At 39.6% G+C, this 60,218-nt stretch overlaps 4 protein-coding genes and 1 pseudogene across 8 annotated transcripts; 2 read left to right on the forward strand and 3 right to left on the reverse strand.

The window, feature by feature from the left end:
• Nucleotides 1-1,827: 1,827 nt before the first annotated feature.
• LOC102718435 (tobamovirus multiplication protein 3-like) lies at nt 1,828-5,968 on the reverse strand. Of its 3 annotated transcripts, none has more exons than XM_006649228.3 (11): nt 5,550-5,957; nt 5,022-5,112; nt 4,874-4,926; nt 4,698-4,790; nt 4,550-4,621; nt 3,913-3,985; nt 3,585-3,630; nt 3,180-3,243; nt 3,045-3,098; nt 2,891-2,968; nt 1,828-2,224 (listed from the first exon to the last, which is right to left on the reverse strand). In XM_006649228.3, exons 1-11 carry the CDS (start codon nt 5,676-5,678, stop codon nt 2,132-2,134), a joined length of 846 nt encoding a protein of 281 aa, XP_006649291.1. In that variant the 5' UTR covers nt 5,679-5,957; the 3' UTR covers nt 1,828-2,131. The 3 variants fall into 3 exon arrangements, with proteins under 3 accessions (XP_006649291.1, XP_015691274.1, XP_015691273.1); XM_015835787.2 differs by lacking the exon at nt 1,828-2,224 and adding an exon at nt 2,233-2,770 and having other exon boundaries at nt 5,550-5,968; XM_015835788.2 differs by lacking the exon at nt 2,891-2,968 and having other exon boundaries at nt 5,550-5,965.
• A 2,741-nt stretch (nt 5,969-8,709) lies between these two features.
• LOC102718718 (heavy metal-associated isoprenylated plant protein 30) lies at nt 8,710-10,581 on the reverse strand. Its single transcript, XM_006649229.3, has 3 exons — nt 10,053-10,581; nt 9,430-9,505; nt 8,710-9,351 (listed from the first exon to the last, which is right to left on the reverse strand). Exons 1-3 carry the CDS (start codon nt 10,239-10,241, stop codon nt 9,035-9,037), a joined length of 582 nt encoding a protein of 193 aa, XP_006649292.2. The 5' UTR covers nt 10,242-10,581; the 3' UTR covers nt 8,710-9,034.
• Nucleotides 10,582-16,796: 6,215 nt separating this feature from the next.
• On the forward strand, nt 16,797-21,103 carry LOC102716393 (annotated as a pseudogene).
• Nucleotides 21,104-31,211: 10,108 nt separating this feature from the next.
• On the forward strand, nt 31,212-39,253 carry LOC102718995 (B3 domain-containing protein Os03g0120900). Of its 3 annotated transcripts, none has more exons than XM_015834854.2 (3): nt 31,212-33,679; nt 37,818-37,899; nt 39,120-39,253. In XM_015834854.2, the coding sequence occupies exon 1, from the start codon at nt 31,863-31,865 to the stop codon at nt 32,793-32,795; it is 933 nt and encodes a 310-aa protein (XP_015690340.2). In that variant the 5' UTR covers nt 31,212-31,862; the 3' UTR covers nt 32,796-33,679; nt 37,818-37,899; nt 39,120-39,253. The 3 variants fall into 3 exon arrangements, with proteins under 3 accessions (XP_015690340.2, XP_040377564.1, XP_015690338.2); XM_040521630.1 differs by lacking the exon at nt 39,120-39,253 and adding an exon at nt 38,026-38,050; XM_015834852.2 differs by lacking the exon at nt 37,818-37,899.
• A 13,630-nt stretch (nt 39,254-52,883) lies between these two features.
• Nucleotides 52,884-57,792, reverse strand: LOC102719277 (peroxidase 5-like). The gene is made up of 3 exons (XM_040522132.1): nt 57,375-57,792; nt 56,659-56,847; nt 52,884-53,770 (listed from the first exon to the last, which is right to left on the reverse strand). Exons 1-3 carry the CDS (start codon nt 57,618-57,620, stop codon nt 53,195-53,197), a joined length of 1,011 nt encoding a protein of 336 aa, XP_040378066.1. The 5' UTR covers nt 57,621-57,792; the 3' UTR covers nt 52,884-53,194.
• Nucleotides 57,793-60,218: the final 2,426 nt, after the last annotated feature.

The raw sequence follows: 60,218 nt of genomic DNA on the forward strand, positions 1-60,218 counted from the left end.
TAAGAAGAATTGGTTGTAAAATATTAATAAAAAATATATGGAAGAGGTAATATAAATGTTATTTTGGAGTGATAGTTGCTATAAAAACATAATTTATTTTAGATGGTCATCCAAATAACAACATAGATAATCAAATTTGGACGAGCTGTTAGAAATGTTTTAATTGCCCTAGTGTTTTCGATCAAGGAGTGTGTTCGCAACGTGCGGTTATCGTTGGGCTAATTAACACACGTAAAACAAGAAAATTTCATTAACATATGATTAGATAAGTATTAGATATGGTAAACTTGAAAAATAATTACTGATTTTTTAAGCAACTTTCATATATATATTTAAAAATATATCATTTAACTGTTCAAAAAACATGAAAAAAAAATTAGCCGTCAATAGTCACTCGCGAAGGCGCCCTCTGTATAGTTGACTATCAGTATTCGGATTTGAGCACCATGGATGGCATGAAGCCACAAAGTAAAACACAGCCTAATAAGAACAAGAACATCAAATCCATGTAAAGAATCAATGTCACTCACAAAGGATGCTTGATTGTGGATTCCATGTGGGTCATGCGGTTTCTATGGAGACCCATTTGTTGCTGTCAAAAGGTAGCCGAGGAAGGCCCAAAAACACTGACGCATCTGCTGCCCCAAAGAACAGCAATCTCTCGCTCTGTCCGGTGTCTGCACACGGGTCCTGCTTCCTGCCCGGTTGGCCCCGGGCGATGATCACTTCGCCCTGCCGGCATCCGAGAGAGCATCCAACCAATTTTCTACTTCTGTGCTGCATGCTAGTGGAATGGAGATTTGGAGTGCTCAAATTTACACATGATCTTCACAAAATTTCGTCAGAGTTTACCCCGGACAAGCAAAGAAGAGTCGGTAATTCATACAAAGCTCAGCAGGGCTGGCCCAACGCGATTAACGCTGCTCGGTACACCAGCACGAGAATGGCAGTTGGGTCGAGATGCTCCAAACAAGAAGACGCACCTACCAGTCAGAGTAGAAGCCTCTAATGTAATACTACTCTGTAGCTAATATGAGCTTGTTTATACCATCTCCAAGTCTCCATTCCTCTCTGCTGTCAATCGGCCAACCTGTTCGTATGGTTCTCTGATTTTGAAGATCCCGTTGGTATACAAGTTATCGACCTGATTGACAGGTGCGTGATTTCGTTTTCTTTTGGTAGTGCTCCTTCCACATAATAACAAACTTGTAGTTGGACCTTGTTATTTTATCCAACCTCCTTAGGCCTATTTGCCGCTCAAAGGGTGCAACTCTAGGGATTTGTTGCTCTTCATGATATGATTTGCTTAAAGGCGGTTGTACTCATCATGATTCGTCGGTTTTGTTAGTGTTTTTCTTTAATGAGAATCATTAGGGAATCGACCAAACTGGCTCCACACTAAATTGGTTCATTAGAAGCAACCCTGAGGTCTGGTTCAACAAGTTTTGACTAAGGCAGTTTGGTCAAGTTGCCAACGATTTCCAGACTGACAATAAATAAGGAAACTATAGGTAATACATCAAAACTAGCAAATTATGTGTAAACACCTTTGAAGGTGGCAAACCTAGACTTACAAACTTTGGGTAGCAAAACATGGATTTATCTTCTCTGCTTAGTTCATTCCTAGATATGTTGGAATATGGAATATCAGTTGCTCAATTCTACAGATGTTAACATGGCCCAATATCTACTACTACTAGATATCTAGGCCCATTTGAGTATAAGCAATCCAGAGGGACTGGACGATGTGAAACAGTGGAAGGGGAAATATACCGCCAAATGACAAGGAACACCACTACCGCCCGATGCTGTCCAGGTTCAACGATGTAATAGCAACAATCAAGCAAAACTCATATTATTAAAAATAATCAAACAAATTATCAAACCAAAGCACATCCGTCCTTTAGTTTACAGAAACCTAAAGTCGCGGAAACTCAGTTTTGTTGGCTGCAGGTTAGACTTTTTACAAACTATAAATACTATATATATCCCCGACTTTTGTTGACCTTTTCTCACATGAAAGTTGATCAACCTCACCCACAAAGAAATCCGTGGTTAAGATTTATATTCCTGTACTTACCGATCCAAAGGCACAATTTGCAAGGATACATTGGGGACCCACTGAACTGATCTAATGGATTGGATGGTACTGTGTGATCCCCCGTTTGGGTGGTAGTTTCCTTAAGATAAACAGCACCAAAGTTGAAGGTATGATCTCAACAAGCTGCCAAAAGAAAAGTGAATGCTATCAACAAAGCGTCTCAGTAAGTACAATTATTGGTCTGGGTATATTTGAAACAACACAACAAAGGAGGATGTCGATGTGAATTTTTTTAATTTCGTAGCAACGTACAGTCATTTTGCTAGTGTATCAAAACAATTTTTCTTTCAAGTCCCATTCTCAACTACATTTTTAGTTCAGCACTTTTTATAAACACAGCTACTTGATTACGAATTTAGGATATCAACAAACCCAGCCCCATGTAGGGATGCAAACCGGCCTGTATGTGCTCATATAGGCCACTTTTGCAGGGCAGCCCATGGGTTAGCCTGCAAAATTGGCCTGTACGCTGATGCAGGCTCGCCGGCTGGACCACCCAGTAGCATCCCTAGCCCCATGTTCCAATTGGGTACAAACAAGGCAAAAGATAAATATCTTTCACAAGCTTATATTATATTCTGGCCTTATTCCTTGTTTGCTGGCACACCAGTTAAAAACATGTAACAAACGATTTCCTCAATGTGAACATAAACTAAAATGGCCAAGCCTCTAGCAATAAACAAAAATGACGTTAATAGAGATCAAGATATAAATGCCACAGGATAAACGAAGGAAATATATTAGGCTGCAAGATTGAATATCAGACAAGTGAAAAAAAAAAAAGCATACCAAGTAGTAGAAGAAATTTAGGATTGGATGATTCAGAACATCAAGATCAGCCTCTTTATCGAACGCATTGAAGCACATCTGGCAAGATGCTCTAATTAAGTGGGGTACTTAAAGTATGGGGACCTCACTAAGATAATATTGACATAGTACCTACCATTACACATCTGATCAAGAAGCCAGAAAAACATATGGTAGTCACATATCCAACCTGTGTGAAAAGAGATGTGTTAGAAATGGAAATTACTGAAAATATTAATTCTGGACTGATATCAATGATTGACAGCAGTACCTCATTCAACTTTTTACGCCTTCCTTTCGATTCAACTGGGAAACGCTGTAACATCAGGAATAGCCTACAAGGATAATCACAAAATTACACGAACATGTTATCAAAAGAATTTCCACAACCAGTAACCAGTAACTAGTTGCAATTTCCAAAATATCTCATGTACAAAAGCATATGGACATGAGTGGTGTGGAGGAAATAACTTTCAGAAGTACCCTCATATTGTATAATGCAGAGATGCAAGAGGTATCTAGTTTATTGGCTTTTATAGTAGTGCACTACAATGTGATTCCTTTGTTTATGCATTTATTTATTGGGGGTGGGTGTGTATTAGCATTGAAGCCATAATAATTCAAGAGACAAGCACCCAAAAACAAGAAAAGAAAAAGAAAAACGAGGACTACTTACCTCCCTCCATAGAGAAGAAATCCAAGGGCAGCAAATAATGACGTCGCTGACAAATAACTTGATATTATTAGAATACGGTAAATAACTATGTATAACAAGAAAAAGAAAATGAAAAATGCAATGTGCCTTGATCATCACAACTCAATGTGATTCCTTCATGTTCATTAGTAGTGTTTAGTGGACGTGAGGAACTAAAAGTATGCATCAAATCTTTTGAACTTGTGGTCAGATGCTATTTTTCTATCTAGCTCTAGTGATGATTTCCACAACCTCTCATTCAAAATAAAAATCCCTAACTGCAACACAAAACAAATGACAGAAGATTTACCTGCAAAGAACATCTTAGACAAGATGGCCATTTCATGAACTGGTTTCCACCACATCACCAGCCAAAGTACAATCTGAAATTATACAAAAATCAGATCATTCCAAAACTAATTCAAAAAGGACAGATGGCAAAATGTTGTGTGGTTTTATGCATTGAAAAAATACTCTTAAAAGAGAAGCAAATTGTGAACAGACGCCACACTGGAAAATGCTCTGAATGGCAAGTGATAGGTTGACATCCATGTCCATGTCCACCAAAATGTAGCACATCAGAAAGTGCACAGCCAGAGAGTCCCCACAGGTTAACAACCATCATTGTCTCCACAATAAATTAAACTATTTGTGTAATGATGAGTACATGTCCATTACAAAGTCATGATTTAGTCAGTGGCAATCATGCAAACCAACTTATGTCCAGGGTTTTGTTATAGCATTTTCTTTATGTTTGGCCTTTTTTCTGAAATAATATTGTGTGATATGCCAAATCTATTGCAGCTCACTCAATCACTTTACTTACATTATCAATGGATGATCCATACAGCGACAGCAGTTCCAATTGTCATGCTAAGGAGTTTCATGTACAAATTTGTAGAGAGAACACAAAAAGGCAGTTTAGCTCAACAGTTAAAAAAATTCACCTGAATTGCATAGACCACTCCATTAATCGTATAAAAGGCTGGTCTGAGCCCATCAGTTGACATTGCACGTGCCTGGGAAGTGTCATGAACCAATGAAACAGAAATATCCAAAGGACAATAGCAGAATATCTCCAGGCACAAAACTAACCTGATAGTAAATCTCAGCCCAGAAGAGCACTAAAAGAGCATAGGTCGTGAAGAATGCAAGGCCCGGAAAATCAATGAGCACATGTTGAAATATCTACAATGACGTACGATTACACATCACTGCTCAGAAACAGTTGAGGAAACATGACAGAGAAGCATGAACTGTTCTCCACAAACCTCAGGCTGTACAAGTTGCACATTTCGCCGGAGCACAAACACGATTGACCGCACTGACACAAACCAGTCCAATAAAAATCACAAAATCAAGCACCGAGCGCTAGCATGTAATACAATGAAGCAATGGGAAAGTGCAGCATGTGCTCACCTCCATTGACAATAAAATTCAGGAAATGGAACACCTTCTGAGTCGTCCATCCGTACTCAGGTACTCTACATTCAATTCTGATCAATTGGACCTGCAAAAATTCCCCCAAAAGTGCAAAAGAGCAAAATGAGACTTTATCTCCCGTGTCTCCATCACTACAACAATCCAAGCATTCTGCAACCTAAAATGTTCCCGCACATCTCATCGGCTCAATCAAATCTATAACCTCGATTGACACCATTAAAGACGAAGCCTCCAAATTGCTCTGCTACATGGCCCATTGTCCCCACAACACCCCATGCTTCCAAATCTAAATTGATTCTAATCAATCCCTAGGGCCTGTAGTGGTTACAGATCACAACACCCGAAGGTCCTGAGTTCAAATCTCATTTCAGATTGGGTTATTTGAAGGGCTAAGTTCTCAATTCAAAAGCTGCATATATCCAACCTGGTTGTTGGATATAGAGGCCGGGTAAAAAAATATGATTCTCTACAAAAAAAAATCCCTAGGGCTGGGTTGGGTCTTACCAGGGCCACGAACGAGACGGCGCCGTAGAGCACGGCAAGGGCGAAGAAGGTGCGGTCCTGCCACAGCGGCGAGTTGTTCACGTCGTCCCACCAGCTCGGCGCCAACGCCGTCGCCGTCGAGGTCGCCATGGCCGAACAACCAGCACCAGCACCAGCACCTCCTCCTCTCCAAGCAGGAGCGCCCCGGGGCCGGATGAGGCAGAAGAATCAGATCAAATTAAACCAAAGAGATGCGGCCGCGCGAGGGCGAGACGATCGCGAAGGCTCCACGCAATCAAATCGCAAACTCTATCGAAGAAGCAAAGCGGATTTCTGGATTTGGGGATTGGGAGATGGACGTGGGTTTCGTCTGCGTGGAAGCCTTGGGATGAAGGGGAAAGGAGCCTTGCGGTGAGGAGGAGGAGGAGGAGGAGGAGATCGGCCAGAGTTTTTCCTCCTTTTTTTTTCATTTTTTTTCTATCCGTGGGCCAGGTCCATAGACTGCTCAAATCCTTACTGGGGCCGGTCCATCTATATGTATATGGGCCGAACGTTTTGTTTTTATTCGCAGCCCGCCACACATGAACGGGCCTGCAGCATACGGAGAAGTGAGAACCGTACTACTCTGTTCCGTAACAATTTTATTTTTCAGTTTTTTATATAATGTTCTGACTCTTTATTATTTGAAATTTTTTACGATTAATATTTTTATTATTATTAGATGATAAAATATAAATAGTACTTTATACGTGACTAATTTTTTAAGTTTTTATATATTTTTTTCAAATAAGGTGAATGGTCAAACGTTGTACACGGAAAAAACGAAAAATAAAGTTATTTATAGGACGGAGTCAGGGAGGTAGTATTAAACAGAGCGTTGGGCACCAAAAAACCACCTGACTTTAGTTGAAAGCTCCGATTTATGGTGAGATTATTACTGCCTTTTTATATACATACGTTCGTGTGTCTAATGATTTGGGAGTGGATTTTTTTAATCGAGTACATATGTATCTATAGTCTATACCCTTTAAAAGAGAGTAGTCGTGATGATTAATGATAATTTACCATCACTTTACCACCGGCTCCTGAAATTTTGGCATGGAACAATCATCGACTCCCTTATTAAATCAAACAATGACAATATCCATGATCATTCTTACAAAATAATAATAAATTGAGGCTTTCTACGGAAGTAAAAATGGAGTACTGGGTAGAGAAAGCCATCTGATTAATTCTAAGGGCCCCTTGAATCATAGAAATGAAAAAAACGAAGGAATAGAAAAAATATAGGATTCTGACAGGAATTCAAATGTAAAACAGAGGACTAAGAAACACAGGAAAAACATAGAAATAGCCGTTTGATTAGACCACTGGAATTTGAGAGGGGCTTAGGGTTATGGGAAGAAGAAACATAAGGTAGGATATCATATTTATTTTCCTCTAAAATCTCTTTAGGATTGCTCAATCATCCATAGGAATTTCAAAGGAAAGGGTAAAAAGCAATCTTTTGATTCAAAGGCTCTCATAGAATTTTTTCATAGGATTAAAATCCTCTAAACTTTCTATGATTTTCCTACGAATCAAAGGGGGCCTAAAAGAATAAGCTTTAAAATCCAAAACAGATTTCCTAGTATCCAAAAAAGTTTGGAGTGAACTCAATTGCCCACGGAAAGTGTTGTTTTGAGTTGAAGCTAGCAAGCCCTTTGATTGTAGGGTACTATTGCTGGCGGCTGCGTTTTGGCAGCTGGTGGATGTTTAAATGTTTTGCAGGCTCCAAGAACACCATGAACTCCATCATGTTCCCTTCCTATTTCCCAGGACTTTTTTCTCTCCATGGTGGTGGCTAGTCTGCAGTATCCATCATGCAGATGCAGCCAGCAGTGGAGAATATTTTAACTGGCATAGCCACAATCACCAACGACCAAACCTAGCTGCTGTACTCCTCCTACAGACAAGATATTAGATATATACCCGGATGGCATCCCATTCGTGATCGTCACTCTGGTTCGCATCACATCCCATGAACATCAAGAATAGCATAAGCTAGTGCATCAAACAGGCCTTTACCTTTGTGCCCATTGACAATTTCAGACAGAAAACGGCAAGCGTAGTCTATGTACATCACAAAAATGGATCCTAATATCTCGAGAAGGTGTCTTCCCATTTTCTTATGTCATCCAAATACTCCCCAATTCCAAAATATATTATATGATTTAAATTTTATACGTAATATAATTATTTCTACACCGATTTGAATAATTTAGTGATTTTATAGCCAATTAGGTGTTTGGGAAGATAATTTTCATGATTCAAACTTTAAAATTTGACGGCTGAAATGACTTAAAAGAGGAATCATTTACCTTACTTCAGTCACTTTAGAATGGAGATAGCAGTAACTACTAACAAAACTTATAAGGTATATTATTATATAATATATCATTGTACTATTATCTATAATAAAATTCAACAGTTATAAGTTACCAAAAAACGTAAAATTGAAATCTGAGTAATATACACATACTCAACAAATGTATTTGTTTTTTAACCTGTAGAAATCAAAAGTAATAGGAGTAACAAGCAAGAAACAATAGCATCTCATCTTTTCGCTTCTGCTTAAGGGCCTCTTTGAAACACAGGAATGAAAAAATGGAGGAATAGGAAAAAATAGAATTCTGACAGAAATGTAATTGTAAAACAGAGGATTGCAAAACATAGGAAAAACATAGGAATGACCGTTTGATTGGACCACAGGAAAAACACAGATAGAGATAAAGACATAAAGGATTTTTTCCATGAGGTTCCACCTCCCGCTAAATTTCCTTCAAAACTTGTATGGGAAAAGATATTCCATAGAAATTTCATAGGGTTCATTCTTTTGATTTAAAGAGCTTTATAGGAAAAATTCCTATAGGAATAAAATCCTCTAGAATTTCTATAAATTTCCTTTGAATCAAAGGGGCTCTAAGCTTATAAGCTAAAATTTTAATTTAAAATTTAAATTTAGCGATGATTTAGATTTTTTTTTCAAATTTTATTTTTTTAGCATAGGTTTTTAGATTGCTATGAATACATATATAAAAAAAATATTTTTATTTATAAATATGCTATAAAAAAAAGTTTCAAACCATCACCTCCTATAACAATCTCACGAAGGGTTACCCGTACAAGCACAGAGCCTGCCTTTCCATTTTGTAACCCGTAAAGGGCGCCACTACTCATTTCGATATTGCCACTTGACTTTAGCATCTGTTACATTACATGCGCGCACACACACACACACTACCTGACCTGTCACCACAGCCCAGACAGGCAGGCAGGCGCCGAGCACAAGAGAGAACACACAATGATCACGCCTCCATCGATCTCACCCCCCACAGTTACCCTACTCGTCCAGCTACGGGAGAGGCGCATGCACGCGTGCATGCGTGCGTTCTTGCATCATGCGCGCGGTGGATCAATGGCTGCGCGCCCGGGCGCCATGGATCAATTGCACCGGCGAGTGAGAGTTACATGATGGAGCAGGCGTTGACGTCGTCGTCGTTGAACATGTTGCTGACGGGGTCGGCGCCGCGGTGGGGCTCCGGGAGGTGGCCGTGCTTGTCGCCGTTGTAGCCGTGGCGGTAGTAGTTGTAGCTGGGGCGGAAGGACTCCTCGTCGTGGAAGTAGTCCTTGGCCGACGTGAAGTAGAGCGGCAGGTCCGGGTTCGGCCAGAACTCCGCCTTCTTCCCGGCGCGCCTCACCTCCTTCAGCACCCGCTGCCTCTCCACGTACCCCGTCACCGTCACCTTCTCCATCTCCAGCTCCACCTCCACCGAATCAACCCCTGAATTGCCTCAGCTTGTCAATTTTTCAAACTTTTTCTTTGCCTAAAGATAGTGAGATTTTTCTTTACTACTACTACCTCTGAGCTTCATGAGAGCGTGCTTGACGACCCTCTCGCAGCCTGAGCAGCACATCCGAACCTTGAGCTCCACTGTCTGCAAAAAAAGGCAGAGACAACACTTCATATTTTACTCTACTCGCATGCAGCTAATTCAGTCGCACGCATGAGTACGTGACAAGTAGTTTTTAGTTACTACTATAGTACTATTTGTACTCCATTTTTACTGGCTTGGAGCCGAGGGAAAAGTTTTCCTTGTCCTATGTATGTTGCCTCCTTTTCTCAGCCTTTCTCGCTCCCTTTTTAGCACGCATGCATGAGCTTGGTTTCGTGCTGTTAACTATCGCCACAGCCTGATTTGCTACTGTGATATGTGATTTGCAGAGTACAGAAACAATCCTATGTGAATGTGACTGAGTGAGTAAGCTAATTAGCGTTGATGAGATACTTGTATTACTATCAGTAGTGGCGGACAGAAATGGGCATAGAATAATCTGAACATCGCTAGTCGCAATCGCATAACAAAGTTGTAAATGCTTGCGAATACGTGCTCAGCTGAACAAAGAATCTGCCCATCTTTTGCATGCGTATAGTAGCATAGGCGAAGCTAAAACAGAGGAAGCGATGAACAGATGAACAAATACCTGCAGAGACAGCGGCCTGCTCCTGCCCATCCTGCGTCCGGCGAGCCCGCCCTCGTAGTAGTAGGTGTTGGTGCTCGTCGGGTGGCTGCTGTAGTAGTACGCGCCGGCGCGGTGGCCGTGCCGGTGGCCGCCGGTGGGGTAGAAGCAGCAGTACAGGAACGACGACAGCGCGGAGGAGACGGTCGACATGGCCGGCAGCCTCACCTCCACACCAACTTATACCACCACGGCAAAATAAAGAGACAGAGGAGTGCACGGCAAGCTCGATCGAGCAAGCCAAGCTAAGCTAACCTCGTAGCAGGTTACCACAATCTTAGCCAAGAGGGTTAAGCTGCAACTGCAAGGAGAACAAGTGTTTCTTGCTTCTGCTACTACCTCTGCTTTTATTCTCCTCGATCACTGCCCTTGCCTTGCCCGGTGATGGTACTGCGATAGTTTACAATTCTTTATAGGATTTTTTCTTGGGCAAGAGAATGGTATCCAGGAGGGAAGAGGAGAAGAAGATGGTGTTGAGTGAGTGACAGTGCAGTGTAGAACCCTTGCCTTTCCCCCTCGTTTTATTGCTTGAAATGGGGGGAGAAGAGGGCCCCGGCTGCGAGGAAAGTGTGTGTAGGATTGTGGCAGTACGCCTATTCTGCCACATAATCCGTGGATTAATCCAGGAATCTTGTTATAGGGGAGTGCTAATTATGCTAGGAAAAGAGAAACTACGAGTATCTCAAGATGCAGGAAATGAGCTGGCGAATGATGCTTGTGTCTAGCCTTTTTGCATCAGAGCGGACACGGATGGCAGTGAGTGTCTTTTGGCGAAGTTCACATTTCAGTGACCCCGCTTCTAACTTTCTACTGCTTCGTCATGTTTCTTTACAATGCAAATTGTCCAACAACAAAACAATGGTCAGAGACTCAGAATTACGCATGCGAGATGTCATTAGTTTTTTCTCTCTTTAAAACTCACTTACGCTCGACTGCAAATGCCTGCTGAACACTGAGAGACAGTTCCACTGTAAAGAGCATAGGAGACGAGATAATTTTTTTCTACATGATTTTATCAAGTGTTTACTGACTGAATTCTCTGAAAAAACAATTGTTTGCTTAGCGAGGAACTGGCTGAGAGAAGTGGTGCAGAAGGCAGGAAAAGTGTTTGTTGGAGGAATATATGTCAGGTTGGGGAGGAAAGGAAAAGTTTCTGAAATATTCTAAAAAAATCTTCAGACTCTTTTCTTCGCTTCTTCAGACTTCAAACCAGCGCGCTTTGGAACGAGTTCCAAAGCTCGTGCTTCCCCTCAATGATATTATGCCTTGTGCTTATTCTGTCCAAGCTTTTGTACGCAGAGCATGCACCACTGTTGCATGTGCTCTTAACTTAGTCTCTGTGGCTTTCATCAGGAATTTTTTCCCCCTTGCTTTCTCTGTATAATTTTATCCTGTCTGTTGGTTTCTGCATTTTGCACTTGTGCTTATTCCAGCTTTGGAACCTTTCACAGTGTTGATACAATAATAGTGCCTCTTATCGGAGCATCTAGCTATCTAGGTAGTCTTTTTTTTCTTGTGTATTAATTTTTTGAGACGCAATTTCTTGTAAAAATAATTGAGTTGACAAGACAAGTAGGTAATGCTAGAATAGTTGTTAGTGGCTGAATTAGCATAGGATGGGTCACAGTTCATACCTCGGTGCAAAAACTAATGCCGAATCATTTGCTCACGTATGGTAAATTGGCTAGTGACTTAGTGCCAGCAATGTGTTTATCAGGAAATGCGCTACACGTAATCGAATTGAACGTAGTGCAACTTGACATGCGGCGCCGGGAATTCATGCGGTGAACATGTGCCTTGTGAATTGTGATCAAGCTATAGTCCATTGATTTGTTTGAACTCTCTTAGATGATGAAATATTTGAAGCCTCAATGGTCAAACTGTTAAGAAGAGTGTCTGCCATGTCATCCACTCCGAGTGTCAAAATTACAAATGTCACATATTTGAAGTGTCATGTTTACAAATCTCCCGCCTTATTATCTAATGATTATAATAAGCCTAGCAGCAAATTCTTTCGGCTGTGGACTTGTCCTTACTATGCCAACTAATTAAGCAACTTAAACAAAAAGCTGCTCTTTTGACCAGTGTTCTCCTGTCTTGGTTTTATTTAATCAGGGATCTGTCCCATGTCTCCAATTTCTTGTTTCTTCAGTTTGAAATTTATTCAGATTGTGATCAACAAAGTTCAGGCTAATGGCAACACCAGACGTAGTTTAATACTTTCATTCAAAATAAATTATTTATTCAGATTACTCGGAGCAGAGCCACTCTTTCTGATAATATTTTTAACTTTTTGGTGAAATATTTATGCCTTGTCAACTTTAAGTACCAGCCATCGATTCCTAATTACTTAATGCCCACTATAATCATTGTACATCACTCCTCAGGCTTCCATTTGAGCTAGTGTATTCAGCTTGATCATTAATGGGCTCTAATTTGTTTTGATGGATGGTCCCTTTTTTTTTCTCTGAGATGCTCAAGCTGGATGGTTGGTCTTTGGGTGAACTTGAAATGATGGGATTTGGGTTATTTTTGGATGTACGAATGGTTCTTTCATGGAAAAGTTGTTGAAATGACTTAGATAATATACAGCCTTTGCAGCTGGTCCGGTGATCTTATTCTTGTAGGCACCTTGTTTAAACTTTAGCTTTATTCAAAGAAAAGGAGAGAACAAATTATAGCTTGGTGTATATCATATAAAAAATGAAAGAAATTGCCATGATGAAACTGGGGTTTGCTAAAACATGAACCGTCAGGGGATGGATAAGATGGATTGAGGGAAGCTTGAAGATGAAACCTTTTGTGTTTTTTTTTACAAAAAAAAAGTAGTAATAGTTTATGTTAATGATGCTTATGAAAAAAGGGGACACATTCTGATAAATAAGGTAAATCCAAATTGATAGTGTTGAATTTTCTTCCCAATGGAATAAAGTACTTCTTAGGTGGTTAACAACAATTTGTAGGATATTTTTTTAAGAAAGAGCATTCTTGATATTTTTCACCACAGAATATAGGGACAAAGTTACTTTGTTCCCATCATTTTCCTTCTTCCTTTGTTATTTTCTGAAAGAACGATTTTTCCTATCTTTTTTCTGATATATTCTCTGCTTTCGACGACAGGTATGTTTTCTGAAAGAATGTAGTACTGTAATAAACTTCAGGAAATTTCATTTTGGTATCCATTATACTTTTGTTTCCCAGTAAGTAAGTTTTTATGCTTTATCTGAATGAAGGTAAGCAAATCTATTCAATGGAATGCAGTGCCATGTTGGAATCAGATCTGAACACAAAGTGATCAGATTTAGAGGAAAAGACTGCTTTTTTGAAGAAACACAAGTACTGTGTGTCAGGGCAGAACACCGGAAGAACTGCACCTCAAGGTGCAAAGTAACGCATCATAAAAGCTGAGAATATCGAAAAAGCAGGAAATACTTGCTTACTGCCGAAGTTGAACCCACAAGACCACTCTGCAATCTTGAAATACAGGGGTTAAAAGTAAAACAAGAGGAAGTTCACTGCCTCTGCATCTTCAAATATCAGACACTCTGCGAACATAGCATATAAACTTCAGTACTTTTTAAGTTGTTCACTTGTTCTCCTGATGAAACACCTTTTATGGACAGTGAAAGTGTAAGGAATAAACGCAAGCAGATATGCAAAATTCAGGATTCTTTCAGTGTTGTATTACCTGACAAAACTCGAGAAAACGCTTCCGTTCCGTAAATTACCATCTATCCACTTGCAAAATATTCGACGATACCAGATAAAAAGGGAGGCACATGATGACCAGATCACCGCACCACTGATTTCAACTTGCTCGAATATTTGGGAACATAATTAAAGATAAAGGCGTCGCAAGCGAACTACTCCTAAGTAAAACTGAAAACACACCCTAGGTATTCCTCGCTCCGTTTCATATTATAAGAATTTTTTGATTTATCTAGATTCATCCATGTATCAATTTGTATATATCTAAGTTTATTAGCATATAAATTTAGACAAAAGATGTATATATCTAAATTTATTAGCATATATGTAAATTTAGACAAAAGAATCTTATATCATGTAACTGAGGGAATAATAAGCCAATTCCATCCATGCACGCGTGCATTCATCTGCATCGCATATGTCTCCTCTCCTCTCGTAGCTAGGGCTAGAAGAAGAACGGCATCCATTCCCTTATCCATCACCCAGAAGAAGCAGGCAGAGCTAGCTACCTCACTACCTAGCTACTATGCTACTGCTGCATACCGCGGGCGCAGCAAAGCAAACGCAGCTGATGGATTCATCCATCCATTGCAGTAACTAGGCTTTCAGCTGATGGATGGATCGAGACATCGAGTAGCACGCACACTGCAGGGCGAGAGAGAAAGGGAGAAGAAAGCGGGGGGTGCAGGTGACAGTAGCAGCGGCGTGGTGATGCGGGGGGGAGATTCATTCGGATAGCAACGAATTTACACGGCGGCCGGCCGTGAGATTCCCGGCGCACTAGCGCACGTCCGGCAGCCGCGCCGGCCGCGGGAATATTATGTCTTTGACACCATATATACAAGACGCCGCCCGCTTTATGCCGTCGTCTCGATCGATCCGGTATGTACGCCTCGTCGGATTAGTATTATTCCTTGGCTTGTAAGCAAGGAGGAACCGAGACCGAGGAATTTGTTCAGGCGGAGGCGACGAGATTGATCGACACATCTCATCTGATCTGATCTGATCTGATCAGATCGCGAGTTGAGAAAAAAAGCCGTTTTAGCGACGATGTGGACGACGACAGCAGCAGCAAGATCACCATCGTTAGCTTTGCTCTCATTTCGATTGAAAGAGAATGTTCGGTATGTATAAAAGGTTAGAGATAAGTAGACTGAAATAGAAATTCTATAGATAAAAGATAAAATCTAGGGTATAAGGAAAAAAATACTTGCACTGCACATCAATTCTTTATCTCCCGTATACATACCATGAAAATCAACACAATACCCAACATAAATACATGGGTTCTCACCCTTCAATATTTTTCACATATATCACATAACATATATTTTTTTGTTATAAATGTAATGTAATTATACAATGTAACTACCATATTTTATCTTATCTTATCTTACTATTATAAAAAATCAATAATGATCCTGTCTAGGTTTTTTTCGTCCGCCTGTGCCGGGCCGACGGCCCACACGGCCTGTCCACGTCACCTCTCGGTCGTCTGCTCGGCCGCCTGTGCGCCAGGCCGAGCCGCCTCGCCTCAACCGGCCCGCCCGCCCGCTTTGCCTCCGCAGGCCGCCAGCGTCGCAAACGGCCTGCTAGCTTGCCATCTCACAATGTAAATTAACCTACAACCACCCAAGGACTTCATCGATCCCATCCCATCAAACAGTATCGTGACTACGAATTTACGATTATTAGCATAACATAACGTGCAGTCGTGCATGCCGAGACTTTGTTTAAGTCCGTGGTAATGCTCGGCTATTTTGTTACCATCGAAATAGTCGTTAAAAATTGATAAGATAGAATAAAATATATAACTCTACGATATATAAAAGTTTAAATTCAACTTTAATGCATTATATATAACTGGTACGTAAACGTCAGCGTGCGGAGACCGCCGTCTACACAATAGATTAATTTACCTTTAACAATGAAAATAGAATTACAGTAGCGTTAGGATTCCGTTTTTCCATGCCACCGACCCGGAGCCAATAAACATGAAATCAGTAATGTGGAGACAAAATTTATCTTTAATTTTCCTAAAAAAGAATCCAAGTAGAAATACAATTAATAATAAAGATAAAATTACAATAGCTCTAGATTCTGTTTCTACTTTTAGAAAAAGCAAATTATATGTTTCGTTTGTTATGATATAAAATTTATATCTAATTCGACTTTAGAATTGCATGTATATAAGGCTTGCATGGGGGAGGAAGGAGGGCTTGCACATGGGAGAAAAAGGGAAAAGAATAGAGGAGAAAAAAAAGAAAAGAAAACATAGATAGACGTAGAAAATTAGAAACAAAATGATTCTTAGTAGCCGTCACTGTGCTTGAAAATTCCCTAATAAATTTTAGTGCTTCCACACTACTGTGTTGTAAAAAAACCATCTATCTTATTTAATTTATTTATGACATTGAGTAAAATTTATAATTCTCAATTATAAGTTTTCGATCGACGTAGGCTTCCTAAATCAAATGTACGTTGACCACACTCTATTAATCTTGACTTAACACATAATTTATTTTCAAACTTATTTTAAGTTGCACAATTAAAATTAACTTAACTCGGTGTAACACATGGTATTTTTTTTAGTAATTATAACAAAACTATAACCTGTAAATCTCGTTCTCATGTAAATAGAAAATATCCACAGCTGAGTGGGAAAGAATTATATGTGTGCGATGTTAAAGTTTGGGTAGGTGGTATAAGATCATCAAAAAACGAAGCCGGACCACGGATCGGAGGAAGATAAGGAGGTTTGGAATTCATGTGATTTTACGGGCCTGAATTTAACCTGCATTGTCTGGCCCAGCCCAAACAAGAGTACATGGGCTGAAGCGACCACCCAGGCCATCAGGCCCATTATCCAGTGTGGCCCACATGGCATCGTATACCGCGAGGAGACGTCCGGCCCAATTTAAATAGAAAGCACGCAGGCTCGAGGAGAGGGGCGGACATGTGTGCTTGCCTTGCCACCGAGCGGCGCGAGGCGGCGAGATGATGCCCTACTCCGGCGATCGCGGGCTCTCCCGGCCGTCGCAGCCGCACGCGGCCTTCCCTTGGCCCTCCGCCGCGCCCTTCACCGTCAATCGCAACTGCGGCGCTGAGCATTTCCCCAACCACCCCCAAAGCCCTAAACCCCCTAGCCCATGGCCCGGCTTCCCCGTCGCGCCGTCGTACTGCTCGTCTTCGGTGGATCCTATGGCGAGCTACATGGACTCCTTTACTTCGCCCCGGGGTATGCAGGTGAGTTGGCTTCCGCCTTATTCGGTGATCAGGGCATGTGTCTGTGCTGCGTGATTAATTGGTTTCGGTGTTGTGGTAGTGGTGTCAGTTCGTTCCGCTCTGTAATAGATTGATATGAGGTAGATTTAGACGTTTAGGGTGTCAAGTTGTGTGTGATCAGCGCCAATCGTAATTACTAGTGGGGGTAACTATTGCGATTTGCTTCTAGAAAACCGTGACCATCATATCATAGATAAATATTTTAGTGCATGGAGTCTCACCGTGTGAATGGCATAAAAGTTTCTGCATGTATCTGCATCTATGTTCATATAGAGGCATCTGATTGTTCATTTATTGTTAATGTTGTCTGGTGGTTTTAGTGTCCCAGATGATTTGACGGTGACAGAGTGCTACTATTTATCTTGTTGCTATCTTATCGTATAAATATAATAAATAGCAACATATTGTCACAAAGGCTTTGACAGAAAAATTTATTGCATACCGCTGACATCAATCAAATTAATTTGCAGGTATCACGAATACCGATGGGTTTCTAATTACCGATAGTGCACTGCATAATATATACCCGGAGGGTCAATTTAGTACCATCAAGCAGTTGCATCCCTTGTTTCCCTCAACTGCTACAGGAAGATCAAGCTGGTTAGAAGAGAAAATTCCAGTAATTCACCAAAGGACTTCAGTAGCCACGTCCAGTGATATTGGATCATCAGTTGTCCACAAGCCTATTTTGTTTCCTGGCGTTATTGATTTCTTAGACGAAGAGTCTCCCACACATCAAACTGATGGCCATTATTCTTATGAAAACTACCTGTCACATCTTCCATCCACTCAACATCTTTGAATTATGGCCTATCCATTCCATCTGTCGCCACCTCACATGTAGAATGTGACACGGCAAAATCAGATCCGTCATTAAGTGATCCTGTTTTGGATGGTCCATTCCTGCAATATGCAAACCCATGTAGGTTTAATCTTGGCCATTCTGATAACATGCAGAAAAATCATGCTGGATCTCACTGTGTATAGACATTATGATGACCGTAACAGTTCTGCTAATGGTACGGGAATAATCGGAAACTTTTTACTTAATAGTTCTGGAGAGATCCATAATTATGGTGACCATTCTGTAACTAGAAGATCTGCACAACCTTCTTTTCAAGAGAAACCATATTCAACCTTACAAGGATCGTATTCCAAAGTTCCTCCGTCTAAAACTGGACTTCCTCGCAGTCACAATAATTTTACCGCCTCACCTGATGTAAATAAACTTCTTGTTGATTCGCCTTGTTGGAAAGGGACACCATCTGCACATCAGCTCTCATACAGTGTTTTGGAAAATAATGGAACATCAGGTTCTGCAAATTGCTCAGGTGATTTCACTGGTTCCCATAAGCTTTTTGTCTTTAGCACTAAAAATTTGTGCTTAATTTCTGAGCATAATGGAGCACTAAATCGTCTAAATGATTATTCTCTAACTTGTTGCACAAATTATTTTTCAGCGTTTAAGTTGCCTTCAGAGCACAAAAAGTCTGAATTACCTATGAATAGAGGTCTGGAAGCTTTATCTCATCGTCACCTACTTGTTCAGGAGGACTTGAAGATACATTCTGAGAATGTCACCTCCAGATGCAAGTATCGTGCAGAATTAATCAAGTCAATTTATAATTCATCAGTAGCACTTCTCTCCACTTGCAATGGTGATTATGACTTGGGCGAATCTCATCGAGAACTTATTCAATCTGCCATACAAAATCTCAGCTCTCTGAGTCTAAAAAGAAGCAAGGTATGATGCATACTCTTTCTTAAACAATTCCTGATTTAAGACAACCATGTAGTTTATTTAATTTGTATTTGTTTAGTTTAATCTTGGTTAACTTTTACCTTGTACATGGTTTTGCTAACTGTGATGTTTTTATCCTCACTTCAAATTTGCTTCTGAAGGCGCTAAAAGTAGCTACCCTTTACACTGTGATGTCATGGTGGATAAATGATTTGTCATTCACAATGACTGATATTCAATTTTATGCTGAACATGATCCCTGTATAATTTGTAGAATCTTAATGCCTAGCAAACTGATGTTGTCTTCCATTTCTAACAATAACCCTACCAAGGGTCCACTTTTCGAATTATGCTCACTGAAAGGTTAATCTGCTAAACAAAAGTTGTTTGGTGGTGTCCCTACTCAACATTGAAAATCAAATTATTGCATTGCTTGTCTCATTTAATATTATGCTATGTCTCATGCAAGGGTCAATTAAACGATGATCATGTCAATATCAACTACCTTCAATCAAAATTGGAAAAGATGAATCATGATGGGAACACTTGCCAGGCTGAAAAGTTTATTGAACCTGTTCCATCGAGCATTAGCATGGATTTCAAAACATCTATTTTACAGGTATTGATTAGTATCCTGGACTGACTTAAAATATTGCTGGAACTGCTTAGTCTGAACAATAGTGCTTTTCTTGTGACTTGTGCTTTACAGTTTACATTACCCTTGTATGCAGAATCTATCTACAGAGGAAAATAAGTCTGGCAGTACTAAAGATGCGCAAGTGCTGGCATATAAGGATCTGTGGATTGAAGCAGAAGCTTCCATGTGCAATCTCAAGTATGAACTTCAGCTTGCCTTTTGGAACTTGCACTGAAATGTCACAGTCAGCAAACAGGTTAGTGTTTTTGCATGCCTACTGAGAGATTGATTTATATCAACAATTTTTAACATCCCTTGCCTTGGAAATTCAATAATCTTGAAGGTGCGGCTCCTACTGTTCCGTTAGATGACCAAGCCTCTAGCTTTGTCCAAATCCAAGAGCTCATTGTATGCTGAAGTGTTTGATTATCCTAGCAAACAACAAAACCATGTGAAAGAAAACATTATCTGTAGCACAACTTTTCTACCTGAGGAAGGTGACACTGATGAGGGACAATCTCCCAAAGTAAATAGAAACATTGCAAATGAGATTGAGGCTGGTTATAGTATACATTCCCTTTGTGAAGGCAGTGATGAGCATCAGCAGGAAACAAGTAAAAACAACAAAGCAGATGGTTTTGATAATACTGATGCGGTTAGTGTGGGTACTTTGAAGTCTAGTGATGATAGCATGAACTCTGTAGTGGTGGAAACCATCAAAGAGCGGGTGGAATCAAGTAAAACTAATGTTGATTCTAATGCCCCTGTCTATGAGCTGATTAAAAATATATTGGGCGTGGACATCATGAACCAGACGGCATTAGGAGCTCGCAAAGATTTTGTGTTCCGTAATGGTAATATAAGATCATTGAATGACAACATTAATCAATGCCAAGCAGAAAGTAATGAAACATGTCAGCTCGATGATGGTGTTATGGATAGGTTGCAAGACTTGAAGGTGCACACGGATAACAATAGCAGTATTCTGATGGGAAACCAGAAAATCATTCAGATAATTGGGTATGGCACTTTGAGGGAGCACATGAGAAGTTGGCTCTATCAGACTACGAACAAATTGAACATTATCCTGAATGGGCTGAAGGAGATTTATCATTTATCCATCCATAAACTCCCTAGAAGTGGAAAGGTAACAACTATAACACTTGCTCATACTGTATGTATGATCTAAGAGCTATTTTACCATCTTTAATAAAGTAGTATCATATTTTCTAGTATAAAAACTCATACCTATAGCTACCAAAATTTTATTCTACAAATTTGGTATCTCTAATTTATCGAGGACCATAAAACTCCTCATGTTCTAAATCTTAAGCATTATGTCCTTATATGCAGGATTTGTGACATCATGTGTAGGATCAATCGTCGGGGTTGGTGACTTGAACTGAACTTCGTCAACTCATGCTACTTATGAGCTTATGTGTTTTTTAGATGGATATGAGTTTCTGTGTGAATGTAGCGTGTCCTCTGCTGAGCTAGCTTATGTGTGAATGTTGCGTGTCCTATGATGAGTTTTTTAGTGGTTGCCTGATTTTTTTGTATTTCCGTACTTGGCTCCTTTGGCTCGTGACTCCTGGATATATTATTTTTTTTATCATCATTGAAAAGTATCTCAAGGTACCAAAAATTTTATTACACATTTTTATTACCTCAAGATACAATGTACCTTAAAGTATCATACTTTTTACATTAAAAATAATGTTATCTTAAGATACTTTAAGAATGGTAAAAAAGCTCATCGGAAGAACCCGTAGCAATGCCCACTAACCCACACTGTTTGTTCCACTTTATCCTTTGTAGACTGGACAGTACTTCTCGAGGATCCATCCTTGCATGTATTACGTCCGTTTCAGTTTATAAGATATTTTGGCATGCATTATTCAGGAATCTAGGGAAAACCAAAAGAAACGGAGGAAGCAGTTGTTTAGTAATACAATTTGCACGAACTCTTGTGTGAGTAGATGGAGACCGGTCTGGATGGGCAAGAGGAAACATGGTGCATAGTAGGAACGGCCAAAACAATTGTATGGCAGGCCCATGGTCCAGCTGCCCAAGGTGGACGTGCACCCAACTTAGCCCCCCACCCCCCTGAGTCGGCCCAAAGATTATCATCCCAAAAAAGATCAGCCATCAAATTAAACATATACAGGTTCCCCAGCTATTAGGATCATGTACCCTGCAAGCTGCATCTTTCTCCTCCAACCCTAATTTGTTTGATTAATTGCAAGACCCGTCCAAGTACATAATACAGTTAGTTATTTCTTTATACATGTAATCCGGTTTTTTTATCACAAAAGCTCTGACAATTTGTATAGTTTAGTGGCCTAGGTTTAGGCCAGTTGCTCCTACACCATAGTCTTAATCATAGGCTGCATAAAATCACTGATACGTACATATAAACAAATGATCATTAAAAAATTACTGAATTCATGATCGACGTATTAAGAAAAACTTGTTCCGAAGAGGAGGATGACGTACTATAATTAACCAGAAAAAAAGCAGATTGACTGTAGTTGATGAGCAAAAATAGCTAGTTAAGTCAGGCACAGCCCATGCGTGCATATATATGGTCTCTTTTGAGCTTAGATTAGTTTGGACTAATCTAATTATAACAGTACGTACATACTGACAATAGTTGATCCTTCGTGCTGCATGCATATCAACCTCTAGCTAGAGCAAGGTTACATGGAACATGCCAATGATCGACATATATGTTCTTTTACGGACGAAAGCTGAAGAATGAATTTTTTTATAGCTATTTAATAATAGTAAAAATGATAAAATTAATTATTATAAAGTTAAAAATTTTAGAAAGATGAGATAATAACTTTTATATATGAATTTTTATAAAAAAATATACCGTTTAACCGTTCGAAAAGTGTTTTTTCAAAATTCGAGAAAAAGTCTGAAGATAAAGCGGTGAAACGAACACACAGTGTCTGGTGGTTACATATCCGTGTTCAAATTGCTCTGCTAGTGTTTAGGTGCCTAATTTCCTTTGCAAACACACACACACACACATATATATATATATATATATACACGCGCGCGCGCGCGTGCACACACACATACTTGTACATACATACACGTATACTTTCCTTTAATTTGTTTCCAGATCTAAATAGAGGTTGTTTTAAATTTGGGCATAGGAATTAACAAAGTGTTAAGATGTCTCATTCATTGATGAGAGTCAGAAAATTCAGCTAACAATCATATAGGAGAGAAAAAGGGGATTTGCATCGATCTAAATTTCTAAGAGTAAAAGAAAAACTGAAACAAGAACATTTAAAATGGGTGGTAGTACAAATCTAGTGTAATACTAGCTAGGTTGTACACTGCTTAGTTGATATATAGCTAGACTAGGCCCCAATTAATCACAAAGGCTTTGATGATGTTGAAAGGGCCACACCCTCAAGGCTACATAATTGGTGGTCCATTGGCATATGCAGATGCCCTATAAAACACCAGAAATATATGCCCCCTCTTGCGCCAAACCTCACCCGGAATGCCATTGGCCCAAAGATATATCCCCCTACAATGCATGAGACAGAGAGAGAAAGAGAGCTTAAGCATAGTATATATATATATATATATATATATATATACAGTAAGTCAGTAATCAATATCTTGTCCATGCATGGCACCATAATACATGTGCACTGTACCATGCATTGTTCATTCATTTGGCCTTTGCTTGATCTCACTGGCTAGCTTAGCTAGCTCTCTCCCCGGCCCAACCTTCACCAGTCACACTCTCAAAGGCGCCCGCCCGGCCGGTCCCCTCACTTGCTGCTGGCTCCTTTACTAGCTAAATGCCATCCACCACGGCGACCAAAGAGCCCTATCGCACGCCAGCCACGGCAAGCATCCATCACTCACTCACCGGCGGCGGGGACCCTGCTCCGGCCGGCCAGCCTCAGGGGCCGGAGGAGAGGGAGAGATCCATCCATCCCATCCATGTACTACCAACCTAGCTCCTACATAAAGACTAGAGTGTTGCTAGTCCATATATGTATATATATATATATATATATATATATATATATAGCTAGAGCTAGCCCAGGGTAGTGGTATTAGATTCCATGCTCACTTGATGATGCATTGATCCTTGATTATTCATTCACCTTTAGCTTCTTCTTCAAAATTTTGCTCTGGTAAAGTAGAGAGCACTGCAAGTATATATATATATGTGCTTATGTGCTGGCCACTACTAGCTAGTAGCTAACTAGCTATATAACTTAGGGTATATAGTACGCTTAATGGGCCTGAAATATGATGTAGCAGCAGCACACATCCTTGAAAGCGTACTGGGTCCTCCCTCACTCGATCTTGTTGCCCTGTGCAAAAGGCACAATACTGTTCGCTCAATCAGGGCATTCATGTGTGCAGTATATGAACAGCAAACGGAGTTAAGCAAGACACGGCCAAAACCTTCCACGGCTGCCATGAAGTGGACCTGACGTGCAAGTGATGTGTGATGCTTCAATTGATCCGCTCAAAAGGTACGCCTTAACTGTATCGTCCCACATCAGTTGTTAAATATCTTGCTGCTGGCGTTTTACTTGCAAAAAAATAAGGAAAATTCTGCTTCTTGCCTGCAATAGTTAGCTTGTCATATATATGGAGCCATTAATTGAAAGCTCACTTCCCTATCATATTTACTTGCATTCTTCGTAATGCTTCAGCAACACTAAACATATGTCAGCTAGGCATACAGACACAATGACACATTGACATTTGCATATATATGAGATGGGGCTGCATGCTGATGCATATAAAAGTGCTCCTTTCGGGCCTGCATGCAGTGTAGTCGAAAGAGAGGATAAAGGTGGCTAATTTAATTTGACTGCATCTAGCTAGATCGCTCTGAATTTCTGCTGTAGTCTGTATCCTCTCTTCTCTCATCTCCTCTTGTGTGAAGTCCTAAAGCAAATGAGGACTTCCTTTATGCAGTGGGCTCTTATGACTAGATAAGAGAAGGCTGCTTGCTTTCATTAATATTCAGCTGCAACTTCTCCTGCTGCTCGCATTCTTAGCTTGCCATGCATACTACTACATGCAAACAATTCTATGCAACATAGCTAGCTATTGTCCAGCTTTAGCTGCCTCCCCCTTCTCTGATCTCCCTCATTTTACCACATGCATGTTTGTGTCTTCAGCATTATGATTGCAGCCTTGCAGGGTGTTGGGGGCCTAAGCTACTACTACACCATAGCTAACATATGTTTAGTGTTAGAACAATTTACAGTCCTTGAGTAGATACCAAGAGATACTAAAATATTAGTGTAAAATTTGGTACCTCATAGTACCTAAGCTATCAAGAGATATCAAAATTTACATAGAAAAAAATGATACCTCCTGGTACTTTCTCAAGAATTATAAAATTGTTCTTAGTGTTATTTTCAGAAGCACTACTTCATATTAGGTTTGTTGCACGTCAACATGTACATATGTGTGTACCATCATCGTATCTACAGTTCTACCCGGTATATACTTGTGCCGTGTAGATGTACTTTGGCACAACTATGCATTCATGTTGCTCGCAAATTTGCAATAATGACCGCCTAGGTGGCCATAGTATATGTCCTGTGTGCTTAACTGCTCCAGAACTTCCAGCAATTATATTGTGGTGTACCGCAGTAACATAAACAAGGAACAGTGTATCAGAAAATTGAAGGAGAGGACAAAGGACATGTAGGAAAACTACAGTACTAACAAGATCTAGAGCTAACCCTTGACAATTGACATGTGCAGCGTACTAGGAATGTGGACTTTGTGGAGTACGTCAAACTAATGGCGTATATTTGTGAAAGGAATTTGCCCTCGCTGACTCTCCCCAGTCCTCACATAATATGGTCACATCGATCGTAGACTTGTGTTCTGGCGATCGATCGAGCTAGTCAAACTAAAGTATGTATGTAAATGTCATGTGCCAAGTTGCTGAGTGTGATCTATCCAGTTATTCAACATTGATGCATCAATAGATTTAATACAATCTGTGAGTTACAAAATCGGTAGATGTTGATGTTGGTGACATGGACAATGCGCATGCGTGCAGATTTTGCATAGCTACTTTATGTTCCCTAGTCTTCATGGCGAACCAGCCTGAGATATATCCGGGATTTTATCGCCTCTGAATCTGATCGATCCAAATCATTCAGAATCTATGTGTCACTGAGATTGTATATATCGATCGGTGTGTTAATTAACTGTAGTCTGACCAGCGACTATCAAGTCGTTCAGTCGATCTTTACAGATCTAGCAAGTCATTATCAGAAGGGCGCATGCACATACAACTAGTAACAAGCCCAGTTGCAATAATATTCGATCGATCATCAAATTAACAAGAAAAATATCTAACTTTTTCTTTCAAAATAGGTATTTAATAATACTCCAGTTTTGCAGCTCATGGATGTAGATCAAAATTGTTATTATGGTTCTATTGATCTTAGGGCAAGTGCTCCGACGAACACCCCCCTAGCTAGCTACTTCGATCTGAAACATGTGAGCCATTGCCAGAGAAGGTTAACTTCACACAAAACTAACGCTTGGTTTGAGCGGCTAATAATTGAGAATGATTGTATATTTATAAAAAAATTATAAATAAAACTTTTATATATGTGTTATTAGTTATTTAAAAACCATAATCAACTTTAAATTTAAGACTAAAAATTTAAGTTTTTACTTCTAAGCATAAACAAAAGATGGGGCGAGAATTTCTAATCAAACTCAGCCGTCAGTTTTCTGTATTTTTAAAAGTTGACCAAATTGATCAGCCACCTTGTGTCCCAATCATTTCACACTGATTTTGCAGATGCCCCAATTCGTTGCAGTACTAGTAGTATACTTTAGCCTAGATTACATTAACTCACCACCAGCGTACGTGCTGCATAAATGCGGATTTTTAGCCGCACTGCCACAGTGCCACAGTGCAATGACCATAGGAAGTTTAGTTATCAATTGCTACGTATTCCATCCGTTTAAGACATGATTTTTATTGTCCCCACCTTGTTTGTTAAATACAATTTATTTCACAATATACTCATTATCAAGAAGTACAATAGTATCATCATATAAAAATATTTTCAAATATGAACCTGTATGACATATAAAACACTTCTCTCTGTGTCTAAAAGATTTTTTTATATTTTAGCCCATCTACTCTTTTACAGTTTCACCCTCATATATTCCTTATTTACTAAAAGACATTATAATATTTTTCTGTAGACCTTGATTTTTGTTAATTAATAGATATAGAAATAATTGTATTTTTGAATGGAAGTAGTGGTAAACTAGGTGGATGGCATGTGATTGAAGGCCGACTGAGGAGAAAAATGATGTTAATTTAGAGCAGGTATAATAGCAAACTATAAGCCAACTATAAATATATTTTAAAGAGATAAGAGTAGTGAGCTACTAATTTGTAGCCAGTTGTAGCACGTGCAGTAAGACGCAGTGTAATATGTGAGACCATGTATTAATGCTTTGCATGTAACTATTGTATAAATTGGCTATTAGATTGACTATAGATGATTTAGAGCCAGTAGTTGGGCTATACTATTGAACTTGCTATTAGGCAGATGCCTTTACTACACCGTGCACTGGGATGGTGGGTACAGATGGTTGATGAATCTCAATGATAGTACATTAAATGTCTATTTACACCAAATCATCTCCGATGCATGTTTTCTAGCTGATTTCCATATAGAAAAAATATTTGATAAATATTTAATTTGCATAGAGGCCACAATATTTACATAGGAGCACGTGATAAATTGAGAGAGTCGTCTCCCTATGTCAGCTTAGGTGAAAAATTCGAGGGGATAAAGTAATTCTAAGATATAGAACTTGATCGGCCCCCTTTGGCATAATCACCAGACTGTAGCGGATGGTATGGAAAATACTGTAGTATCACATCCGTGCTTCAATGTAAAGAATTTTGGGGATAAATATCGACAATGATATATTTAAGGATGGAGGTATAACTTTATCTGCTACCAAATTTTTGAGTGGTTGATCTCTTGATGTGCCATGTAAAACAATGAAGATGATGGAATTGGATATGCCCCAAGCATAGTACTCAAAACCGGACCGAAGGTCTACCCGCTCTAGCAGCCGATTTTTTATTTATTAATATTATATTTAATTTATATTATTTTTAATGTACAACCGTCATAAATTTGTAAAATATATATAAATAAATCAATATAGCTATATTTATATGGTTATAAATTAAAAAAATAATTATAGTATGTCAAACTAACAAATTCATAATGCATTACTACTATAGGATAAATTGAAAACTGGTTCGATACTTAAAAAAACCCGTAAAACCGGCTTGTTCACTGAAAAATCGGCCGGTTCACAAAAAAGGCTGGTTCACCGGTTATTTACCAGTTCAATTGCAGGGGCGGTCTTTGAGCGGAACCGACCCACCAAGGTTGCCGATTTTGGTTTTTTCTGGTTCAACCGTCGGTCCGGTTTGGTTTTTTTTTACTATAGCCGCAAGAACATGTCCAACAACTTATCGAAATTTGGTCATCCATATCTCTATTTGAATGATCATCCAAAAGATATTCAACCTCCATATCTATTTGTATTCTAGCATATGATTCATATTACCTACTCCCTCCGTTTCACAATTAACACTTTTTAGCCTTGCATAGATTCATATGGATGCTAATGAATTTAAACATATATATATAAATTTTACATTCATCAATTGATGAATTTATGTAAGGCTAGAAAGTCTTACAATATGAAACGGAGGTAGTACTTTATATCATACCCAACTTTATTTTATTAATATTATATTAAGTACTACCCTAAAAATAATGTTGCATGCTCATTTGAAGTAAGAAAAGAGAAACTATATTTTATTAAGTATATACTCACTATGTTTCAAAATATAATGTGCGCATTAATTACATTGCTACATGCATTGGTAAAATAATAAACTAAAACAAAAATAGATAGCATGCATTGGCTGATTTGTACTAAGTAAATGTATGATTAAATGTTTCTTAGTATTTGTATACAAGGTGGCTGTGCCTAATATTTTGGAACGGAGGGAGTACTACTCTAAGAATAATGTTGCATGCCCATTTGAAGTAAGAAAAGAGAAACTATATTTTATTAATTTGGAGTTTCTCTTTTCTCATATGGATGATGGTTAAAATGGATGATGTGTTGGAGAAACTGTTGGACCTTATTTTTTTTACCTCTTTTATCTCCTATTTTATAGATAGAGTATGAGATGGATAAACTGATGTACATGCTTTATGAATAAAGGATATGGATTACAAAACTTGACGAACTTCAAACCAGAGACACCCAAGAGTAAGGAATACTTCTCCTTAATTTGCTAATTTTCCTACATTTATATATTTTTTTTGAGAAAAGGCTTTTTCCAAAGCCCTGCTTTTCATAAAGCCACACAGTGGAACAAAACAAATGTGACCGGGGATACCGGTTTTACATCAGAGCACAGAGAAAAACTAGGACCAACTGGGCGCAAGTAACTCTAGAGAAACGACTTCAGCACAGTTGCTGACCCCGTGCTAACTAGCTAGCGTTGTCGACGGGCCGGTCAACAAAGTGCTCAACCAATCCACAGGGAGCCCTGCTGGCCATTCACAAACATATCGTGGGAGATACATGCATTTCACCTTACTGTGGGCTCAACTTGGGGCTTGTTTACTCGTTTGTGAAGTGGCAAACGACCAAGTAATTAAGGATTAGGGGTTAGCTATGGACGCATCTCAATTTCACCTAGTTAATTAATCTCGTGGATCAACCAACCAAGCACATATTAAAAGCCCCATGGACAGATGCTAAGCTTAATTAGCTAGCTAAAGACCTTAGTTCGCTTGTAATTTAACTGATCTTAATCCAGCATGGACTGGCTAGCTAGCTAACCCCATAACAAAAGACAGCAAAAGAAGTTGTTAACCCGATGTAAACACAAGCATTTCTAGAACTGATACAAGTACAAATTAACTAGAGCAAAAAGGCCCTTTTTCTGAGTCCAACAGGCCAACTACTACCCTCATCATATCCTGGCCTCTCATGCACTTCTCCCACAAACAAAACAGCCTCCCCAAAATACAGCAACTGGCCAAATATATATTACCACTGCCTGTCTGTGCCTCCTGTGCCACACCAACACCCAGCAATTAACATGTGTGTGCACCATATAAAATACGATGTGCCCTTCTGATCAACACTGTATATATTTTAATATGCTAAGCACCAGCAGATTGTGCCTTATTGTATGCTCCACATGCATGTGTAAGCCGTAATTGCCTGCCCATAAAATAGACACCTTGTCACTCATGGGAGCTGAATCAATGCGATTCAGAGGTAAGCATGCAGCAGCTAGCCATGCTGAGCTGAGCACACACTAGCTATTGGCCTCTCATCTTCTTCCCTGCCCTGACACAATAGCTGGCTTTGCATATGCAGGGGATCAACACTACCAATTAATTTCTAATGCCAAGCAGTCAAGCAGATAACCTGAAAATATTTAACTTCAGACCAAGCTGCTTGCATGGCCCAACTCATTAAGAACTGCAGTTGTGGTATCACACGCTACAATATTCTATCTGGATGTATACATGTTGATACTTAAATTTGGGCAATATCTGCAACTTTAGGTAGGTACGTTAAGTTAGTCGTCGTAGTACGTACTACCCTGCAATCATGTACAGCTAGCTATAGGAGATGCTGCAGATTTGCAGTACAATCACCTCGAATTTATTATAATATGGAGAAATGGAAGAACGCCGACGTGCAGTTTTCAGAGTCAGAAATATGTGCAGATTGCAACAAATTAAGGTAGAGTGGTTCAGACTGAGCATGAGTGATAAGAACAAGGCAGCTAAGATTAAACATAATAATATATGAAGCCCCATACAGTCGCCAGGAATGGGACTTTTTAATTTATTCTATCCGAAATTCCACTAAAATTAAACAAGAACTGTATGCATTAATTAATCTCTGCTTGACCTGAAAATGCACGTGGTGATATTTAAAACGAAAACCTTGCTAACTGAAAGTGTATGATTGGCATAAATCTGAAAAGAACATATATAACAGAAATCTAACCTATAATGAACACGTAATCCAAACTATGGTAAGTAGTGGAATATTGAAAGAGTTTTAGTTCATATATTATTATATGTTACGCATAAATATTTTTAAATACTTTAAACTTAGGGATTATTCAGTTTGGAGGAATTTTACGGGAATCTAATTCACAAGAAGAAAACTATTTCCTATAAAATTCCTAGATTCAAAGAATCATGAACAAGAATATGCGCGTATATACTTGTAGACAGCGGGTACAAAATATAATACTTGATACATTCAAACACAGATAATATTTACATAAAATACAGTTACAAATTTACCTACCAATAAGAAGATGCGCATGTTCAAAATTTGCAGGCAACAACTGGCATTTTGGGGGCTCATCACCTGCCTAACTCACATAAAGGCTCCCCCTATAGCATGAGAAGGACAAGCTCACATGAGCTCAACCAGATAATTCGTGGGCCCCACCCTCCTCTCCACATCCCTCTACCATCTCTCTCTCATCTCTTCTTCACCCTTTAAAAAGCAAGCTAGTGTATTGTGCCCACCCTTCCCCTCTCCTAGTAGCTACACCTCACCCCCCCCCTCTTATACACAAAAGATGCATACATAAATACATATATACATGTGTGTACCACCTACAACTACAACAACACACATCTGCTCCACACTAGTATATAGGTAAGTAGCTAGCTATAGGGCCAATTACCTTTGGTTGCAAGCCAAAAGTAAGTATCCATCCTCATCCTTTTCCTCCTCTCCTCCCACCAAGAACCTTCATAGTACCACACCACCATCACCACCACCACCACTCATCACACCTCACACCCCCCATTGCCTTCCTTCTTCCTCCCCAGCTAGCTCTCATCCTTCCATCTTCAGCCTTCTCTGGATCTTGAGCTTGATCAATTCCCCCAACACAATTAAGCACTACAATTTGGGTTGATCTAGCTAAGGAGCAGTAGCCACAAGAAGCTAGAGATAGATAGCTGAATTTGTTATGAGCTCAGAGCCATCACAATTCTGAATTTTTCCAATCCCAAAAGACCCAATTAAACAAGAGATAGTTGCCTCCTAATCTATATAATAAGCCCCAAAATTAACTAGTAGCCATATACTATCAATAGTAACAAGGCAGCACAAGCATCATACCATAAGCATCATACAGCGGGTCAAAGGTCAAGGGAAGGAAGGACAAGCCGGCGACGGCGACGACGACGACGACGAGGGGCGGCATCATCTAGCGAGCGAGCTGCTACCTCGATCGGGGTCGGTCGGTCGGTTGATCGGCATGGAGTTCATCACGCCGATCGTGAGGCCGTCAGCGGCTGCGGCGGCGGGGGTGGGGGGCGGCGAGCACGAGAGTAGCAGGGGCTTGCCGGCGGAGGCGGTGGAGAAGGAGCACATGTTCGACAAGGTGGTGACACCGAGCGACGTCGGGAAGCTGAACCGGCTGGTGATCCCGAAGCAGCACGCGGAGAAGTACTTCCCGCTGGACTCGGCGTCCAACGAGAAGGGGCTCCTGCTCAGCTTCGAGGACCGCACGGGGAAGCCATGGCGGTTCCGCTACTCCTACTGGAACAGCAGCCAGAGCTACGTCATGACCAAGGGGTGGAGCCGCTTCGTCAAGGAGAAGCGCCTCGACGCCGGAGACACCGTCTCCTTCGGCCGCGGCGTCGGCGAGGCCGCCCGCGGGAGGCTCTTCATCGACTGGCGCCGCCGCCCCGACGTCGTCGCCGCGCTCGCGCCGCCCACGCACCGCTTCCAGTTCCCCTCCTCCATACCCTTCGCTCCCTGGACGCACCACCACGGACACGGATCAGCCGGCGCCGGCTCCAGGTTTCTCCTCCCTCCCTCCACATCCATCTACGACCACCACCACCGCCGACACTCCCACGCCGCCGTCGGTTACGACGGGTACGCGGCGGCCACGAACAGCAGGCAGGTGCTGTTCTACCGGCCGTTGCAGCCACACCAGCAGCATCAGCATCAGCATCATCCCGCGGTGGTGCTGGAATCGGTACCGGTGCGCATAGCGGCGGGGCACGCGGAGCCGTCGGCGACCCCGTCGAAGCGAGTACGCCTGTTCGGGGTGAACCTCGACTGCGCGAATTCCGAAGAGGACGCCGGCGTCGGGAAGACCCCGTTGCAGCTGCCGTCGCCGCCGTCATCGTCGTCATCTTCCTCCGGGAAAGCGAGGTGCTCCTTGAATCTTGACTTGTGAAGGGTGGTGGCCATACACGATCTGCTACTTTACGCTTCAATTCTGCTACTACTGACACAAATGGAATCGCCGTGGAAGAAAGGCCGGAGAAGTAAACAAAAGCGGCGGCCGCCGGCGGCGGAGGTACTACGAGAAGATAGCGTGTCTTCGTATTTCGTATATAGCTCATCATCTCTCCTAAATTTAAATTAGCCAGTGCAGTGTGAGGGGAAACAGTTAAGAAAAAGAACAAAGCAGCAACAAAAAAAAAGGAATTCTTTTTAGGCTGATGGTTTTCTTGCGGATTTGATTTGCTTTTCTCTCTTGTGCTTAATTACAATTAAGTTGTCTTAGCTGCTCTCTTCTTTGTGTCTGGGAGAAAACATATACGACTGGTACTAGTGATTAGGGAAGAAGAAATATAATTGTTTCCTAGCTACAATTCAAAACTCCAGGCCAATTGTATATACCATGACTGAGCCTAGGGAGCACGGCCGGTGTGTGTGTGATCCTCACATATGATAACAATCAATTTGCACTGATGCTACAAGCTTTATATATGTACACTTGTTACACGACTGATATAATGGTGAGCTAGCTAGCTCATGCCTCATGGAGATCAATACATTGGAGAGCCCGTACTCTATGCATGGGTGTGATGCATGTATACTGCCCTGGGCACATGGATTGTTCTTGGTGTTGCTGTTGTTTCTGCAGGTCAATTGGGCTCTCCTTCCAAGGCATCAGCAGCAGCACCAGCAGCAGCTTAGCTAAGCTGTGTATTGTAGGCAGGGAGGTGATGAAGAGAAGAGGAAGAGGAGAAGATGCCTTTAAAATGTGGGAGCTAGCCAGCCTGCAGGCCAGCTATCAAGCTAGGACAGGCAGTTATTATTGGAGCACTGCAGGTCAGATCCTAAATCCTTCTCCTACACATGCATATTTACAGTCGTCTCACTACTCATGTATATATATATATATGCATCATCATCCCTCTCTACCTCTTTCAGTCTCTCTCTCTACCTCTGCACATCTGTGCCCCGTTCTTGATTTGGTTTGCGCATTTGTCTCTTGTGCTATTCCTTCTTTCCTGCTAGCTGCATGCATGCTTCTGTTGCGGCTGTTTCTTCTGCGCCAGCAATACACTGTGCAATGTGTGAAATGTTCATCAGGCCTGCTGGTTAGCTAGCTGGCAGAGGCAGAACTCACACACATAGTTTACTGTGCAGTGTGTGAAAATGCCAAGGTTTGTGTATGTGTGTGGAATCCAGCCTTTCTGCTAGCCAGGAGCCAAAGAAAAAAGCACTAGTAGATCCTTCTCTCCCTCCTATTGGGTTCCTTTTGGTGTCAGGAGGAGGAAGAGCTAGAATCTTGATCCCCATCCAAGTGGATAGGCAGCAAAATCGCAGACCACATTGCACACAGCTCCCAGCAACATACATACATGGCATTGGTTGCGCATGCATTGCATGAAACTGATCTCTTGCAGTTGCAGGACTGCAAATGCACCCTTGCATCGATATAATAGAGTTAATTCTGCTTGGCTGTCCGACCCAATTCAGGTACTGGGTGTGTATGCAGTGATAACAGAAGAAATTGATTGTCGTTATAGTATTGATAGTAGACGAGAGCCTTTTTCTGCTAGCATTTGCCCATGAGTCCAGAGCATAGGACTCTAGATAGGCTCTGCCATTTTCTGAGTGTCATCATAGGGCTCACTTCCGGGTTTATATACAACTGGTTAGCTAGCTGTTCATGATCTTAGGTCATGTAGAGATTGCCGTACGTTAATTGATGCTTTCTTTTCGATTAGATTAAGGCTCCCATGCATATGCCTTTGTCAGTATTTCTGTCGGATGAGTTGATATATCAGCTTTAGCATGCATGTTTGCTTTTAAGATGTCCCATATTCAATTCTACTCCTATTGGTAGATCATTCTGAATTTCTGGCATTGAGATCATACTGGTACTGTACTGGTAACATTCATGGATATACCATCACATAATTTATTTGATGCATGCTCCAATGCTACTGCTACTAGAAAAGATATGGAGCTCCTGGTGTGAATGTGCATTGTGTATGATATATAATTTGCTTTTTAATGAATAAGTATGCATCGCAAAGTATCAACCATTCATAAAAAAAATATATGTGCATATGTAATATTGCTTTTATTTTCACAAAATTATTTGTTCGAAAATCCCTATGTTAAATGCACATACATATATCGGGATATAGAGTACGTATGCATGTACTGGTTAAATTATATTACCTTAATTTCATATTAGAAGATGTTAGTAACTTTACTGGATTCATATGAATGTTAACGAATCCAGAAACATATCATGATCCGGGAATGAATCTAACTAGGGTGAAAACATCTTATATAGAATGGAGGGAGTAACAATCAATAAAGTTGTTTGTTCAATTGACTGATGAATTAAAGCACATTGCTTCAATATAAATAAAGAGAAGACATCATATAAATATTAATCATACAATATACTATCTTCGTTTTACCATATAAGACTATTTAGTTTTACCTAAATTTGTATAGATGTTAATGAATTTAGATATATATAAACAATATGCATTGATATATAGATGAATAGGTATAGTCAAAACGTCTTATGATGTGAAACGAATGGAGTATCATATATGGATGTATATAAAGCCTAGCTTAATTAACTAGAAGCATATATATGCACATTCTTCAAGCGTAATCAAATCTACCTTGTATACATATATAGGACGACTCTTAATTATTAAGGATATGTTTAAGTGGCATATATAGATGAATCTGGCTTGATATTTGAATTATCGTTACAAGTTTTTAAGCTGGCATCAGGAAACACTACTGTAAATAAAAGTACCAGATATCAACATGAACTTAGCATTTCCCCACTAATTCCGAGCATGCACTATTTAATTCAATGCAATAATGTGTTTCGAGCAATGTATATACATGTCACCTGCGATAGTAGATACGAATTTAAGGTTTGATATGATAAGTGAAATTGAGTTTCCCGGCCGTACGGTTTTGAGAAAGAGCATTTCATGCATGCTTTAGCTGTCGGCTTCTCTTCGTCATGTCTTTTTCTTGATTATTTTCGGTTTATTATTTCTTTTCATAACCCGATTAATTGCCTTTAAGTTATATGTGAAAACTGTATACGTCCTATATGTGGATCGTATTCTTTCATGTGTGTGTCTCTTCAATAAATATAAAGTTGCATGTCGAGTTGGTTGTTACATAAGTATCATATATGCACGTCCTAACGTCAAAGTGTATAATTGTTCATGTATGCATGTTAGTTTTACAGCAGGCGGTAGTATGTTGTTAAGAATCCAAATCGTAGGTGTTTTTATCATCCTTGATATATATCTTGAGGTAATATTTTTTTATGTAAAAATTTGGTACCTTCATGTGCTAGTAGTTATTTTGAAGTACCAAAAATTTACAGTAAAATTTAGTGCACCTTGTCACTTTCTCAAGTACCACAAAATTTTCCTTAATATATATGTATGTAGGCGGCTTTGGATGGCGCTAATTTACTCCTTGCAACCCTGCGTGTTTAATTGATTAATTAACTTCACTTAGATCTATATGAAGCTAAATTCTAAGTTGAAAAGATTTTGACATTATGTTATACAGTTCATTAGGGTCTTATAGGATAAAGTAGTCAGATTTATCAATCATCTATCTATGTTTATATTGTTAAGATAAGTCGTAAACTACGGGGCCACAACGTTTACTCTAGAAGACTAAAATTACCGGAATAACTGCAAAAAAAAATGAGAGATAAAATGTATATTGATTATAATGTAACTGTGTGGCTTGTTGATATATTAGTATTGTTATGTGTGTGACAACAGAAGCTAAGAGTTGTATATTGATTCTAATTAATTCTACTTCAAAATTCGGTTGTATGTATAATTACGATTGTATTATAGAAACAGAAACAGAAACTTGTTTTTTTTAATCTACCTCTACTTTTAAAACTATTGGTACGAATTACAAATACATCTATGGGGAAAAGAAGCTAAAAGGTGTATATAAAATCCAATATTCTACCTTTAGAACAAATTGTGTAGGAAAAAAATAATCCAGCTAGTTACATAATATCTTTTGTATGTCTTGTTTTTGTCTAAATCCAGGGAGAGGCGCGTAATCACATATATAATAAAATGCACGGGGTTTATCTCTGTGTGTGTGTGTGTATTTTAGTATCTTCTACTTGTAATATATGGCATAATTCGAGTAATATTTAGGCATTAGCTAGATAGAGTGGTCCTCTATACTTGATGTAAAATGTTGTTGGCCGTAAGCATTCTTCATGGAGTACTAAAGTTAGGGACAACAGGTTACATTACTATGTGGATGATGATGATTGTAGGAGAGACATAACATATATGCAAATTAAATTCAAAAGTTGCTAAAACGTAGACGATCGATGATTTAATTTTGAATGTGCATGCCATGTATATATAAATCCATGCAGAAATTGACCGTTTTGGAACGGCACGTGTATGCATATGACAGCCTGTGTGTGCCAACTGAGAAATAATCAAGCTAATTGGAAACGATGTTGTGTGATTGGTGATATGTGCATTAATTTAGTCTTAATCCTATTCCTGTGGCGGCTGACCAGGCTAAGAGCGAGTAGAGGAAAATAGCATAAACAATATGTTATAACAATTGTTACATTAGAATTTTTTTAGGCGGAAAGAAAAGAAAGACAGAGACCAGAAGCAAATTATAATTAAATTTGTAGTCAGCTATAACATAAATTCTAACAAACTTTATATAAGAGAGAGGTAAGAGGCGAGACATGTTTTAATAGCACGCTAGCTATATGTCTTAGCTAACTAGTGTACGAATATACTATATATTAAAGTGTCCTGTTAATTTAAATTTTAATTGTTCCATTACTTCAAAATATTGTAACCTATATATAACATTTTAATTATTCCATCGTTTCAAAATATTGTAACTTTTTAAATACAATGTAAACTAATTAGAAATCTTACTTATTCTGAAACAGGGGACGGTGAGAAATTGAGTGAGATATATGGTGGCAGGCTTCTGGCGTTGCATATAGAGCATTTTCTCCATAGTACAATGAGGTGTCACTATTTTCTATGTAAAATTTAATATATTCTAATATCTAATGTATCAAATTTTATATAAAAAACAATGATATCTCATGATATCTTTTTAAAAATAATAAAATTACTTTGCATATATGCTAGGCAGGTATAGCTGCAAACCACCGGCCGGTGCCGTGTATCTTCTTTATATCATCGGTACGCATGAACGGCACGGTGTGTGCCTCTCTCCATGCATATGGACCATCCTATGTAGGCATGGACGATCGGCCGGGCCGGAATGGGTGCATGAATTCATCAATGCATGTGTACATGAGGTGTGGGGTGTGGGGACACTAGCTACTACTAGTACTTTAATTAGCTAGTGTAATGGTGGGTCCCACTCTATGCATTTTCACCCTGCTGTTCTCACTCCAATTCTTTTATCAAATATATATATACATAATTACGTATGGTGTTTCCCTTTCATTTATACGCATTAAAAATAGGAGTATATATATATGGTACTCTGCTTCGTATGTTAATTATAAGATAAAAAGATGTCATTAAACTACACCCTCATCTTTTCACCTTATACTTATGCTTATAAGCCAAAATTTAAAATTTTTATGTTAAATTTGGGGTTTTCATTGTAGTTTATTTTTCAGTTTTAGCTTTTAGATCGCTAAGAGCACGTATATAAAAGTTCTATAAATAAAATATTTTTTATTTGCAAATATATCATTTGATTTTTTTTCTTTAAAAAGATCAACCCTTAGTCTTTGACTTCCAATTTATCATCAGTATTCGTAGCAACAAAGTTATAACCATAGAAAATACCATTCTAATGATATTATGCTCATCAATTAAATTTTAATATATACTAAACTAAATATTGGTCAAATTCATGCGCATTTTATATTTTGGAAAATGGTGTATCTCTCTCCCCTCAACTCATAAAAGATCGTACCACCTCTGTCCAAAATATAATAATTTTTACCTATGAATCTGAACAAATACTTATTCAGGCGTGTACTTCTACTGATCATATAGCACTATAATCTGGGTCAAAGGGAGTGCATTGGATTTTCTCCTAGACAGTGGCATCAATATATTGCTTAAGCCCTTGTATATAATTTATGAGCCTACCCAATTGATTGAGACAAACACATCATATATAGATTTGGATCATCTACCATTATGATAATATCATTATACTCACTGACATATGACTGACATATGGATCCCACATCCCACAGGTCAATAACTATAATGGCAGTGACGTAATGGCAAAGGATCTCAATCCATCCTATATTTACTTAGGGTTTGTTCGACGGGAGGACAAACGAGAAAAACCTCTCTCGTTTTACATAAGTATGTTTTTTAAACTATTAAACGGTGTATTATTTGTGAAATAACTTCTATATAAAGATTGCTTTAATATTCATATCATTTTTTTAAGTTTAAATGAATTGAGAGCTTATTAATCATGCACTAATAACTTGGCTTATTTTAGATATATTATTTTTTCTTCTTTCTGTTACTCTCAAACTCATCCTTATTTGAACAATTGCTTCGCACATAGTTGTGATGACTTATTACAAACTCAAATAACAATAGAAAGATGGCAAGACTATGAAATTAAAACCTATCTTTTAGAATTGCGGAATTTTGCTGAATTCTATGAGAATTGGACTGATCACGCTTTGATCCTATGTATTTTTTTCCTTAAATCTTGAATACTTCCGGTTTTATTAAATAGATGCACAAGTGATAAATTAAGTAGACAAGCCTAGTGCTCAAGCACTAACTATATATCCTAGGCTGATCTCTGCCCCCTGGATCATAGGACATACACATGCTCACCAAACGTACATATATGTATGCATATATATGTATCCATGCATGTATACATACAATTTGCTTGGTTTTTATATGCGCTGGTACGTGCATGCTGCTCTTGCAATCGCCAGCTAAGTCTTTATTTGTTTTTGGCTGGGGTTGTATACTTTTATATAGAACCTATAAAATTATCGATCTATGTGATTTTTCTTAACTTTAATCCAGATAGTCGTTTTATCAATTTTGTCTATCTCCCACATTTATTCCACCACAAAACTTGTGGCTACACACCGCTAGAGCCAACATCGTTGTCGATCCCATGACGGCTAATAGCATTTTCCGGTGGTCAATTATTTTTTTAATTTTCAACATCAGCAACGATTAATTAATTTATAGTGAAGACGACAACGGCGGATCGAGCTCGAGTGAGCAATTAATTCGACCTGCTTGGGAGCTGGCTCTGTGGCTGTGTATTGACAGTGGCCAGTTTAGCCCCGTTCAGTTCCCAAAAAAAATTTTGGGAGGAATGTCCCATCGACGTGTACGGTTATATATTTGAAGGATTAAACATAGTCTAATTATAAAACATATTTTAGATTTCGGGTGGAAACCGCGAGACGAATCTTTTGAGTCTAATTAATCCATTATTAGCACATGTTGGTTACTATAACACTTATGGCTAATTATGCACTAATTAGGCTTAAAATATTCGTCCAGTTTTAATGTTCATGTATATTTAATGAGATTTACTTCGGTCCAACAAAAAGTACCTCGAGGTACCGGTACGTCACAGTAACAAATCGTTTTTGATCGCTGTATCTAACGATGTTCATCCTGCTCAGCTAGATCTAATGGTGAGAATTTGATACCTTGAGGTACTTTTTGTTGGACCATATTAAATCTCATATGTAATGTTTTATCTAGGTATCTATTGATTCAATGTAATGTTTTTGGAAAAAATTGTTGAAAGGAAAGTAAACGTGGCCTTATTGTCTCTCGACGGACAGATGGGAAACGTACGCGCTGGCACTGTATATACATCTTCTAGCTAGGATATATCGAGCATGAGGATAGCGTGCGGTGTGCCGGCGCTCGTGTTTTTCGTACGGTTGGCTAATCGATTGTGCACGTAGTATCTTATATATGGCCGGCTCTCTGTCACGTCGAAAGTTACATGCATGTCGGCACTTGTAATGCATGAAAGGGCTTAACTACTGTTTAGCACATGTCCACACATGTGAATTTTCCTTGGATTTCCGGCCAGCACAAAGTAGTTGACTGATCCTATAATTAATTGTGGGTCCTAATAGTATCATATGATCAACTACTAGTACGTACGCATGTGAGTAATTGTGAATACTGTACTATACTAGTAATTGCATTGCATTGCGCATATATATAATATATATATATATATATATATATTATATATATATATATATATATTACCAGTTGTAGCTACTCCCTTCATGTCTAAGGTGCAGAAACACCTCTATACATATTTCTTCTCTCTTTCAACAGAAAGTACAAACTCTATACATGTAGTTATATCATTTACATGAGATTTAATAGTGTCCATACTTTCTGTTGGGTGGGAGCAGAAATAATTATGAAAATATTTTTCATCATGGACGTGCAGGGAGTAGCTACACCTAGTAGTAGGATCTAATTTTCATATATATATATATACATATATATATAAATAATTTTTCTATCTAATTTTCATATATATATATATATATAAAAATTAGATCCTACTACCAGGTGTAGCTACTCCCTACACGTTCATGATGAAAAACATTTTTATAACTGTTTCTGCTCCCACCCAACAGAAAGTATGGATATATATATATATATATATATATATATATATATATATATATATATATATATATATATATATATATATATATATATATATATATATATATATATATATATATATATATATATATATATATATATATATATATATATATATATGCAAGGGGTATATTTGTTCGTACGTACGGTAGACCATGGTCCACACTCATATATCAGCTTCTGCTCCAATTCCAGTGAGCAAGCTAAGCTAGATTGCCCCAGAGCTAGCTAGTACTAATGATTCATTAAGCAAAGCGAGAGAAGGGTTAAACATGCACACTCTGGCCGGCTTTGCATGCTGAAATAAAGGGTGTGCTGCTGGCATGCAGTGGGTAGGTTTGCAGTAGTACATTAAGTGCTAAAGCGCTTTTTAGTGTGGAAACAGTGAAAGGTAATTGTTTCCGAGAGTTTCACAGCTTTTTCAACAAAGTTTAGCTTGGACAACATGGATCTAACTAGCTGCCAAATAGACAGTGGTAAAAAGGAAAAGTCGAGAGTGACAAAGGTGCATTCTGTGTTACACTACGTATACTGTCTGAGACTAGAAATTTCGCTTTTATGAACATTCTTGGTTTGTTCTATAAATAAAACTTTTTTAAATTTAATCAAGTTCATAGACTAAATTAGTTTCATTAAATCTTTATTTGAATTTTTTTATTGTATTTGTTATGTGTCAAAAATGAAGCAACATTTTCAGTAAATTTGGATAAAATTGGATTGGTTTGACTTAGCATAAACCCAAAACGTAATGAAACGGAAGGAATTAATAGATGTATAACCTTGTACCTCAGTCATATTTTCTCTTGTCGTCGCGGTTGATTCCTAAGCACGCTCACATTTGTTCTGAATAATTGATATCAACTGTCTATTGGTATCGAAGATGTGGAGTAACACTTAAAAGGTCATTCTAGCTCTCTCGTTAAGTTAAAATATAGCTAATTTGGAGGACAGAAAAGGCGAACGACATTTTTATCATCCTTTGGGCATGGCATTTCACACACATGGCAATGATGCATCTATCTAATATATTAGTAAGATAGCTAAAAATGAAGCCAATTTTATTTCTCAAGACTAAATATTCACACATTAACCGGTGAGAAAGAAAAGGATTTGGACTATTAGGTCGTGGTGGATCTAGATTATAACTATATAGATTGCTCAATATATTTGTCTATACAAAATAAAGTTATAGCTATAGAAACATAAATTTGTAGTTGTGTATGAAATTTTATTCTATTTTTAAAAATTATTGGGTACATGACAATCTCCTATTTTATACATAAACTATACAGGGTGGAGGTCGGGGAATAAATTAATTTACAAATCTCCTAATACATTTATTCCTCTATCCCAAAATAAATTGATTCCGGATATCAATACACATTTAGCAGTATAGCGAAAAGACTTTTATACCCTAGAAATGTACTATTAGTTGGTGGATCATTATGGTATGTAAAGGTAAAACTTCTTGATTTTTAGACCGATAATAGCTAATGGCATATTCAGTTTAGAGGAATTTTAAACTATAGGAATAAAAAAAAGTAGAGGAATAGAAATGTATGGCAATATTAATTCATAAGAATTTTTCTAAGAGATTTGAGTTAATGAAAATTTTCCTACGTTTTCTCTGTACAACTTGTAAAAAAGGATAATTTTCTTTGGTTCTCCTATATTTCATTCCTACCAACCGAATAAATTTCAAAGGAATCCAATCCTTTGTTTTTCCTCCAAAATGAATAGGCACTAAAATGGTATAGAATTAATTACTTTTAAGATAAATTTTGAACTCTAGGAAAAACTTATCATAGGATGAAGTAAATAACTTAGGTGTTGTTTGTTTCTATAAGTCCTAGGACTAAAAATTAATCCTAGGACTAAAACATAAGTCTCTTTTAGTCCTACCCTGTTTGTTTAGAGGGACTAAAAGACACTAAAACCTCATTAAAAGACCTACTCTATAGTACACAGTACACATACATAACTATAGGTTTAGAGTAGTAGAGTAAGTGTACTATAGGCCTTTAATCCCTTTTAGCACCTCCCCTAGGGACTTATGTAACTAGATAGTTTTAGTCTCTTTTAGTCCCTTCTGTTTGGTATTTTAAGGGCTAAAAGGACTAAAGTGAAGGGACTTATAGATTAGCCCTTTCAAACAAACCGCCCCTTATTTTAGTACAAAGAAATCGTACGGTATTTAACTGTCTTGTACTGTAGTTCTTTTCGGACGATCGATCTGGTAGAATTTTCGTTGGGCAGGTCAAATAATGGGATATCTTCTTTTTGGACTTTGGAGATCGAACGACTGACGCTGATCTGTCGTAGATTTGTAGCACCTGTTTAATTGGTCCCCCCATCGCCATTAATCATCGACCAAAAACTCGATTTTCGTGCAAAGGATATAGAGGGACCATTAGTTAGGAATTAAAGATGCAATCCATCTAACATATACTAATTGTACGAATGAAAGCTTTCAATCTAACAAAACGTCCTAAAGTTTTTGTTTTGTACGTGCAATATTCGGCCCTCTCGATCTCGTTTGTTGATGGTGCATCGCACTAGTACCTCTAATAATTGGCCTACTAGCTACGACAAGTCGTTTTAATTTTGCTTGAGATGCAAAATTTGGTAGGATATAAGCAATTATGCATGTTTATGCATGGGCACAACTATAAACAACAGCTGTAGATGATAGATAGTAAGCCCAATTTCCCCCGATGAAAGTGCTGCATGCACATAAGATTTTTTTTTATTTGCAAATGGAGAGTATGTAAAATGGTAAGAATTGATTTATTTTGGAATAAACCTTTAAAGTTGTTTTATTTTAGGACAGAGAGAGTATCCTTTTAACAAGACGAGAGTAATATTAAAGGTACTGATCGGACAATTTGAACATTGACATGGCCAATAACGTAAAAACAGTTATTTGTGTCGTCACAATCTATGCTGCTGTCGATTAGTTCTCAGGATCGAACGATGTATCACTCAACCACCTGATGAGAATCCAAACGTGCTCAATTGCCATCACATTTTTCAACCAGATACATTTACGTGTGTACACAAAAAACGTGTATGTGTATGCAATATGCCTAATAGTATAGATCCCTCCGGGGTTTTTTAGTTGACAGCTTTGACTTTTGAATCGTTTAATCATTCCTTTATTCAAAATCTATGTAATTATTGATTATTTTGTTACGATTTAATTTATTACTAAAGTAGCTTTAAGTATAATTTATAATTTTACATATTTATACAAACTTTTTTTAAATAAGATGAATGACCAAATATAAATACAAAAGTCAATAAAAAGAATCGGAGGGTGTACATCACGTAAGGTCCCTATCAAATGTACACAAGTCAAACAAAGCAGCATCATGAATTCAAGCATAGGTACGCAGATATGATGTAGATCGATGGAGATATATTCGATCAATTTCTCACGTACAGCTAGTACATATGGCACGGCATGCAGCTAGCTGGGATAGTAGTATCAATTATAGTTGGCACACAATGGCTTAACTGATCAAAAGTACGTAGTAGAGAAAAGATGCTGTTACATGTACTGTAGTGACGCGTCCTTGTTGATAACTCCACATGTAAACATGCACTGTTGCTACCGGTAGTGCGTGTGTACTGCACTACTACTGGTGTACTGTAGTGTGCTGCGCGTCTGAACAGTGAGCAAAGGTTTCAGTCAAGAAACACAGCTGGAAAGAGGTGCCTTGAATTGCATGGCCCTGGTGACTCGTAGGAGGGTTCTATACGTATCCCATACTAACTTTCCATGATTCTGAATTTTGTTAGGTCGTATATGTCCTCTGAATTTAGATGGGAAGTCAGGTGTTACAATAGTGCAAATGGTCTCGTTGTTCTTCATTTATATGTGCATTGAAAAAGGCAAGTCGCATATATGCGCATAAGTCGCTTTGGGTTTATCATAAGTCAAAGTCTTTAGGTTTAAACAATTTTATATAAAAACCTAGCATCATTTCCAACACAAAACAAATGTACTATAAATTATGTTTAATTGTAAATTTAATTAAACTAATTTAGTGAAATAGATATTTGTATTTTTTTTACCTGTAAACTTGGTCAAACTTAAATATATATGTTTTACTTATAATAAACTCTGCACTTATAACATGAAAATATGAAATGGAGTAACATTTTCTAGGAGGGTAAATAGAGGCGAAATGATGAAAAAGTGTGTAGAATTCAAAAATTATTTACATCTATATATGAAAGATTTTGAGGAGATTAGTCGCCTTACATTTATAAATTTATAAATGGTAATGAGTGGAATACATTAGACTAGAATTATTGTTATTTATAGAGATTATTGCCTAATTTTAATTAGCGCAGGGATTTTATTGAGAAGTTATAGATATACCTTAATGCATAAGTTTCCATGAGTTTTATTACGAAAAGAACGATGACTCATGCCATGATTCCTGAAGAACATGTATCCAAATCTTCTCATCTGCTATATAGTTTCTGGTCACCATTAGTGGAGTAGTCATAACATATGACATTCCTTAGCCATTTCTATCATCACGTGATCGCTAGTTGGCGGATGTAATTCTACAAACAACAGAACCTGCTCTGATAACGAGTTTATCAAATCTCAGCAGCACACAAGTGGTGATCAAAAGCACACGTAGCAAAAAAAACTTCTTCACATGACATATTATGAGGAAAGACAAGTCTATAAAAAAATATTACTATTATACAACTTACGCATATCAATAATTTTATTTATTTTTATCAATAAGTTATAACATGTGGAATGAAATATATGGGCAAAAGTAGTACTAAGGACAGAAATGTAAATGCCAAGGTCCCGCAGGCCGCAGCGATGTTCTAAAGCCATCCAGGCATGGGTCCCGTCTGGCAGGCACACAGTGGAAGGCATGCGTTGGCAGCTGCAGCCTTCAGGAGTGGCAGCCACTCCATTCTCTGCTTACTGGTGACACCATTAATTTTGCTGGGCTGGAATGATAATCGCGGTTGAGCAAGTATTACTGTCTCACTGCTACGTGGGTCCATGAAAAGTATGGGCCCATATTTCAGTGAAAGAATGTAACGAAAGATAGGTACACGATGTCCGTACTGGAGACAAAACTGGGCGATGCAGGCCAAATAGCAGAGGACGGAATGGCATCTTTGTCATCGTCTCACGCCAACTCATACAAATGCAGATCAGGACCACTTTCCAGTGACAGAGAGCTAATCTATACTGAGGTGGTGTTTAGACTGACAAAATTTTTGGGAGAAGTGTCACGTTAAATGTATGACCGGATGTCGGAAGGGTTTTCGGACACGAATGAAAAAACGAATTTCACGGCTAACCTAGAAACCGCGAGACGAATCTTTTGAGCCTAATTAATCCGTCATTAGCACATGTTGGTTACTATAGCACTTATGGCTAATCATGGACTAATTAGTCTCAAAAGGTTTTAAGATTTCTTGCATAACTGTGTAATTGATTTTTTTTGGTTCATCTATATTTAATGTTTTATTTAGGTGTCTAAATAATCGATGTAATGTTTTTGAAAAAAAAATTTGGGAATTAAACAAGCCATGAGCTCAGCTCCCAAACACAACATTAATTATTCTTAGCTTTTGCCTTCAACTAATTTTATCTCCTCTCTTCTGCTTAAGTTGCAGCGGTTGACTACGTAGAAGTAGTATTATTAGCTGCACCGTGCTAAAACTAACCAGCCTTTGCAGTTGCCGGCATGTTGCTGTTCAGGTTTACCATTGTGTGTACTACTCCCTCTGTTTCTCTGTTTCATAATACAAGATGTTTAATTTTTTTCTTACAATGTTTTATCATTTGTCTTATTTAAAAATTATGAAAATATCATTTATTTTGCTTGTGACTTATTTATTATCGATATAACTTTAAGCACGACTTATCATTTTTTATATTTATACTAAATTTTTAAATAAGACGAATGATCAAGTGTTGAAAAAAAAATCAAACATCTTACGTTATGAAACGTAAGATACGGATGTAGCACTCTATAATCCATCCCTCAAAGCATCTATTGTGAGTAGCTGTCGCTAACTCCTCCGTCCTTGCATTGCATGCAACACATGAATGATGGCTGGAGATTGTTGAACAACAAAAATTAAACCGGGCCAGGCTGATCTTTGGGACGGACTATTTAAAACTTTGACTACAAATAAACTTTAAAATATTTATTTTATAAGTATAAATCTTGAAAGATACTTTAATAAAATCATATATTTATTGGTATCTATAAAAAATAATTATTAAAGTTGTTTTTAAAGATCATATCCTTATTTAAAATAACAAGTAGTATCTTTGTCCTGTATAAGTATTTATAAGGTATTTACCAGAAATTAAGATTGAGAAAAAACTGTAATGCTCATTAATAATGAAGAATGAATAAGGTTAGGTTGACAGGTGGTGGATAAAATGAAAATAATTTTGAATAAGAATTAATTGATGATACACATAGTATTATAAACAACGTTAAAATAATTATATGTTTAGGATAAAAATTCTAATTGCTAGAAATACTATTATACAAAGGGAGTAGTAGTATTTGGATTAGGTGGCAGTAACCCCTAGGCTGTAGCTTTACTAGCCACCATGTCTACGGTCCTGATTAGTTCCCAAATATTTTCTCCCAAAAACATCCAATAGAATCTTTGGACACCTAAATAGAGTATTAAACATAGAGATGAAACGAAAGACTAATTGCACAGTTATGTGAGAAATCATGAGATAAACCTTTTGAGCCTAATTAGTCCATGATTAGTTATTGGTGCTACAGTAACCCACATATACTAATAACGGATTAATTAGGCTCAAAAGATTCATCTTGATGTGACATCTAAAAATTTTCATTTTCTCCAACTAAACACCCCAGTAGGCTACCTAAAAAAATTTAGCAAAATGGTCACGTCGAACATTTGCCCGAATTTCGGAAGAGGTTTTCGGATACGAATGAAAAAACAATTTCAGATTCCGCCTGAAAACCGCGAGACGAATCTTTTGAGTCTAATTAATCCGTCATTCGTTCATATTGGTTACTGTAACACTTATGATTAATCATGTCCTAATTAGGCTCAAAAGATTCGTCTCAAGATTTCCTACATAACTGTGTAATTAATTTTAGTGTTCATATGTATTTAAATATCTAAAAATTTGATGTGATATTTTTAGAAAAAACTTTTAGAAAGTAAACATACCCTAGTTATATACAACGTAGGCTATAGCTGCAAGCCCAACTACCTTTTGTGGCATGGTGTGCGGTCATAAACAATGACACGAAATACAGGCAGCACAGGGCCTAAAGAAGATGAGGCCTAGATGCAGTTTCAGACACGTCACCTGGATGGGATGGCTGCCATACATATGCCTGCTCTCTTCTGAAGCTAGCTGGGCTACTGTAGGAGTAAAGTTCGAACCCGATCCCGTCCGAGCCTTCCTTTACAGCGACGTCCCATCAAAATGACAGGAACAAACGACCAGAAAAGAGAGCAACCATGGATATATCGATCAGGAATTCAGGACATGCAGGGAAGCTAGGCTGCTTCCAGTAGGACAGCGAAACCCCTGCGTGCGTTTTTCTGCCGCCATGAACGACCACTTGAAGGTCTCACAAGCGCACGATCGATTCGAGAGCCTGCAGGGCAATCGAACACGGAATCGAATGTAAATCCCCTTATCTCGCCTGATTAACAGATCATGCATGATGCAGCTTACTGTGTCCGTTAGTGCATGTCCGAACTGAAAAAAAGGATCATGGCCGCTAACCCTGGGCATTTGGTCCTGATGATTCCGGTGGAAAGAACTATATACTCCATTATACACGCATGCAGTTAGGCCCGGTCAAAAAGAAGCGATCGCGACACGATCACTGCAGTGTGAAAGGAGAAGTAAGGGAAAGGAAAAAAAAAATCAGCAGTAGCATATATTCAGCACGCATGCACAACTGTTGCAGATGTAGGCAGAGGGTGCTGTTGCTGTTGGAATTTCAGCACGCAGGGCTTCCACACACGCAGCTTTCAGCTGATCAGCCCATGGCCACCAGCGTCAACACATCAGAGAGAGATAGAGAGAGCTTGGAAGTAAGAAGCGGGAGATATCTCCTGCACCTGCAGGGGGAGATGTCTCCGTGTCATCAACATCCCAGCAATTATCTAATCTGTTCGATACTAGTCCATCTCGATTCCCCACTAGCCTATCTCTGATCGAATGCAACAAGTATTCATGCTTGATGGTGCCTGTATGGTGGAGAAGATAGAAACGCAACCGATCGATCGATCGTTTTGCGTGTCTGGATCACGACTTGTCCAAGAAGGCCAATATGTGCACACAGGTCGGTCGATCTCGACAGCTACTATATACTGGTATGCTTTTGTCCGATCAAGTCCAAAAGTTAATAGTACGCTTGCATTAAGGCCTTATTTAGTTCCTAAATTTTTCTCCAAAAACATCACATCCAATTTTTGACACCTAAAAAAAACATTAAATATAGATGAACCAAAAAACTAATTACACAGTTATGAAAGAAATCTTAAGACGAATCTTTTAAGCCTAATTAGCTCATGATTAGCCATAAGTGCTATAGTAACCAACATGTGCTAATGACGGATTAATTAGGCACAAAAGATTCGTCTCGGGGTTTCAGGCTAGCCGTGAAATTCGTTTTTTCGTTCGTGTTTGAAAACATCTTCCAATATCCGGTCAAACATTTAACATGACACTTCTCTCAAAAATTTTCTCAATCTAAACACCACCTAAATTCCTTTGTGTGGTTTAGCTAGCGCGGCTGGGCAAGTACTACACTCATCTGTGTTTCCTTCGTTCCTGACCTGAACGTACTGTTTTGCTTTTTTTGACAACCACACAGGAGATCGAACAGGATGCATGCGCATATAGAAGGTTCGACCACGTATTCTACGTTTCCTGTGCTGTCAGGGTTAAGCTTTCGGTAATGCATGGCCTCAATAAAATTAATCTCCTGAAAATGTCTGAATCACATCTGCAAAAAGTGCATGTAGCGATCGATCGACTGACTAGCCAACTACACTAGTACTGTGCCACGAAAACAAATCAGCCGGCGGGCACCGTGCGGCTGTGGGTATCTCCTACACCACCGTATATGCGTACATCCAGTGGAGTTAGGACGTCTCCACCGATGGCGGCCGACGTGACACTTCACCGGCCATCTGCAAGCATGCGCGCGAATTGCCGCATGTTACCTGAGCAGGAGGAGGAGGGCGACGACGAACAAGAAGGTGATGATGAATTATTGGCGAGTGTTTATCCGCTTATCGATCCATCCATCCATCGTCGTGGCGTGCGGGACGTACGTACGTGTGGGCGAGGGAGGATCTCGCCACCGCACCGCACGCGTCACGGAGATCGATCGGGCGGGCATGCACGGGGCATTATGGCGGCCACTGTTGCTACTGCTAGTCTGCAACACGCGCTGCAAACAGTAGCCCAGCAAGCAGTAGCTGCTGCTGCTACAGTAGAGTAGCTGTTGGCCGCGGCCTGGACCAGTACACCTTTCTTTTCTTTCTTTTTTTTTTCGTTCTTTTTCTCTTGGGGGAGGGGCGATATACTGTATATGTCTGTATGCAGGGCAGCACGGTGCAGGGAGGAGATCGGAGTGGGTGTGTGTGTGGAGATTCCCTTTTTAACTCGATCGTGGCGCATGCATGCTGTGCTGTGCTGCCCCCCGACTGACAAATTAACGCTCCGGCTACCCCTGCTTCTGCTTCTGCTGCTGCTGCTGCTGCTGCTGCTTCGATTCTCTGCGCCTGTGGTTGAGTTCCTGCTTCGATGAGGCCGCCGTGCTCACGAGGAAGGAGATTTTGCTATGTGATCATTGAGTTATTGTAGGCCCATTTGCTATGTGTGCTATTTTTATAGGGCCATACTGGCCCAGCTAATTGCTTCAACTGTCAACACCATGTTCTCTCCCTCCTGCCCAACTTGTACACACTGCCGGGAGCCCACTCAAAAGGTCCATCCAGCTCGTTCCCCAGCCCATCTCTACTACCGAATTCAATGCAGATTATTTGGCCAGCAGTGTGCCACGTGTCAGTGCCTGGCAACCTGGCTCTCTTCTTTCTCTTTCTCTCTCCCTCTCTCTTCTCTCTCTTCTTGTCAGTTCTAGGAGATTCAGAGAGAGATTGACCGGCCCCACTTGTCAATCATGGTTAGATATGAATAAGAATTCTGATTAAATAATTAATTAATAACAGTATGGTTTCATAGCTATTAGAATTAATTCAAATTTGAATCTTTGAATAAGCACAACTTGTTCGTTTTTAATCTAATTCGAGTGAAACTTGAACCTAAATTTATCTAAATTCATAACCTTTCCGACAATACTAAATTTATTATTTAATAAATATAATTGTATTTATGAATTAATTAATATCCGATGGTTAAGCAGTAGTAAACCTAAAAATTTGCTAATAAATAAAATTTCATCATCTCTTTTGTTCAGTGGCTGAATGGGCCGGCTACCCACGATCCAATTGCACAGTCCACCTAACCGGGCTTTGGTGCATGTTTTGTTAATTTATAGTTAGGCCCTTACATTATAAAATATTACTTTATACTCCCTGTCGATATTTAAAATTAAAAGGAACACACAAAGCTCACCATTTCGATAAAACATAAAATTTACTCAGAATTCCTTCAAATATCTAAATAAACAAATTTACACAAAAACATATGCATGCAAAAACAATCAACATAGACATCACACACATATACTGACAAGAGCAATAAATACATATTTAACTCATTAAATTGGCTTATCTTTAGTTACTCATGGCAAAACTTCATGGGTTAAAACGTGGTGATACTAGGCGAATGATGCACCCAATAGATACAACGATACACTCTAAAACACATCAATATTTATTAGAAATAATTAATAACAACATTAGTTACAAATTTATGGTTACAATCACTAGAAACTAAACTGGTCCATTTGTAATTAAGCGCGGCAACGCCACGCGTTCTTTCTAGTGCCTCCCTGGTTTCAGGCCGCGATTTGCTGCTGGCATGATCTATTACCCAGCCCATGCCTCCAGTCGAAGCACGATTTTTCTTTTTGTTTAGAGCAAGCAAGCATGATCTATTGTACTACAGTGCCTCCGTAGTAACAAAGAACCAGCTTATTTAACACCAGTATTGTGCACCCACAATCCATGCAAGTCGGTTTGGAAGAATTTCGCTAGAATGTTGAAGAAATTGAATTGTTTGCTATGAAAATCTTGTAAATTTTCTGTGTTTCAAAGAAGCCCTCGGCTAGATGGAACAATAAAACTATGATGTCACTATAATTATCACGGAGAAATACATAGAGTAGAAAGGAAAATCTGTTAGGGAGAGGAGAGGAGAAGGACGCACGAGCGAGCTAATTAAGCTAGCTAGCACGCAAATACAGAGCAAAGAATAAGGTTCTTTTACAAACAAGTACTCTAGCTAGCAAGCTACTTCATCATCATCGAATCGTACATACAGTTTCAATTTAATCATCACGAATCACGACCCCAACTCACCGGAGCCTGCCGCGCGTGTTGCTATACATGCTTATGGAACGGGGTGTGTCGTCGTCGTCGATGATCAGCTGGCCACCCTGCAGTTCGACCTGATGCTGCCGGCGTTGCCGGTGAGCACGCCGATGGAGCCCATCTTGACCATGGCGGCGGCGAAGTCAGCCTGGAACGAGTCCGGGTTATTGGTGTAGCCGACGACCTGCGAGGCGGTGGTCTGGTCGGCGAGGAGGGCCTGGTCGGAACTGAGCAGGCCGCGGTTGGCGACGATGGCGGCGTAGTAGTTGGTGTCGAACGCGTTGGGAGTGACGGCGTCCAGGGGCACCATCCCCGACGGCCCCTGCTGCTGCTGCGGGCACTGCTGCGTCAGCGCCGCCACGTAGCTGGGGTCCATGCTGGGGTCCTGGCCGGCGTTGGGGCCGGAGGAGTAGAGCCGGTTGCTGAAGGAGCTGCAGTGCGACACCCCGATGGTGTGCGCCCCGGAGAGCGCCACCATGTCCGCCTGCGTCAGCCCCTTGGCGCCGAACATCTGGTTCAGCCTCGCCACGTTCGCCGACGGCGGCGGCAGGTTGCCGTTCGTCTCCTGCGCCACCGAAAGGTTCCCGTCTCGTCTCCCCGCCGGCACCTGGTACGAGTTCCCTCCCACCTGCACATAACACACCTCGAAGTTGTATTACTCCATCGGCTTAAACATATATGTTTAACCAATTGTTATCCTGAACGATAAATATGCTTGACCCGATAAAGTTCTTAACAAACAATCTATAAATGTTTACGTCTGCACTCTGACTCTCTTTCAATTAAAGGTGCTTTCATCCAGGCTCATGCATCAGTGGTACACGGAAAACATGAATATGTAGTACGGTGGTTGCTTGTCTTCCTTAATTTGTTCTCGAGTCCGTTAATTAGCCGCAACGGCGAGAGAGAGACGCGGCACATGGTTGCATTGCATGGCTGGGGTTGGTGGTGAAGCGGCAGGAATGGGCCGCGAAACGGGAGGGAATGGGGACAATTCGAACCGATCGATGGCATTGGCATGTGGAGTTGTGGACCGGTAGTCGTGCCGGCCACATGGGAGTGGGACGGATCCACCCCGTAAACTACACCCACTTGCTCCCAAAAACTAAACGCATATCTCGCACTTCGGCTCCGTTCTTTTTAGTGTATGCAATTAGCTTATATCTAGTCTTCCATTAGTATATTTATCAACCTACTGGATGATATAATTTATACGAGAATATATATAGAAGTTACTTTTAAAAATTAAATAAATATATTTTTAAGTTTTCGATAACTAATATTTAGAGGTCTGTTTGGCTCGGGTCTGTCCTCAGCAAGTTGAAAGTTGAATTAAAAGGTTTTAGCTAAACAATAGGAGTGTAGCAGACTGAACTGATCTCAAAAAATAAACTATAAAGACGAAGCTGGCTTCGATCGGCTACACTCCTAGTTTTAAATTTAGTAGTTGAAGTCATAGAAAATATGTTTTTAATTAATCAAACGTTAATCACGCGATTAATTAACTGGAATAAACTGCTGAAAGAAACTCGTCCTTACTCTTAGTTTCCTCTTTAGTTATCGAATCGTGTAATTCTGATTGATACCAGAGGCAGGAGCCGTCACTAGCGTTGTGATTTGCAGGTATGTGTCTTTATCCCACCATGTGGATGGTTGTATATACTTGGCCCTTCTTGCGTCCCGGATGTGTTGTTTCCAGCTTCAGCAACTGAAGCTTCAGTATAACAGAGTACTGTTTGTGGTTCGTGGATGGGCCAGGGTCCATTTGGAAACACACGCATTTGATCGGTTTTGTGGATTATTGATGTGCTAGTATACCCCCCATTGACTACTACAGTTCTAGTACGGAATCTTTGACTAATAGTCTACTACAGACCTGTGACTGTCTTGATACCAGTTGTTCAGAATCAACTTGAACATTATGAAACTGCAACGGTCGTTTGATCAGTAATGGTCATGGAAACTAAAAACACCTAACGGATAAATGATAACAGCCGTATTAGAAGTTAGAACACAACATGGTTCCATTCTTCTGTCCATATGTCTGGAAGTACTCAATGCTGTTGAGGTCAGTACTCCCCCAATCAAGTCCTAATGCTTATCTCTAACACAAGCCCTAAACGCTCCTACTGTACCGTTGTTGCGTCAGTAATAATCAAACCCAGTCCAACTGGATCAATAATCATAAGGACATGTTCTATAATAGAGCCCACTTAGGCTGAGATACATCAGCAACCAGAGTCTATTTACAATGATACGTATAAAGATAAAGTCAGACGTGGTTTCTTTATTAATACAATAAAATATGTTTTATTACACTAGTTTTCTATTTATATATTCGTATGCAAGAACGTTTCCTTTAATAAATGCTAAGAGTCGACTCTAAGCCGTTGTCATGCTTAACAACAGTTTTTCTCTCTCCTTCCATCTATTTCCTCCACGTCATCAAATTTGATTACGTGACAGTTAAGAAAATCAGCTAATAAATGTATTTGTACGTGTTCTAAGAACGTACTACCATTACTAGTGTACATAATTTTGGTCCAATCGATATCTCAACTTCCTTATACACTGAATTGCATGCCGATGCAATTTACGATTTGTTTGCATGGAGATCAGAGCAAAGATTAGGACTGAATGAATGAATGATTGGCGTTGGCCCATCTCACCAGCCTCCTAAAATAATTGCTCATCAGGCCATAGGGCTAAAGCGAACTTTACTAGTGGTATAGCATTTTTCGCTAGCACAGAGAGACTGTGTGCGCCTGTGCCATGAGCCCCATGAGCAGATTGGATTGCTTAATCTGCTTCCTTTTGGCGCATCCCAAAAGATGATCGGTTTTGGAAAGCAATCGAGCCCTCTTTTTCCCTAACCTGTGAGGGCGACACGGCCATGTGATGCCGATACGGACACCGATCGACCGGTGGGTCCGTGCAAATAACGGAGGTTCTCGATCTTACGTGTACCGAAAGAAAAGAGCGGCTCTGCTTCTCCTCCTGCCGTCGCATCGGCGTAGCATCACCAGCATGCATGATGCCAGAAAAGCAACGGCAATGGAAGTCACCGGCCATCCTACTACGCCCCCGGCATGCAGCATCAGTCGAAAAGGAAGGCAGAGTAAGTTCCTACTGTCAGCCGGAGTACAGCTACTTTCAGAGTCAGCTTTTGGAGAAAGAAAGCTGTGGCAATGGCATGCGATCCATGTAGGGCCCGACATGGTTTTGGTTTTGTATTCCAACCTCGATCTTTCATCGCCACATCGATCCACCGACGAATCGACCGTGCGCGTGATCCAAGGGCGAGCCCAACTTGCCCGCACGGGCGAGGCAGTCATGGGCCGACGGAAGCAGCTGGTAATTTAATGGAGCACATGTTACGGGTGGGTGAGATGGATCGATCCGCGGGTAATCTACGGCCGGCTATGTCCTATTTTTAACCAGATTACGTGTTATCCGTGGATCGCCTCGTGCTCATCCTTAGCCCGGAGAGGGAGGGAGAAGAGGGTGAAAACGTACCAGCGCGAGGGCATCCCGGGCGGCGAAGGCGAGGACGTCGGCGCAGGAGACGACGCCGAAGCAGGCCTGCTCGAGCCGCGCCTTGGCCTTGTCGATGACGTCGAAGCCGCGGAGGCTCGTGTTCGGGGGCGCGTCCTTCTCCGCCTGGTTGCCCGCCGTCGAGTCCAGCAGCACGGACGCGTCGCACCCCTGCCAATGCACGTATCAAGTTGCGATTAAGCACAAAAACAATTCAGTCGTCAGTTGCGTGCGCCACATGCCAAAATATGATCGCAGTAAATTCATTAACAAACGTACTGGAGTAGGACGTACGTGGTTGATACACTGTACTAGTGTTTTGGATGCCGGGATAAAACAGGGGGTGCCAGATGGCAAGCATGAACGAACAAATTCTATAGCTGTCATGGTTCCCCCAGGATCCCATCGTTTCCGTGCAGGTGCAGACACAGTGCAGCAATCTACTCGCTCGCAGTAAAATTCAGTAGTACGTTGGTACGCGAGAAAGAAACGGACGAAGCAGAGCAAGGTGCGCGGCAAAAGAGAGGTCCGGCAGGCTCCACATGCAAGCGAAACTAGCACATCCCCACAGTGCCAATGCATCGGATCACTCATCAAGCGCCCAAAAGAAGCTATAGTACTCCTGCTATATGCTCTCTCATCAATGGAGGATCGATCGAATTGGCTATTGGTGAGTGAGTGAGTGCGTGTTTACTGACCCGGACGAAGCAGTCGTGGAAGTGGAGGCGGACGAGGCCGGCGGCCATGCCGGGGTTCGCCGACACCACCTTGCTGACCTCCTCCTGCACGATGATCTCCGCCGCCGGGCACAGCGTGTCGTAGAACCCAACCTGCAGCTGCGCCTGCGACCTCGTCGCCATGGCCATGGCCATCGCCATCACCGCCACGGACAGGACCGCAGCCCGCAGCCGCAGCCGCATTCCTCCACCTCGCGCCGCCTCCATCGATCGATCTCCTTCTCCTTGACTGCTCTTCTCTATCTAGATCTCTCGTCGATTATTCGGACTCGCTTCTTGCTAGCTTCCAGCAGCAGGAGTCCACCAGCCTTTTGATCTTGCGTGGAAGCGAGCTGAGCTATGTATGCTTCTCGGTTAAGAATGGTGATGAGGTGGTGGGACTCGCGGTGGTTTTATAGGCGTGAGACGAGACGACATGTGGTAGGGGAGCGAGATGCATGGTGCCAATTGGGGTGGTGCCTTTTCTTGGTGGGGCTGTGTGTGATTGCGCTGAGCTGAGACGACACAAAGGCATTGCAAGAAAAAAAAAACATTGATGCGCTTGTAAAATGCTCGAGGCTGCCCTACAACACATATGTCACGGCCAGTATTTAAATTCTAAAACCTAACTTTAAAATTGATTTTGAACTATTTTCAAAATAGTTTCTTATCAACATATACATATACTCCCTCCATATTTTTATGTATGACACCGTTGACTTTTAGGATTACGTTTGACCATTCGTCTTATTCAAAATTTATATCCAAATATGCAAAATTATAATGCATACTTAAAGTTCCTATAATAATAAATCATATTATAACAAAATAATAATAATCATATAATTTTTTTGAATAAGATGAATGATCAAACGTAGACCTAAAAGTCAACGACGTCATATAAAAAAATATGGAGGAATTATATAATTTGGGTCCTCTCCGGTGCATTACCAGTAGAACTACTCTTAGTCATTGATTAAAAAGAGTATTTTTTATACTTTATTAATTAATTGATTAGTGATATTTATTATTTTGTTTTTTAATAAAATTCACAATAAAAAGGATAATATTCCTTTGAATTTTTACTAAACCTAATATAGTATAATTTAATCATAGTCGTCCGATAAAAATATATCAACAATATTGATTAAATTCTATTGTCAGTAGAATGGACCAAAAATGGACACATATTTTTTTTTTTGCTAACATGTTGGTTGACATATTATCAGCGATTGACAGTTGCTAATAACACGCCGTTTGGTCTTCACCTACTGTAATTATAACCGAAGGACAATTGAACATTTGAACTGGATGCTTGATAGGAACAGAACAGTAGGAGCAACAAGCGCAACACATGTTATGGTACAGGAAAACCGCAGGCAGGATGCGTGTTGAGGTGAGCTGGTATTTGATTTGAGATGATGAGAGCTATGCATGTTCTTCTTTTCTTCTCCTGTGACTTGGAACTTTCTTCTCTGTTCTCACCTTGTCAGCTTGTCCCAGTCGAGTCCCCCAATGCATAAACTGGACCCTGGAGTAGTACAATCAGCATGCAATTATTGATAAAGTAAATGATGGGACGACGTACAATGAGGTGGTGATTAGTTGCTAAAAGTTTTTAGCAAAAACATCACATCGAACGTTTGATCGGACGTCGGAAGTGGTTTTCGGACACGAATGAAAAAACGAATTTTACGGCTAGCCTAGAAACCGCGAGACGAATCTTTTGAGCCTAATTAATCCGTCATTAGCACATGTTGGTTACTGTAGCACTTATGGCTAATCATGGACTAATTAGGCTCAAAAGATTCGTCTCAAGATTTCTTCTATAACTGTGCAATTAGTTTTTTGGTTCATCTATATTTAATGCTTTATTTAGATGTCTAAAAATTCGATGTGATGTTTTTGGAAAAAAATTTTGGAAACTAAACAAGGCCAAAGTCACGAGATTTCACAAACTCAAAACAGGAGACGTGATTGATTCCAAGGGACCTTTGTCCCGAAACATTCAGGCCAAAGTCACAAGATTTCACAAACTCAAAACAGGAGACGTGATTGATTCCAAGGGACCTTTGTCCCGAAACATTCAGGCCTTGTTTAGTTTTCAAAATTTTTTTCTAAAAACATCACATCGAATTTTTGAACACCTAAATTAAGTATTAAACATAGATGAACCAAAAAACTAATCGCATAGTTATGGAAGAAATCTTGAGACGAATTTTTTGAGCCTAATTAGCCCCTGATTAGCCATAAGTGCTACAGTAATCAACATGTGCTAATGACGGATTAATTAGGCTCAAAAGATTCGTCTCACGGTTTCTAGGCTAGCCGTGAAATTCGTTTTTTCATTCGTGTCCGAATACCGCTTCTGACATCCAGTCAAACATTTAACGTGACACTTCTCCCAAAAATTTTCTTAGTCTAAACACCACATTTACCTGGACATCTCTGATCTAACGATTGTGGTGTGAAACTGACGGTCTAGGGCTGGGTTCGTTCTTGAGCTTATTTTTATTTTTTTTCTTGACTTTTATGTGCATATTTTTCAAACTGTTAAATAATATAATTTTTGCAAAATTTCTATAAACTTTTTTATCATCTCACATTTCTATAATATTTTTTAAATTTTATACTAGTTAATTTCATCATTTACACTATTTAGATATGGAAAAATCAAATAATCTTTTCACCAAATAGCTCCTAAATCGGCTAAGGGGTGATTGTTTGGCCCCCTAATAGCTCCTAAAATAGCATATTTAATAAAAATTAATTTATGAATAAAACATGTATATACGTGCTCCTAGCGATCTAAAAGTCAAAGCTGTA

Source organism: Oryza brachyantha, chromosome 3, assembly GCF_000231095.2.
Source record: "Oryza brachyantha chromosome 3, ObraRS2, whole genome shotgun sequence".
NCBI classification, from domain to species: Eukaryota; Viridiplantae; Streptophyta; class Magnoliopsida; order Poales; family Poaceae; genus Oryza; species Oryza brachyantha.

Bases quoted from the DNA above. Each gene is read 5' to 3' on its own strand.
- LOC102719277 (XM_040522132.1), bottom strand. From the start codon at position 57,620: ATGGAGGCGGCGCGAGGTGGAGGAATGCGGCTGCGGCTGCGGGCTGCG. The intron at 56,848-57,374 runs GTCAGTAAACAC...GTGCATTGGCAG, and splicing joins TCCACGACTGCTTCGTCCGG to GGGTGCGACGCGTCCGTGCT. The intron at 53,771-56,658 runs GTACGTTTTCAC...TGTTATGTGCAG, and splicing joins CCCGGGATGCCCTCGCGCTG to GTGGGAGGGAACTCGTACCA.
- LOC102718718 (XM_006649229.3), bottom strand. From the start codon at position 10,241: ATGTCGACCGTCTCCTCCGCGCTGTCGTCGTTCCTGTACTGCTGCTTC. The intron at 9,506-10,052 runs GTATTTGTTCAT...CTTTTTTTGCAG, and splicing joins GCAGGCCGCTGTCTCTGCAG to ACAGTGGAGCTCAAGGTTCG. The intron at 9,352-9,429 runs GTAGTAGTAGTA...GAGGCAATTCAG, and splicing joins CGCTCTCATGAAGCTCAGAG to GGGTTGATTCGGTGGAGGTG.
- LOC102718435 (XM_006649228.3), bottom strand. From the start codon at position 5,678: ATGGCGACCTCGACGGCGACGGCGTTGGCGCCGAGCTGGTGGGACGAC. The intron at 3,099-3,179 runs GTACTGCTGTCA...CTTTTCACACAG, and splicing joins GGCGTAAAAAGTTGAATGAG to GTTGGATATGTGACTACCAT. The intron at 2,969-3,044 runs GTAGGTACTATG...GCATCTTGCCAG, and splicing joins TCTTGATCAGATGTGTAATG to ATGTGCTTCAATGCGTTCGA.
- LOC102718995 (XM_015834854.2), top strand. From the start codon at position 31,863: ATGGAGTTCATCACGCCGATCGTGAGGCCGTCAGCGGCTGCGGCGGCG.